At 35.1% G+C, this 72089-nt stretch overlaps 3 protein-coding genes and 1 long non-coding RNA gene across 6 annotated transcripts; 2 read left to right on the top strand and 2 right to left on the bottom strand.

Moving 5' to 3' along the window:
• Window positions 1-4002: 4002 nt before the first annotated feature.
• LOC122304115 lies at window positions 4003-5918 on the top strand. Its single transcript, XR_006240916.1, has 2 exons — window positions 4003-5723; window positions 5807-5918. It is a non-coding gene; the product is annotated as an uncharacterized LOC122304115 (long non-coding RNA).
• A 6741-nt stretch (window positions 5919-12659) lies between these two features.
• Window positions 12660-13178, bottom strand: LOC122304732. The gene is made up of 2 exons (XM_043117001.1): window positions 12915-13178; window positions 12660-12824 (listed from the first exon to the last, which is right to left on the bottom strand). Exons 1-2 carry the CDS (start codon window positions 13176-13178, stop codon window positions 12660-12662), a joined length of 429 nt encoding a protein of 142 aa, XP_042972935.1.
• Window positions 13179-14274: 1096 nt separating this feature from the next.
• LOC122304114 (pentatricopeptide repeat-containing protein At4g21065-like) lies at window positions 14275-17794 on the top strand. Of its 2 annotated transcripts, XM_043116178.1 has the most exons (2): window positions 14275-17247; window positions 17340-17794. In XM_043116178.1, the coding sequence occupies exons 1-2, from the start codon at window positions 14966-14968 to the stop codon at window positions 17341-17343; spliced, it is 2286 nt and encodes a 761-aa protein (XP_042972112.1). In that variant the 5' UTR covers window positions 14275-14965; the 3' UTR covers window positions 17344-17794. The 2 variants fall into 2 exon arrangements, with proteins under 2 accessions (XP_042972112.1, XP_042972111.1); XM_043116177.1 differs by having other exon boundaries at window positions 14278-17794.
• Window positions 17795-47642: 29848 nt separating this feature from the next.
• LOC122304113 (mitogen-activated protein kinase 20) lies at window positions 47643-57585 on the bottom strand. Of its 2 annotated transcripts, none has more exons than XM_043116176.1 (10): window positions 57100-57585; window positions 54779-55187; window positions 54448-54575; window positions 54227-54286; window positions 52197-52346; window positions 51917-52072; window positions 51529-51740; window positions 51328-51429; window positions 48676-48848; window positions 47643-48564 (listed from the first exon to the last, which is right to left on the bottom strand). In XM_043116176.1, exons 1-10 carry the CDS (start codon window positions 57121-57123, stop codon window positions 48110-48112), a joined length of 1869 nt encoding a protein of 622 aa, XP_042972110.1. In that variant the 5' UTR covers window positions 57124-57585; the 3' UTR covers window positions 47643-48109. The 2 variants fall into 2 exon arrangements, with proteins under 2 accessions (XP_042972110.1, XP_042972109.1); XM_043116175.1 differs by lacking the exon at window positions 57100-57585 and adding an exon at window positions 55983-56018.
• Window positions 57586-72089: the final 14504 nt, after the last annotated feature.

Genomic DNA, 72089 nt, shown 5'->3' with positions numbered 1-72089 from the left:
GAAGGAGGCCATGAGAAGTAGGCAGCACTGCTTTTAGAGTGCTGAGCACCTGATGCAAATGGTTGAAGGGGTGATGGACATGAGGAAGGCGGATTAGGATAATAGCAATAGTTCCTTTCTAAATCTAGAGCAGATTCATCTAATTGTGTTGACCCTAAATGATGAAATCTTAAATCCAGTCTGGTCTTGTCCATCTTTCAGCTCTCCTACATAATGTTCCAAGTCTTGAAAATCCAAATTTATAGTCATGAAACTCGATGAATTACAAGGCAAAGGCATCAACTATAAGGCAACACTTTTGAACTGAAGAATATTTGTCTAAAACAAAGAGATCTTCTTTGTCGTTTTCCTATATTAAAAAAAAAATAAAAAGTAAAATTATTAAAGATAAAATATTAAACATTCATGTAAAAATTAAAGAAAAAATGTGTCAGTTTGTGCATTACCAAAATTGAAATTTGACGTTCTTTCAAAATTGAATTCATCTTCATTTAGATAATTAACCTATAAAAGTTTTATTTTAATATTTATTGAATAGAATGAGAAAAGAATTGAAGGAAATATTTTTTTTTACTAAGAAATGGTTATGAATAAAACCTGATCGCTCAATATTGAACTTGATGTATTGTTATGAATGTGAATTTCATAAAAGTTCATATTCGAAGGCGATCCAATTTCTCTTATGCAAATGCTTTCATTGTTATGTCGAAGATTTTTCAACTCAGCATATCTCTGTCTTTTTTTCGATGAATCTCTTCTTTTTTTTCGTTTGATTGGGTACAATACCAACTTCTTCTTGGTGGATCGTATTTATTTTGTTCTGGATTTGTTCATAAAACAGATTAGATAAAATAAAAAAAATGGTGTTAATAATGTTTTAATAATGTTTAAGTATATTTTTGCATTTAATAATATTGTTTTATCAGTCGACATAAAATTATAAGAAATTGTAAATTCTGTGTTGATTTTGGAGCGTAATCTAAAAAAAATTTGAAAATTTATCAAAGATGTAAACAGATAAATACATATGGTAATATATATGCATAAGAAAAATCATAAACATTTATAGGAAAAGTGAAAGAAGAAAATAATTAATTCGAAATAATTTCTCACAAATCATATTAAATGGATCAAACAAAATAATAAATCTTAAAATAAAACAAATGTATGAAAACAAATGAATGTAATAAAAAAAGCAAATATTCACATAATAATGATATAATATCATCGATTTATCCTAATTATAAATGCACTTATATGAATATTAAAAAATTAAATAATATTTTTTTAAATTAGATAGAAAAGAACATACCAAGAAATGAAGAACAAACAAAGGAAGAGTGTGAACACAGTAAATTGATACCAACCAGATTGATGAATAGTCAAACAAAAGCAGAAGCAATAAATCTGTAAAAAAAAAACATACATTAAAACAAATATTGTAACGATAAAAAAAAGAGGTTATAAATAAATTCAATATTTACACAAAAAAAAATACAAATAAGATGCTTACAACTTACAAACAAAGAATTAATGTATTGAATGAAATTTATTATCAAACAAATTTTTAATAAAATGGTGTTTTACTATTTAATTCCAAACAATTAGTTAATTATAAGAATTCAACAATTTCTTATGAAATTAGATTTCTTATTTATTATAAGTAACAACAATTTCTTATTTATTACATTATCATTAAATTTACAATAATTATTAATATATAAATTAAAACAAATAAAATTTTACAACATTTCAATTTTTTTTAATGTTTTAAATTCTTAATATAATTTTATGTAGAATTGATATATTAGGTTGAAAGATTTAAAACTTAAATTTAAGAGAAAAAAACATTTTAAATTGTTAATAAAATTTTATGCAGAATTCATACATTAAGTGAAAAAATTTAAAGGAACTATATACTAATACATAAGTAATGAAATTTTTTCATAAACATTATTATTAAATTCGTAATTGATTATTATTATATGTAAAATTGAAATATTAAGTGAAAAAATTTGGATGAATTATGTCCTAATACCTAAATAAACAATCATATAACAATGTATTTGTTTTATTTAAAAAAAACCTCAATTCATCTAAGCCTAAAATTAATCATGCCTAATAACTTAATAATCAAAACAGCACCATTTTAGGCAATTACCCCTTCCCATAAATATATATTTTTATATATACATATATAATTATAAGTGAGAAATTTATATAAATTTAAAACTAAAAAAGTAAACACAAATTTTATACATAATATTAAGTGAAAAAAAATTTTAAATTTCATTTTTATATATTTTAAATTTTTAATACAATTTTATGTAAAATTGATATATTAAATCAAAAAAATTAAATGAATTATGTGCCAATAATTAAGTAACGAAAACTTTTTATAAACATTATTATTAAATTTGTAATAATTATTAATGTATAAATTAAAAGAAATAAGATTTTAAAACATCTGGTATTTTAAAATTTTAAAATAAAACATTGAAAAAAATAGTAAGATTTTATTTTCTCATTACTAATTTATAATTTATGAGCAATTGTCATATTAATTTTAAAACAATTTGAAGACACTATAGCTTAATAATTAAGTTCAAAATAATTTATAAAATTATCTATTTCTCACATATGAAACAAAATTTTTAATCAAACAAAATTAACAGCTCAATTCACTACAACACAAGACAAAATTGTTAAAAACAATATTAATTTTGGAATTAATATTAGAACATAAGTTAAAAAAAATAAAGTTTCACAATAATGTAAATTTTATTTTTTTGATATTTTAAATTATTAATATACTTTATGTACAATTCAAATACAAAGAAAAAAAAATTAAATAAACAATATATTAGTACATAGATAATAATAGGTTTTTTTCTTATTTTTTATTTTCTTTTATATTTCAATTTAACCTATTTACAAATTTTTTTTTCTAATTGTATAAAATTCAATTTGTATAAATTAAAACAAATAGAATTTTAATTTTTTTTTAAGATTTTAAATTCTTAGCAAAATGTATAAAATTATACGACATTTCAAAATTTTTTTTGACATTTTAAATTTGTACCATGTGTTTAATTTTTTTGTTGGGTTTACTCTGTAAAATACACATGTGAATATGCAAATGTACTTTTTATTTTCTTTCATTTTTATTTTTGCTGTGATGCATATGCATATTATCTAATTACATACTGTAACTAATTCATTAATACAATACTGAGATACTGAGAAAAGAATAAGAACATACCTACAACTGTAGATTCACAAGCAACTTCGTCAAGATATTTTTTTTTTTTAGAAGTTGGAATATGGAAAGTAGAGAAGGACAAGATATGAAATGAAAGTAAAATTTACATTTAAATTTTAGTCGGTTAAACTTGTCAGACAAACTGATAACCTTTAATCCTAAAAAGACAATAAAATCAAGTCGGCAAAGCAAAACCTCACCAGGAACAACGAACCATTAAGGGGCAAAATTGGAAATAAAATAAGAAAAAGTAAAACTGTCAGTGTGAAGGTAAGAAGACCAAATTATCTATTGGTAAAATAAAATTAAAATGCAAACAGCCGTAATTGTCAAATAAAGCTAAGGGTAAAATTGAAAAAAAAAAAGTTAGACGAAAATACTGTTGTTAAGCGATTGACACTTTATATATACTTATAGATATAGATATAGATATAGATATAATTTTATGTAAAATTGATATGTTAAGTAGAAAAATTTCAAAATAAAATTTAAGAAAAAAACATTTTAAATTCTTAATAAAATTTTATGTAAAATTAAGTGAAAAAATTTAAACGCATTAACATACTAATTCATAAGCAATCAAAATTTAATATATAAATTAAGACAAATAAAATTTTACAACATTTGAAATTTACTTTTTTATATTTTAAATTGTTAATATAATTATATGTGAAATTAAAATATTAACTGAAAACAACAATATACAAAACGACAGCGTTTTAGGCATGGACTGCCCCTTCCTAGACGGGAAACGATGTCGTTTTCATCATACCGTTCAACCCACCCCATCCCAAACGCAAACGGCGCCGTTTTGACACCCAAAAAACCTAACCCTACGCCAGCCGTATATAAGCCTCCTTACTCACCCATCCCTCATTTCCCCTCCTCTTCCTTCTTCCGTCCTCTCTCTCTCTGTCTCTGTCTCTCTCTCTCTCAGCTTTCTTCTTGTCGTTTCATCTCTCTCTCAGTTTTTTTCTTCTCGGTTTGGTCTTTTGGATTTCCCTTAGCCCTGCTTCTCTTCTGTCACTTTATTTTTCTCTTCTCTTGCATTTATTTTGTTTATTTTCTCTGTGTTTAGATATACATTATTGTTTACGATTTTTTGTTTTTTTTTGTTATTTTCATGGTGGCTTGTGTTGTTATTTGTTATATACATGGGGATTTCTTTTAAATTGTTTTTAGATCTGGAGAAAAAAAAAAAAAAAATTTTCTTGCGTGCGAGTTCATCTTGTTTACATATATGTAGAAATTCTTTTTTCCTTGCATTTCTTCTATTTTTTTTTTCTTGTTGTTTGCTGTTTGATATCTTGTTTACATATCTGCCTACTCTTTACATTTTTTTTTTTGCTTTTTTTTTTTCCTTTGCGTTCTGATATGCGTTTCATTTCTTCTCGATTTTCTTTGCATTTTTTTTCTTGTTATTTTCTGTCTCCTTTGCGTTCTGATGTGTATCTCATCTTGTTCTTCTCGCATGTGTTTTTTTCCTCGCACAAATTTTTTTTTTCAGATCTGTATAACAAAAGTATTTGTTTTTTTTTAGATATGCATTTCTAGCATCTTTTCGTTTCAGATCCAACTTTTTCTTTTCCCTTTCGGATGTTTTTTTTTTCATCGCACAATTTTTTTTTTCACATTTGTATAAGAAAAGTATTTGTTTTTTTTTAGATATGTATTTCTAGGGTTCTTTCATTTCAGATCTAAGTTTTTCTTTTCCCTTTCGTTTGATTCCTTCCGTTTGATTTGTGCTCGTTTTTGTTTGTAATTTTTTTTCTTCTTATTTTCCGTCTTGTTTGCATTCTAATCTGTGTCTCATGTTGTGTTTTTTTCCCCTCGCACAGATTTTTTTTTTCACATCTGTATAAGAAAAGTAGTTCCTTTTTTTTTTTTTTTTTACCAGATATGTATTTCTAGGGTTTTGTCCTTTGATATCCAAGTTCTTATTTTCCCTTTCGTTTGATTCTTACCACTTTTCTTTCCTACGGTTTCATTTCTGTAAAAGTTTTTCGTTGTTTTGTGTTTCTCGATTTTGTTTGTGATTTTTTTTTCTTCTTATTTTTCGTCTTGTTTGCGTTTTGATCTGTCTCATGTTGTGTTTTTTTTTTACCTCGCACATATTTATTTTTTCAGATCTGTATAAGAAAAGTATTTTTTTTTTCAGATATGTATCTCTAGGGTTTTTTCGTTTCATATCCAAGTTCTTATTTTCCCTTTCATTTGATTCGTTCCACTTTTTTTTTCCTAGGGTTTCATTTTTGCAATTTTTTTTTCGTCGTTGTTCTATTTTTATCTATACTGCGTTTGATTTCTTCTATTTTTGTATATGGCGTTTGATCTATACTTTGTTTTTATTTATTTATTTATTTATATTACTTTTGTATTTTTCAGATCTATAGGTTTGTTCCCCACTTCCGTGCTTTCGTTGAACCAGAATCAACAACCCCATCAACCTATCTTCACTAAGGTTAGTTTTTTATATTCAAAAATTTCGAAACAACTCAGTTTTCCTTTTTCACGCTAACTCGGTGTTTCTTTTTGTGTTTTCAGGACATAGAAGGAAATTAGAAGATGAATTTATAGCATGTGTTTGATTTTTTTGTTGGGTTTACTCTGTAAAATACACATGTGAATACGCAGATGTACTTTTTATTTTCTTTCATTTTTATTTTTGCTGTGATGCATATGCATATTATCTAATTACATACTGTAACTAATTCATTCATACAATACTGAGATACTAAGAAAAGAATAAGAACATACCTACAACTGTAGATTCACGAGCAACTTCGTCAGGATATTTTTTGTTTTAGAAGTTGGAATACGGAGAGTAGAGAAAGACAAGATACGAAATGAAAGTAAAATTTACATTTAAATTTCAGTCGGTTGAACTTGTCAGACAAACTGATAACCTTTAATCCTAAAAAGACAATAAAATCAAGTCGGCAAAGCAAAACCTCACCAAGAACAATGAACCATTAAGGGGCAAAATTGGAAATAAAATAAGAAAAAGTAAAACTGTCGGTGTGAAGGTAAGAAGACCAAATTATCTGTCGGTAAAACAAAATTAAAACGCAAACAGCCGTAATTGTCAAATAAAGCTAAGGGTAAAATTGGAAAAAAAAGTTAGACGAAAATACTGTTGTTAAGCGATCGGTACTTTATATATACTTATAGATATTCATTCTTTATTTTTTATTTGAATAGATTTAATCATAAGGAATTCAAATACCCATGAAGGTCCTCCAACTCGTTTTGAGAGGAATGTGAATCCCGTATATAATCCACATTTGTATCAAACTTCCTTTATTTGAAAAGGGAAAGTTATTTTTCAAATTTTTTAATTACAAATACTCTATTTATATATAAATGTAACATGGTGAGAGCCAAGCAAATAGCATGCAAGGTCTTTCCCCCACAAAAAGTACTTAGGCGATTCATTCGAGAGGAGCAAGAAGAGGCTAGGCTATGGAAGAAGCAACAATGAGTCAAGGAGGAATGTTAATGCGAGATGGCTAAAATTGAGAGGCATTGCAACGAAGTCCTAGACTATCAAAAATAGGTTGTGTTCAACTTGGGTCGGCTAGGCCCCAAGAGGTATGATGTGCAGCGTGGGGATAAGAACTTCAAGCGGAGAACAAGATAAGACATGTATAGGTGGTTGGTTCAACTAGAGGTGGGATCTAGCAAGGGGATGGAGGACAAAATGAGATGCGTTAGGAGAAGGTGTCAAAAACAAGGAGAAAGAGAAATGTTGGAATGATTTGATTTGGACACATTCGTAAATGCCTCTTTAGACTCAAATGATGAACAATTTCATTATTATTCTCAATGCACCACGTCCAAGGGATCATCATATGTACCCCCATCATTGCCCCCACAAACCTGCCAACGACAATGAAGGGAACGACTAAGGTACAATTTCAAATCATCCATTGCATTATGGTTAGCTATTCATTTAAGAGGCGATGTGAGGACCTTAGCTATTTGTGGTAGGAACTTCCCATGAGCAAGCAAACTGTGACTGAGAGAAGGCTAGGAGGGTCAATAATCAAGTATGAAGTGAGTGGAATGCTAGGCAGACAAACGAGAAGCAAGAATTGAGTAAGCGAGAACACCAAGCAAGCAAAGGCTAAGTGAAGCAAGCATCACTTTGGGTGAGCAATGAGCAAGGCAACCAAAGGGATGTGCATTCTACATCGAGCAAATAAAATATGGGTGAGCCATACGTAAACAAGTAGTGGGTAAGCAACAACACGAGCAAGCAACATTTATAGAGTGAAAACATTTCGAAGCAAGTAATAGACAACGCAGTACGAGAATTAGAGTGCCTAGAAATAACATAGAAGTGCTAAGAGAGTAGCGAATAACCTCTTGATGCCTATACTCCAACGACAATGTTTCTACTAGAGCACGCATGGGAAAAAGGAAAAGTACGAACATGAATACCATGTGTTTGACCATGCACAAATGCGTACTACCACATGCATGATTTTCTTAGGTGACAAATTGAGCTCCAAGTCTTGAGGCAAACTTCAGGGATGTGAAGAACTTGTCCACTAAATCCACTCAGTCTCTGCTACCCTTTCCATCCATCGTGCACTTGGATGGTCAACATTCAAGAATTCAACCAGCCAATCAGAGACAAGACTTGCCAGACCTATGAGAGACAGAACTGATCATATAAGAGATACTTTGTTGTCAATCTTCATCTCAGGTTTTGAGATTTCCAAAAAGTCAGAATCTCTCTCTCTCTCTCTCTCACACACACACACACACACACACGTTCTAAACTTCAAAGAGGAGGTGGAAGCTCTAACTTTGCAGGCTACACTCATATTCTCACGATCTCAAACACCAAAGTCTTCATCGAACAAGGAGGCTAATACTATCAGCACGACACTCAATGAAAACTCACTACTAAGGCAGGTTCTTTCCTACAACAACGCTAGTAATGTTGGGTAATGTTTATGGGTAGGTTGGATATTCATCTTCTACATCTCTGTGCTTTTCTCTTATGCTTTTTCCAATGTGCATATTTTCCCTACTGCTATTTAATGGTTGTTTTGCTAAAGGACTAAAATGTTATACTTTAAAAGTACTTACTTTCTAGTTTAAGAGGAGTCTATGGGTGTGTTAATGGATAATGACCCCAAGTCAAGATGGGGCATTATCTCAGTGTAACTTTTCTGGTTATTCAGGAGCATCTAAGAATTAAATAACGTCTCTTGGGTTATCTCGAGGCAACAACCGAATTGGGTGAGATGGTAACACTCTCGGATCAATGTTGTTGCCTCTCTGTTAGGAAGCAAGAGACGCCGTGGTCATGAATGCGCCAGACGTGGAGTTGGGCGTAGATTGTTACGAGGCCATACATGTGATCGTTACCTATAGTGTGGCAAAAGGAGCCAAGGAGTATGTACGACTAGTTTATAGGTAGACCGTAATGCACATGTTAATAAATGGATATGGTTGGTGAAATGGTTTTCACATGTTGAATGGACCTAGGGTTCAAAAAATGATATGATAATGTGATGATTTGGGCACTAGGTGCATGGTAATGTTTACAGTGAATCATTATTATTTTATTTGCTCAGAGATTGGTATTTGTATTGATAAATGTGATTTTTCATAGCCATTTCTTAGTAGGTATTTGTATTGATAAAAGTGATTTTTCATAGCCATTTCTTATATTAATAGTTATTGTCTTTGGTTTTAACTAATTGAGATTTTCTCAAGATTTTACTATGGTAGTCCTACTACAAATTCGCTTCTTGAAACTATAGGTTTTGATGCAAATATAGGAACTGAGGCAAGATATGAGGAGAAGAGCTGGTGCAACCTAAGGAGTAGTTGTAATATTTTGTTGTTATTTGATTTGGGCAATGAGCAGGATGGGATTGTAATATTTTTTTGATAGTATGAATTAATGTGACTTATGGATATTTAATTGGGAGAATTTTGTTTTACATATCTAGGACAAATATTTGATTTATTTACTTGTTCATTTATTCTGCGATTTTTGTACACGTGTACTTAGCATACAAACACAAAAACATTGCGTAAGGGGTGCAACCCATGCGGCATGCATCCTAGACATCATGGTTTCCCACCAAATCACAACCAAGGGGGCCAAGGTTGCCATAGTGGACTTGCCTATCATCTTGCCTTGAGGTATTTTGTCCACCATCCCCACCTTGATGATAATTATGTATGTTGTCCTGCCAATTCTCTTGGTCATCATTTTGCCCAAAACTAGAGTTTAATTGCCAATTTGGTATGCATAGGAGGGTTGGGCGTGGGTCATTGCTAACCCAACCCACCCTATCTGGCATTCGCCTAGAGTGGGGGTCCCCTCTAGAGACTTGCCATTACTTTAGCCGCTTTTTTCTCGTCCTCTAGTTTTCTACCAAGCCATGTCATAGGTGCTTCTATGGCTGGGTCTTGCTCTTGATCAAATGAGTAAATTCCTACTCTTCCAACATACTTTTGTGATAGCCCAACAGTCTTGGTATTACACGTGGCAACCAAACTCCCCTATTGTAGATAAGCCGCTACTTTTCCTCTCTCGATCAATTCTAGCCTAGTCAGTCGTCTAGCTAATACATAAGTAAATGAGTGCAAGCATGGTTCTATGCTTGTTGTGGTTGAAGGACATAAAAGTATGGGATTATTTGTTTCTTAAACTAGGGCTGCTTCAACTAACAAATAAGAATACAGGGGTTCTAGGTTCTAGGTTCTTAGACAAGATAAATTTCTAGGTAACATGATTTGAATGATCAAGCAATGAAATCTTCCTTTATCGAATTGAAGCTAAAGGGAAGCAAGGGATGTAGTCTTCTTTTTTTTTTTTTTTTTTTTTACACACGACATGGAGTGTATGGTCAATGGTAAAATATGGTGATATATGGGTCTGATAGCTAGGAGTCGAGGGTGGGGTAGGGCTTAGGCTAGGCCCAAGCCTGTCAGGAGTTTACACCATCTGCCCAACCCAGCCCACACACACATACACACACACACATATATATATATATATTAAAAAATAATTTTCTTTAATAAAATAATGTCGTTCTATCTTAAGTTTTATTTATTTATTTATTTTTTATGAATAAAATGACATAAACAGCTAGGGGGTAAGTTATTCAGCTGAATCAGAAATGGGATGGGACCAGACTAGACTAGAAAGACCAAAGTATGTGTATAGTTTTTAAAATATTATTTTATATAGTAGGTATATAAGTTAATTATGCAGTTTTCAATTAACCTATCACTATTGATCACATGTATTTGGAGTTTGGATAATATTGCTTTTTTTAATTTCATTTTCTATATTTTTTTAACTCCATTATGAATATTGCTAATTCTTATGGACAGATATGGATAATTTTGATAATTTTCCAGACTTTTTTTAGGCTATTTTCAAGATAAAGATAAATAGTTGATATTCAAAATACATTGTGGGTTTTTTTGTATTTGATGGGCCATAAAAAGTCAAAATACACATTAGAAGTGATTTTGGGCTTTTTATATGTTTGACTCATTTTACAATTAGCTAGACCAAATTGGAGTGAATGGACCAACTAGACTGATAGCTAACGATTTGATCCAGTTTATAGAGGTAATTAATCCAGTCTCAGTCAAAAAAAGGGTGACTAAAATTTTTTATCCGCGACCCCACTAGATTGGACCCGATCTATTACACACCAATAAACGATGTTGTTTTAGAGTTAGGTTTAACTTAAAACCTAATCCTCCCCTATCTCTTTCTTTCCCCTCTCGCTAAATTTCCTCTCTCAATCTCTCTTCTTGGCCTGTCACTCTCTCTCTCTCTTTCTCTCTCTTCCCCTCCTCGTTGGCACTGCCTATCCTGAGTCTGCTCTCCTCTACTTCTCCTCATCCTCTTCTTCTTCTCTTCATCCTCCTGAAAACAAAAAGAAAAATAAAAACAAAATTAAAAATTAAGACTAAGATAAAGAAAAATCAAATTAACCCATAACTAGTTGGTATCAAAAGTAATAGAAAATAAATACTCCCTAGCAACGGAGCCAAAAACTTGTGAAAATTTGCAAGTGCAAGAAATCGTAACAAGTAATATAATGATAAAGAAATATGTCAAACCCATAATGACTATTTACCTATTAACTATTAAAATTGCTCTAATTCTAAATTATTTGAAAATCAAGAAAAGTAGTGGATTTTGAATCTGAAAAATAAAAATAAAAAAAGAAATGAAATTAAATCAACAAATGAAGAATTGACCAAATACTTAAAAAGAAGAAGATTTCACCCAATAAGAAAACAATAAGGCATCCGACTAACCTAACCAATCCAATCCCAAATCCTAATCATGCAATCAATCAATTATTATCCTAGTTGACAGTGAAATATTCTAACTTATTTAAGACCCACTCTTAAGTAGAATTAGAATTACCCAACAACGAAAACATGTGATATGTCTATGCGAATTTAAAAGTATTTGAGTACATTAAGATTTATAATATTTTACATAAAAGCCGCATAAATCACGTCAGCACATTCCCGTCTTTCGTTCAATTCATGGTATATATCATACAAAGCTACACTGCATGCATTATCTCTCAAATTAACATGCACAATAAATCACTCAACCGTTGGCCAGATAATTGAAAACATTAAACTCAATAATGTATACTCAAAAGTAATGATAAAATTATAATCACATAGAAATAAGATTCGGAATTATCATGGAGAAACTATATCATAGCCTTAGCAATAGAAATTAGCTCGTAATAGAATTAAAACAAACCATAATAATTTGGGAATTCATAATTAAAATTGTATAAAGAGAAGATGAAAGAGTTAAGAAGGAAACTGTATATAAATTGAGAATCTCAATCGTCAACAATTCCAATTCGGCCTTAGTCTTCTTCTTCATTTTCCAAACTTCGAGTTCCTCTTCAATGGTGAAGAAAATCCTCCATTTTCAAGACTCTGGTCGTTCTCCCTCTTACCCAAAATAAGATTCTCCCAAAATCAGTTGTTTTTCTGCCACCACCTTGATGTGCTATTTTCTCTCTCGAGATCTTCTTCTTTTCGAAAGTCTTCAACAGAAAGTTGTTGGGTTTCTTCTTAGCTTTCCGTAGATACCAAGATCGCCCTTTTTGGAGTTCTTTAACAAAAGTTATACTCAAAATACTGAAGGATATTTCAAGAAATTCAAGGAAGGAAAGTTTTATAGGACTCTTGATGAAGAAAATTTGAATTTGAAAAGGAAAGTTTCTTTTTAATTCTCATGACTCTTTCAATTTATTTATTCTAAAAATAAATAAATAAATAAAAACTCTAATAAATAAGAAAATTAAACACAAACTAGCATAAAAATAAGAGTAAAAGTATGACAAAACTTATCTAGAAATTAAATACATCAGGGCACCTCATCCCGCCTCCTGTCTTGGTGTCCTCTCTTGATCTTCTCGGGGGCCTTGGCTTTACCCGAAGCCTTGGCCTTCCTATCTTTCTGTTCTAGTTCTGTCTTCTTAGGCTTGGTCAGGGCCCAAAGCATGTCTTCGGCATTAATGAAGCCATCGGCCTGGTCCATAAATTCCCGCAGTGTAGTTGGAGTTCTTCTTGCCAACTCTACCATGAAGGGGTTCTAGGGCCATACGCCTCCCAGGAGCACCGCTAGGGTAATTGTTTCATCCTTGTCATCTGTTGTCATGCGCTCTTTGTTAAATATGGCTAAATACGCTTTCAGACTTTCGTCCTCCCTTTGTTTGATGGTTAGGAGGTACGTGGTAGGGCGCCTCCTCCTCCTGCTGGTCATGAACTGTGTGAGGAACATGCGAGCTAACTCTCCGCATCTGCCAACTGACTTGGGTGCCAATGACCAGAACCATCCCCTCACGACTCCCTTCAAGGTTAGTGGGAGGGCCATATAAGCCATTCGTACATTTCCATTTAGGGGACGCTGAATTTCGATGGTAGCGGCATAGCCATCACCTCAGTACTGTAAGGTAAGCCTGTGCTGGTGAGCAGTTTATCCATCAACGAGGAGGTGCCCATCTTCCTCACCATGTTTTCATATTTGTCCATGAGGCTATGTAGCTCGTGATGGATATTCTTTCTTTGTTCTTCACCAACATCTACCTTGCCAGCGTTTCGGAATTCTTTTTGTTTGTTCCTAGGCCCCCCTCATCTTGCAGCTCAATGTTGTTTCTCCTCAAAGCTTTGTTTTCTTGACAAAGATCCTTGAATTTTTCCGCCATCTTTCTCATGCATTCTTCCATTTCTACAAACCGTCCTTCCATGTCCATTGATGTTGCTTCTTGTCCATGGGTTGTTTGTGAACGCGTAGTAGTTGGCATACAAAGGACACATTGTGTCTATAAAGATTACATAGATGGCACCACTATTGAGGACGTGTTTGGTACACTTGGGTTAAGCTCCAACAACCTAGGCAATAATCTTTCTACCTACAATTAAAGAGAAGAAAGTGGGCTCGGTGGTGGTTCGGAGAGCTTCCGATACCAAAGTCAGTACTTATTCTTCTTGAAGAATTACAGGAGAATTCGAGAGTTTATTCATACCTGGAGTTTGGATTTTATACGAGGTATCGGGGGGACATTCAATACCCTATGTCAGGGGTCTGCATCGCACCCATAGGTTCCAAATTCATGGCCTTTAATGCAACACGGTGTTTGAGGTGGTGCCATTAATGCAGCATGGCTCTACGGGTGGCATCTCAATAGTAGGCGGTAGGAGCGGTCACTTCTCGTCCCCATCGTCAGAGATGGAGGGTTGTCTATGTTCTCCATTCTTTTAATGCTAAGTGTCATAAGTGAATGTCAGGGTCGGCATGTCCCATTTGTCACCCCACCCCCTACTGTTTTTCACGCAGTGTATCCACTTTCTTCAAATGTAACTTGTGGGCTGGGTTTTGCTGATGATTCTAAGGCCATAGGAGATTAGCGATCCAGGTCGATATGGACTTCAGAGTCTTGCCCAAACCCAACCCAGTGGACCAGGAGGGGAATATCCCTTCTACCACAAATCCTTCAACTTCTACCACAAATCCTTCAACCATTATGTGTCAGGCTATAAGCCTTGACAAAAGTATCATTAGAATAGAGCTACTGTTTGAAGTTTTGGGTTAGCAAAACTCATTGTTTGTGCTAGCCTTCTAGAAATGTTAATTCTTAAGTTTGCAAGATTTTTTGTTTTTATTAATTTCATGCCCTTTGGTTTTGGAGATGTTGAGATCACTTGAGAGAGACTTACATGTTCGGCTTGAGAGAGAAAAAAAAAAGTGGAAAAAGAGAGCGAGAGGGGAGAAAGAGAGAGCGATGGACGGGGGATTGGATTAAATGAGGCTGGTGGTTCAATTTAAGCTTCCTAGAATAGTGATGTGTCGTCCGGCCATTAGAGGGTGTAAATCCTCTCTTAACACCATATCCGATTCCTATCTCTCTTATTTTTTTCTAACTTCCCAACTAGTCCAAAGTGTTGATCCGGACCAAGCGGTTAATTTTCTTTTTTCTTTCTTTTTTTTTTTTTGGGGGGGGGGGGGGGAGACCAATCAATTAGTCAATTATTTGCGAATCCTCTATTTTGGTTTATCGGAATACATTTTTTTAAATATTTTTTAAATCTCGACGTCTTTTCCCATATTTTCTAGGGGTCTTTTTCCTGTTTTAGAATACTGACTCTTGATTGTTTGCTGAAGGGTGAAAAATGAGACGGTGTTGTCTCAGCTCATGCTTTATCCCAACTAGACTTTCTAAACGAGCCCACTTTCTCACTCTGGATTGTTTAACCACAAACACCACCAAGTTTGAGTTTCGTCGATTCCAATCCTTTTGGTACCACTCTTCACCAGTACATTATTTAACGGCTGAGTCAGCAGTCGGCATACATCATGCTAAGGCGGTAAAGAGCGGCTCTTTCCAACATTTGAATGTGGCTAATCATTTTCTAAATCTTTCTGTGAAATCTCAAGATTTAAATTATGCACATAAGTTGTTCAACGAAATTTCTGATAGAGATGTCCGTACGTGGACAATTCTTATGTCTGGCTATGCTCGAATTGGGGTATCTACAATGGTGTTGGACCTCCTTAGAGAGATGCGAATTGAGGGTGTCCATCCAAACCAATTTTCTTTATCAATTGTTTTTAAGTGTTGTTCTAGTACAAGTGATCTTCGAATGGGCATGGGAATTCACGGGTGGATATTGAGAAGTGGAATTAATTTGGATGTCGTGTTGGATAACTCTATTCTTGACTTTTATGTGAAATGTGGGTCCTTTGATCATGCAAAAACATTATTTTCAGTGATGGTTGAGAGAGACACAGTGTCATGGAATATAATGGTTGGTGCATATATGCACCTTGGGGACATGGAGAAGTCTCTTGCTATGTTCAATAGTATGCCTTCTAAAGATGTTGCGAGTTGGAATACAATCTTAGATGGGCTAATGAGAAATGGTTACGAAAGAACTGCACTGGAGCTACTATATGAGATGGCAAACAATGGTCATGAGCTGAATAAAGTTACTTTTTCCATAGCATTGGTTTTGGTTTCGTCTTTATCCATCATGGAACTAGGGAGACAAATTCATGGCCGTGCTCTGAAGTTTGGTTTTGAGAAAGATGGGTTTGTAAGGACTTCACTTATAGATATGTATTGCAAGTGTGGGAAAATGGAGAAGGCATCAGTAATCTTCAGAAAAAGGCCTCTAGACTGTGTTGGAACACAAAACTCCAAGATCACTTTTGGTGAACCAACAGCAGAAATTGTTTCATGGAGTTCAATGGTGTCTGGATATGTTCAGAATGGTGAGTTCAAAGATGCTTTAAAAATGTTTATCTCTATGGTCCATGAACAAGTTGAGGTGGACAGGTTTACCATCACAAGCATTGTTTCTGCATGTGCTGATGCTGGGATTTTGGAACTTGGCCGTCAGATCCATGCATACATTCAGAAGGTTGGGTACACTTTAGATGTTTACCTAAGTTCCTCGTTAGTTTACATGTATGCTAAATGTGGAAGCTTGGATGATGCTTGGAAAATTTTCAAGCAAACTGTCCATCCTAATGTTGTATTGTGGACTGCAATGATTACTGGCAGTGCTTTACATGGTCAAGGGAGGAAAGCCATCTGGCTTTTTGAGCAAATGGTGCATGAGGGGATAAAACCAAACGAGGTTACTTTTGTAGGGGTTTTAACAGCATGCAGCCATGCCGGGCTGCTTGAAGAAGGCTCCAAATATTTCAGGTTGATGAAAGAAGTTTATGGCATCAAGCCTGGAGTTGAACACTTCACATGCATGGTTGATCTTTATGGTCGAGCTGGTCACTTGGATAAGGTAGAGGCGTTCATTCATGAAAATGCTATCTCTGACTTGAGTGGGGTTTGGAGATCATTTCTATCTTCTTGCACACTTCACAAAAATATTGAGATGGGAAAGTGGGTTTCTGAAAAACTTCTTCAGCTTGAACCATTAGAAGCTGGACCTTATGTTTTGTTATCAAATATGTGCTCTACTAATGACAGATGGGTAGAGGCAGCTAATGTGAGGAGCTTGATGAGACGGAGAATGGTTAAGAAAGTCCCTGGTCAGTCTTGGATCCAACTGAAGAATCAAGTCCACACTTTTGTCATGGGAGATAGGTCGCATCCGCAAGAAACGGATATATATTCATTCTTGGATGAGCTGACTGGAAGATTGAAGGAAATTGGGTACTCATCTAATGTGAACCTGGTGATGCAGGATGTAGAAGAAGAACAAAGAGAAGTGCTTCTTGGTTATCATAGTGAAAAACTTGCACTTGTTTATGGAATCATTAGCACAACTTCTGAGATGCCAATTCAGATAATGAAGAACCTCCGAATTTGTATCGACTGTCATAGTTTTGTGAAGTATACTTCTCAGCTTTTGCATAGGGAAATAATTGTGAGGGATATGCATCGATTCCACCACTTTAAGAGTGGGCACTGCACTTGTGGTGATTACTGGTGAGCAAAGCCTTAGTGTCTCATGTATCTAATCTTACAAGTCATAACTGGGATGCACTTCAATTTATACTTATTTAAACCCTGGAAAGCAGCTGAGCAGCAATTTAGCAGAGAAAGAACGGAGCCCAAATGGTCAAGCTTCCTAGTCCTCTCCTAAATGGTGCTGTCCAGGATGATACTAGAGTAAAAAAGGGGGTGGGCAACGCGCTGACGAGTGAATCACAAATCACAACAGGAATCAAGCCCATTGGCAGACGAAGACCAACTAAATCAGGTCGACTCGGGGTTAAAAGCAAAAGGCCAAAGAGCGGACAATGCTGTTCTTGACAGGGACCCGCTAGTGCCAGAAAACGTCGACCTTGAGGGTGCTCTCGTGGTTTTTGTTCAAAATAGGGTACAAGAAGCACTAGAAGATTTTTGGACGAACTAGCAAATTGGAGGGGCTTACATGCTAATCACAAATTGTAGCAATATGGAAGATGGATCTAATATATTTGTCGTGGTGTATTTGAAGAGAGATGAATGATAAAAGTTTTCTTCTTCATCACTTCGCTCCTTTGAGCAGTTGCGATGGATTGAAGTGTTTTTTTTTTTTTTTTTTTTCTTCTTCTTCCTTGAGGAAAATGGGATGAGAGGTTGGGGTGATCAGTATAACAACCTTCTTGGGTGTGATCATAGGAATCCCTCTCTGCTGTGGAATATCCGATTTGAGCTATAACTACTATTTCAAGGGTGAGCCTATCACTACAATACCTCCAAAGTATCCAGCTGGTCCAAGCTCATCTCATGCCCCAAAGGTCATGCTTTACTACCACAAGTTGACTCAAACTTTGATCTTAAAGTCATGAAATACTAATTCGAACAAACTAAGCTACCACCTTGGTGGTAATAGATTGAAGTGTTCATGTGTTTCTTACCTCAACTATAATCTTTACTTAGGTGTTTCTCTCATATAAATCATGCGTATTTGGACCACGCATGCTACTTTATTAATAAAATTTCTGATTAGTTATAAAAAAAATATAAAAAACTTGAATTAAATAGACAAAGAAACCATATATTTGATTATTTAAAATTAAAGAAACCCAAATTGTTTAGAAATAAAATGTTACATCTAAAAGAAAAATATTTTAACCTCAAAGGAATTACACAAGTAATTTCACAAACTGATGTAGTTTAATGTAAGTCGTTTGATTGTAAGTTACTTTTATTTTTGTAAAGTATATCTAACAGATTATATGAAGTTATTAAATTTGTGAGATTATTTTTATATAATCTCTTTATAGTCATAATAGTTCTCAATTTAATAAAGGTCAAGATTGGCCACATAGCCAACCCTAATAGTGCACGTCAGGGATGTCGTATGGTTCTATGAAGGCCATCACGATGGAGGCTCCAGCCATATCCTAACGGCATAGGCCAACCACGGTAGTGGGTCACAAGTGCCACCTTGTGGAGGCCCTATTTGAACAATCATGATGGTGACTTTCAAGGGCTACAACAAACATAGCCTTCTCGATCCACCTCAATGGTGGTTGGCCATAGATTTCTTTATTAATCTTAATTATTATGATTTTATTATAAAATTAATTTTTAATAACAATTTATTTTGAAAATGTAGGATTTCATTTTTAATTTTCTAATACAAGTGTCACATATGTTACCTGTCAAATGACAGATGTGAAATCATCACTTTTTATATAAGTAAAAGATTTTATTCATATTGGCAAAAGTAGATGTAGCCTAAATATACAAAAAATACCCAAGACAAAATACCTAGTTAAGAAGAAGAAATAGATACAAGGAAATCATGAAAATCTTGCCCACTAAAGTTAATATCTTTGGTCCATAGAAATAATGTATTAAAAGAAACAATCTAATCTCCTTCCGTGATTGTTTCCTATCTTCTAATTCTTCGATCATTTCGCTTTGTCTATATGCACCATAGAATATATATAGAAACCATCTTTCACCTAGTTGCAATTTGTAGAATACCACAATTGCTTCTCTAGTTGGCTAGAAGCTTGACCACTTTTTTCAGGCATCACCCAAGCTAGCTCCATTCTTTCAAAGAAATCAAACCGTAATGCCTTGGCAACCTCACAAAGGAGTAACAGATGACATGCTGTTTCGCCAATTTTTTTGCACATACAACACTGCTCAGTAATAATCATCCGATATTTTCATAGGATGTCCATAGTCAAGATCTTCCCCAAAGAAAATTTTCATGCCAAACATACTGTCTTTAAGGCGTCTTATCTCTCTAATTGTATTCGGTTTGTAAGTGTGATAACCCAGTCTTCACTCATATGTTATTATTGGACTATGCATGGTTGATGGACAATGCAAGGTAGTAGAAACAAGGGAGGCCCACAAGGCCCATGCATTTTGGCCTCAACATGAGTTTAGGGTTTAGAACCCTAGAGGAATTTAGGTTACATGCCCAACCCATCACTTAGTGCCACTTGTCATCCACTTGTGACCCATACTAGGAGCAATGAATCTGGACGTGATATGGGAAAAAATTTTTTTTGGGCGGGGGGGGGGGGGGGGGGGGGGGGGGGGGGTGTTAAGAGATTTTAGTTTTGGTGACCTAAGAAGCCCCATGCATACCCAAGGGCTTCTCACCTACTTTCTGCCACTTGTCGAGCATGAAGAGGACTTCGTTTATTGAGAAATGTTTTTGACACTTGTCACTAGTCTAGAGGACTTATAGAAGAAGAGAATGATAAGGTACATGGGGAAGTGGCGCCTAGGGGAAAGCCAAAAGACAAGGCGCAACACACTAGAGTGAATTTTCGGTTTCAAGAAGGCATTGTCAAGTGTCACCCATGCATGATGTAATGATGAAAATGAAGAAGAATGACATTAGAAAGAGGTGAAAATTTTCTTGGAAAAGTGACCTACAAACATATTGAGGCTTCTAGAAGAATTTTGTGAAGGGAAGACATGAGGTGGACGACAAGGGCAAGGGAAATTGTGCTTGCCACCCACTAAGGACCAATCACACAATTCCCAAGACCTTGTAGAAGAAAGATCTTCTTGGGAAGATGGAGGGCATCTCGGCAACCACACACACACTTTACTTGCCACTTGGCAAGCATGCACACGTGCAGTGGTTTGAGGATGTTCTAGGTTTGAAGAATGACTCTTTTGCCACTAAATTCAATTAACCTAGACACATGGAGAAGGGCATAAGGGGATAGAGTTTCAGTTTTGAGGAAGCCCACGCCACTTGTCCAAAAAGTCATGTTTGATTTCCAACACAACCCATCATGAGGAAAGGGAAGAGGCACACGGCTAGGATGTCAAGTGACATCCATGCAATAGGGTTTCAATTTTCTAATGAGGGATTACATGCCTATATATAGGGGAGGAGCCAAAAATGTGAGTCCTTTGGTCACTTGATGAAGTTCATTCTTGAGTCACTCTGCCATACTACTCTCTCTCATTTTTCACTACTTTCTCTCTACCCAAACACCACCTATGCCACTACCACCTTCTTCCAAACACTATCCTAAGTGCACCACGAGTTTGAGACACCATCTAAGGGAAAGGCCATGCAAGGTAAGGAACCAACCACTCATTCCTTACACACACACGGCCAAAGAGAGAAAAAGGGTTTTGGATTAATAAAGCTTTTCACATGAACACGTACACAAACACACACACACATGGCCAAAGAGAGAAAAATGGTTTCGGATTGATGAAGGTTTTCACATGAACATGTGTACAAACATACACACCCTCAAGAAGACTAGGGTTTTCTTTTCAAATGATGAAGACCCGAACCTCACTTGCCTTAAGCATATAGGTGACCCTTGAGAGGAAGGAATGTCATGGCTTAACACTTGCTTAAGCTAGGGTTTTGTTTCCATAAGAGTTTCGGACTTGAGAAAGGAAGTCCAAATGTTGAGAAGTACTTCTTGTCTTGGAAATAAGTTTCATAAGCCAAGAACACAACACACACTCACACGCACGAATTAGGGTTTTGGATGACCATGTCTAATGGGTATTGATATGTACTTTTTAGCTTACTCATTGTTGATTGTTGGGTTTTTTGTAAGTAGACCTTCAACTTACTCTTGGATGATATGAGTATATAACATGCGAACTTGCATTGTTGCTATTTAATTGGATAACATTTCTTATCATGCTATGTATTTGGTTTCCTTTGAATATATGTTGCCATACCATTTGTTGGTTATTATCATGATATTTGCTATTCAGTTTTACCATGCAAATAAATTGTAATGCTACACCTAGTGCTCGGTTCTACAAGTTTATCTTGCTACGTTGATTATTGATGCATTACCAAATATGTTAGAAGTTCCAAGTTCATGTAATGGTTGAATATTTATGTGTACAAGTACTTGCATGTTTCGGTCATGCATATGTTAGTTATTGATGCATTACCGAATATGTTAGAAGTTCCAAGTTCATACAATGGTTGAATACTCATGTGTATAAGCACTTGTATGTTTCGGCCATGCGTAATAGATGATATAGTGCAATTGTTTTGTTCCTTGTTACTCGTTAAATGTCATTGTTTAATTGAATAAGTAAAGTAATCGCATGTTTTGATATTTCCAAGCCATAATGAAGAATGTATATGATTGTGTATAATTACACGTTGCATGATTTGTATAAGTCTAGGCATACATGATTCATGAAAGGAGCAAAGTATCGGAAGTTCATGTCACATGCATTAGGTTTGTGTATTGCTTTTAAAAGAAAAGAATCAATAAACATTTTGTCATGATCCCAAATGCTAGAACGGGAAAATGCCCTAGTGGAACTCCTATGTCTACTTGGGAGTGCTTAAAATAGAGTGGTAATTCTTAAGTCGATAAAGTACAATTGACAGACCTCAAATGGATCCTAAAGGAAAGGATACCGGAGCAGGATTGCATCTAAAGTTAGTGGGTGTCATAAGATGAAGGCAAAAATGCGAACTGCCGTAATAAGTATATTTAAGAATATGACATACTCACCTCAATCAAGTGAGTTGTTGGTTGATGTGGTAACTAGCGAGAATACATGGTACATAGGGGAGTCGTGAGGTATCCAACCATATGTTTATGAAATAATTAAGGCATTGAGCTCCAAGATATGTTATGTTATCTAAATTCAAATGATATGTTATATGTTTAAGAACTAAAATGAATAGATGAAAAGACGTTTTTCTGAAAAAAGGTGAAAAAGGTTTATGTTACACATTATCTTTTGTAAAAGTCAAAGTTATGTAAGTCAAGGTATTAGTCTATGCATTCATTACAGTTTATTCTTATATGCTTATGTTATCCATTATATGTTGCTTGTTTACTTACTAAGATTTCTCAAAATCTCACTGTGGTAGTTTCCACTATATTTTCCATCCGAAATGGTTGAAGTTATTATAGGATTCCAAGAAGACAATCTTGGGGAAGTGCAAGAGGCAAGCTCCCCAAATAGTCAAGGAGAACCCAAAGAGCCATGAGAGTTCATCAGAGCCATCCTTACTAGATAGGTTGGAAGCTGCCGACCAGTTCATCACTGAAATTTTGTAGTTCTTCAAGGAGCTAAGAAGGATTTTGAATGAGGATTAGGCCGATCAGGCATGGCCTAGCAAGATTGTATTTTGGAAAGGAATCAATGAGTCAGTGGAAGAAAATAAAGTATCTTTTTGTGAAAACAGTTTAATGCTCCCTTGTTTTGGGAGTTCTTTTGAAAACAGCTTTATTTTGTTAAGTTTTAATCAAATATAAACTTTTGGGATGATACACTTCAGTTCCATGATTATTACATTACCACTAGACCTATGTAGTAAAAGAATTGTTTTGTTGCGAATTACTACATGAAGGGTATGTACGAGGAATATGTAACCTTGAGTTACATGTCCAAATGCTTCAATTACCGTCTAATCCCAAACGGGGGTTAGGGGCATCACAATAAGGTCTTATAAAAGGAATGAGCAAAAAATATACCTTTTCTAGGGGGATCTCACCTCATCTTGTCTACCCCTTAAGTCCTCAAACATGTGAAGTTCAAGAGACTAAAAATATTAGAGAAACTACCAACTTCTCAACCTTGGACTACCTTGAAAAAATTCACATTCTATTTAATTAAGCCACTCAGCATCTTCATTAGATCAGCCATCGATGCCTCCTATTCTCATGCAATTCTAAAACTTGAAGGGAATGTGTCCTTAAGGGCTCTATCTTCACATTAAATACGATACAAGAATTTGATCATCGATCTGTTCCCCATTGCAAGTCTAGTGTACCAAGAAAAATCCTCTATCGTGTTTTGATTTGTTCATACATTCCCCCATATTTGGAATCAATCACTATCTTCAACAAGGCCCCCGTCTCAAAGTTATACTGCTACAACCATTTTCCAAGAAGAGACCAATTGAATACCCTCAAATTTCTAATCCCCAACCTAGAACAAAGATTGGAGATCATATCTCATTCCACTTATCTAAATGAGATGTAAACTCATTTCCTAAACTACTCCAAAGGAAATTACATTGAATCTTCTCAATCTGATTCACCAAATAAACTTGAATTGGGAATAATGATAATGATAAAAAATAAGTTGGAAAATTTTACAAAATACTCTTGGTTAAAGTGGTCGTACTATCTTTTAAAAATTATATTCTCTTCCAACTCACCAACCTTTGCTCGATCTTTTCTATTACTTCATCCCATATAGATTTAGCCTTGAAAGAGGCATCCAAAGGAAGGTCAAAGTATTTCATAGGAGGGGAGGATACCTTGCTTCTGAAAGTGTTACCAACACCTAGAGATTATGAACATTCTCAATTGGAATAAGTCTAGACTTTTATAAGTTTACTTTAAGTTGGAAACAACTTTGAAGTATAGAAGGAGTTCCCTTAGTGAACGAATCTAATTTTGCTCTACCTCGCAAAGATTCAAAGTATTATCTACAAATCACAAATGGGAATGTTATGGGTTCCTTAATTGGTGTCAAAAAGCAAAACACCTAGCATAAAGTCGCCTCCAATCACATTAGATGTAACACCCCCACCTAATTATCTATTAGGTTAACCCTTAATCTCCCTTAAAATAAGATTATAATACTAAATTACTTTTTAGGGGGGGATTTATAATTTAGCATAAGATTTATTATTATTCTTTATAATTTTGTTTCCCTTAAGGGAGTTAGTTTTGTTTTACCCTTTAAACTAGGACACATAGTATTATTAGTGGTTAAGCTTAAGGGTTAAATATGAATGGTTTAGTAAGCAAGCCCATTAGTGCTTCACATAAGGCCCTTAAAACCTTAGAATGTTATGGGCTAAGGCTTAGAAGCCTTGAACCAAGCCTTATAAGAGTTTAAGTCCTTGTGGGTTAGCCTTAGAAAGGTTTGGCCCAAGTGTGAGGAAGGAATAATGCCTTTTAGGCCTAACTTGGTGACCCATGACCCATTTATGATAAGACAATCCTTTCAAGCTATATCTTAGTGGATCTTGAGGCCTCTCATGACCTCTTAAAATCTTGAACCAAGGCCTCCCATCAACTCCCACCCAAAGCTTATAAACTATGCAACTCCCACTCATGGCCTTTTTAAGCCCAACAAGGCCCAAAGCCTTGTCTTACATTTTCACACTTCTATTTGAAGCCTACATATACCATACCATTGGTTTTACTCAAACCCAAATGGTACCCCCACACCCCTTAGGACTCCCAATTGTCCATAATTAAGCTTCTAACTTGATGAGTTAAGGACATTAATGAACTTAATCATGATTAGTGATTTTTAAAATATGTTTTGAGCTTAATTTTCCTTCTTAATCTTTTTAGCCATTTTAATCTGAAATTTTCTTATTTTATTATTTAGTTGAATCATTTTTAGATCATATTAGAACCCTAGATAAATCTCCACACATGTCATTAAGGGTAATGACATGTCAAAACCCTAAACCCACACCAATTGGCACACATGTGTACCCTTGTGTGCACTGGACTGATCAGGCCCTAGTCCAAAATTTTTGTTCCTTTTTCTCAGGGGAATTATTGTCTTTTAGCACCTCAAAATACCATTCTCAATGCAAACTTAGTGGTGGACGAAATCAGTTCCAAGAACCAAACCAAAAACACCCAAAAATTGAATGCACCTCAACACTAGTTGGATAGGAACTGCATGCCTTGCATTTTGGTTTTATTTTTTCTCTCAAATGACCCACACCCTCACACAACCTCCATCACCATCTAATCCCCAAGTTACCCTCAAATTAATTATAAGAAATTGACCAAGATATTTCTCACAAAGAAATATAGAAAATCGATGGCATCAAACCACCACCACTTGGCAACACCCTTCCCTTCATCTCTTACCTTTGAGCTGCTGCCTCTTCATCATCCCTTGGCAGCCAATCTTCCACATTCCACCACCTAGAAAAGCCTTCCAAGTGTGACTCATGACCTGCTTAAAACAACCATGAAGAGAGGAAAAGAGGGCAAGTCAAGAAATGATCAAAATTGTCCAAGGATTTCAGCCTTGAACCTGACGGCTACTATGCTTGATGTCATAACCACTTTTTTTCTTCTTCTAATGATGCACCATGGTAGCACATGCAACCTCTCCTTGCATGGAATCACCTGAAAATGAAGAAAATCATTTTATTTGGGTCACTATTCACATGCACAAGGTGATGCAACCAAGCTGGAAATTCAAGCCTTCACCATCACCCACTTACCCAATCACCATGGACTAAGGCCAACGTCCCCTCCCTCATAACATCTTATTAATGCCTCCCTCACCCCCACATTTCCTTCACACCACTTCTCCAAGTCTCATCTTGCACATTGAGAGCCTTCTTCCTTTAGAAAATCTAGAGTGAATCTAAAAGGTGTGTTCTTGGGAGTTTTTTGGAGTTCTTGTGTTGGCAGCTTTAGAGGTCCACAAAAATTGTAAGTTTTCTTACCCTAGATATTAGTTTTCATGTCAAGTCTTGCTTTTAAGTATTGAAGTGGATTTTTGTTGAATTTAGAAAAGGTTACCATGCTTAAATCAAAACTGAGTCTTTCAAGGTTGGATCAAGTATTTAAATTGTTTTAAGTGGAAATTTTAGTTGTGGCATATCTTACCATATTTTGATATGATTTATTAATGTCTTAGAATGATTTTAAAGGATTAAATTTGATGTTGAAAGCATGCCATGATAGGTTTTAATTCTATCTTGTGTTGATCATCCAAGCATGCACGATTTTGATTAATTTATGCTTAACTTATGGAGTTTTGATTTATTTTACCTAGGCATGAACTATGAGCATTTAGAAAACCTTGTGATTGGGATAAGAAGCGAAATGCATGATTTAACACCCGTTTTTAAAACTCTTCTTCATGAAAAAGACTAAAGAGATATATGCATGCTTAAGGACTAGTTTAATAGAGATTAAGGTTTTTAGCCATGATTAAGTGTTAGGATGAACTTTTTCAGATAATATTTAGCTTTTAACATGTCATTAAGAATTATATTAATTATTTGTAGTCAAAGAAATGCATTCACAAGGGCCAATAGTTGAAATTACATTTAGGCATCAGCTAGAGTGCATGCCACTGGTTGAATGTATTTGGACTAGTTTCCACTTTGATTTTTGGAAAGTCTAATGACATAGATAATTTTATAATATGCAAAATATAAGGTCCATGAAGTTTGGTTAAATTTGGAGTTCGTTTGCAAATAGTAATAAATTAGGGCCTTAGTGGCAATTTTGAAAAGTTTAGGAGTATTTTTATAAATATATATTTTTAAAACCTTTTGATTATGAACATCTTCTATAGTATTACAAATCCTAAATTAGTACAACTTTGATTATAGCCGCTACAACTTTTCCAAACTCGGGTAGTTTGTAAGTTGGCCTCTAACTTATATCTTGATAAGTAAAAAATGTATAGTGTCACCAAAGGAATTTACATTTTCTATTTCTACCATTTTTCTCTCTTGCGAATAGGGTTTGCATTCCATCACATGGATTGAAATTTACGTGAGGCTGCCAGATGGTGGCACCGATCAGCCCCCCTTTGCCGACCTGGTGGCTACTGTCCCTCAACCCATCCCTGAGATGGTGCTAGCGCCCAAACTTCCAAAGATGGTTGAAGGTGAGGTCTATTTCCAGTTTTCCAAAGAGGATATCACACGATCAGTAGAGCCATTCCGCTACTCTGTTGTGCTTAAGTTTCTAAAGCAACTTCCTTCTTTAGACACCGTGCGTGCATTCATTCACAGCCGATGGGGCTTTCATCCATACCGATTGTCTCTTCCATGCAGTGTCCTCGCAATGTTTTTGTTCGTATGGTGAATGAAGCTGATTTTAAGAAAGCCTTATAGCAGGATGTTTGTGAGATCAATGGGATCTTCTATCAGGCATTTCGATGGACTCTAGAATTTAACAAGGACAAAGAGCCCTCGAGGGTACCGATCTGGATTTCTCAACCGGGTCTCCTTCCAAACTTTTATTGTGAAGCTTTTCTGAATATCTTTATGGCACCAATTGGGACGTTCATCCAACGTGATCATCCGACTCACTGTGCTGCGAGAACAAATGGAGCAAGAATATGTGTGGAGGTTCATGGTGAGAAACCTCTGCTGACCCACTTTTGGATTGGGGCATCGAGGCTGCCTTCTACCTGAAAGCAAGAGGTGGTGCATGAAATGCTCCCTGCATATTGCTCTACGTGTAAAATGCAAGGGCATAACTCTTGAACAAGTAGAACTGGAAAGTCTGTGTATGTTGGGAATGGACGGAAAGGGAAGAAAGGCCATATTGACACTGGGAAACTTGTAGCTGACAATGGAGAAGAGCCAAGTATAAATGAGACTGCGGAAAGTCTGACGCCTGCTGTTGGTGTAGAAAATAATATGATGAATAGTAAGGAAATAGAGGGGGCAGTGAAGGATTTGGTGCTTGTCACATTGCAATTAAATCCTCTGTCTGAGCCGATGGGTGATGTTTTGGTACCTGTGGAAGATCCAACGGTGCTAGTGGAACCGTTGTTAATACCTGAGAAGGAAAATCCATCAGTGCTTAATCATGTCGGTGACTTGGTGAAAGTTACCGAAACAAAGGGTGTGAAGGATTTGGTGTTGGACTATAATGCTCGTGAGTGCGATGGGAGTGCTACGGGTATTTTTCAGGGGGAGCCATCAATGATTAGTTGCTCGAATCTGATTTAGAATTTGGAATCACTTGCAGTTCTGATGGCCAATGCAAGAGTGGAACCGTTTGAGGTGCAATCTGAGACAATGGTGGTAGAGGAAGCTAGGATGAACAAGGGGAGGAGATGTTTGTGTTGGAAAATATCGTTTCGAAGCTGGAGCTAAAAATTCAATTAGAAGTATTCCCATAGGAGAAAGAATATCTTACGGAGTCCGAGGCTAATGAAGGTAAGAAAAAGTATAAGAAAAAGAAGTTTGTTAAAATGAGAAACTCTTCTCGAGTTCATGCCTGACTTTCTAACCTTGCTCAATGATTGATTCCATTTTTGCATGGAATATTAGAGGAGTTGGGACCTTTAGAAGTAGATTAAAGAAGTTGATTGGAAAATTGAAGCCGAAAATTGTTGCTCTTTTAAAGCCTTTTCCAAATTTAGAGGGTGCTCATCAATTGGCAAGATTGTTGAATTTTGATACTGTTATTTCTAATGAGGTTGAAGGGGGAAAAAACTCGATTTTTTGGAATAGTACTTATGAGGTGCAATTTGTTCAGATGGGTATGCAATTTATTTCTATTATAGTTGGTGAAGGAAACACGAAATTCTTGCTTACAGTAATCTATGCCAAATGTACCTTGGCGGAGAGATGATTCCTTTGGGATCATCTCAGCATTAATAATTTGGGATTAGACCCTTGTGTCTTTGTGGGTGATTTTAATATTCTACAGAATGATTCAGAAAGGAGGAGAGGTAGGCCTCGGCCTAGTATGGCTATGGAGGATTTTAATAATTGGATCCATCAAGGGGGGCTTATGGAAATGACTACAAAAGGGAGTGTCTTTTCTTGGTGTAATGGGCAATTGGGGCTTGCTCGTTCATGGGCGCGGCTTGATCATGCTCACATGGACAATTCTTTTCTTGCTTTGTTTCCTAATGGTTTTTGTTCATATTTGTCATGTTCTACTTCAGATCATATTCCCATGTTCATTGAATTCAAGAAAGATCCTTTCTCTCATGGCCCAGCCCTATTCTATTTCCAACAGATGTGGGTGGATCACTATGATTTTTTGGACTATATTTGGGCAACCTAGGATGTTCAGGTGGACGGGTCAGCTATTCATATCTTGACTAGAAAATTAAAGCAGACAAAGGTGGCACTTCAGAAATGGAGTAAAAGGGTCTTTGGTCATACTTTGGGTCATATTATTCTTCTTGAAAAACAGGTTAAGGAGATTGAGCAACAACTTCAATTAGATTGGGAGGATAACTTGGAGAGGGAACTACATGAGGCAATTTTCAATCTAGCCAGTTGGAGGCGACAGGAAGAATTGAGATTGGCACAAATGGCCAAGCTAAAAGGGCAAGTGGATGGTGATCGTAATACCAAGTTTTTTCATGCTTGTCTTGCCAACAAAAGAAGAAAAAGAGTGCTAGAAATGTGATCAAATACGGTGAGTTATGAGACACCAAAAAGTATTCACCAAGGGGCAGTAGAAATTTTCTCTTCTTTCCTTCAAAGGGACCCACCGATACATTGAGCCAGTCATTTCAGAGGAGGAAAATGCATCTCTCATTCGGCCTCCCACTCTTGAGGAAGTTTTTGAGGCTTTGTCTTCCATTCCGTCTCAGAGTGCATCAGGTCCCGACGGGTTTGGTTTGGGTTTCTATAAAACATGTTGGGAGGTGGTTAAAACTGATGTGTGGAATGCAGTATTGGAATTCTTTATGTCCAAGCACCTTCCTAAGTTCTTTACAGCCTCATATTGGTGTTAATACCAAAAGTGGAGGCGCCTACAGGTTTTGATAAGTTTCATCCCATTAGCCTTTGTTTTGTTTTTTTATAAAATTTGCTCCAAGATTGTTGTTACTTAATTAACAGGTCTATTGCCTCTTCTGATTTCTCTGGTGTAAGGTGCCTTTACTCTTGGAAGAAGTATCTTTGAAAACATTAGTCTCACCCAGGAAATGGTTCAATCCATTAATAAAAGCATTCATGGGGGCAATATTATGTTGAAAGTGGATAAGGCAAAAGCATATGATCATGCATATTGGTTTTTGATGAAGCACTAAAACTGCATGATTAAGTTACTTAAGTGAATAAATTGTTTAATAAAAAATGATTTAAATACTTAATTATGCAATAGATCACAATACTTGAGTCAATTGATAAATTCTTGTATTTTTGTGCTTAAAAAGATTTATAATACAATTGTTTCACATGACAATAAATATTTCATTTTTATTCCTCTCATAACAGGGGTAGTTTGGGCAATACACAGCAAAGATATCATTCAAGTGTGAATGTACACGTGCTGACCATTGCAAGACATGCAACACACATGCAATACACGTGCAGCATGAGCTGCACATTTGCTGTGAATTGTATAATAAAATGACAGCACACACATGTTGGAGCATATCACGTTGAGCAGCAAAGGAACAGAGGCTACAGCAGGAGAAGAAACGGACAGCAGCCACTCACACCAGCTCACACACGCTGTACAGCAGCAGAAAGACACTCATTCAGACTCACACCAGCTCAAACACGCTGTATAGCAGCAGAAAGACACTCATTCAGACTCACACCAGCTCACACATGCAGGACAGCAGATTTGTTCTTCTTTTTCGAATAGATGAACGTGCAGCAACAAACCCACATAGACAGCACACATGCAGCATCATTCAGACCACAGTAACTCACATAGCATCATTTGGACCACAGCAACTCACACATGCATTATCACGTTGGACACAGCACACATGCAGAAAAGTGCAAACACAGCAGACAGCAGCCTTCGGACAGCACTCACACCCATTCACACATGCAGGAGCACATCACACATGCAGAAAAGTGACACAGCCGGACTCACACATGCACACATGTAGACCAAACTCACATGGACAGCATACAACCAGCACGTTACAGTAGACTCACACATGCAGAAAAGTGCAACACAGCAGACAGCAGCCTCAAACGTGACAGCAACTCACACATACAGCAGAACACTCATTCGGACTCAAACATGCAGACCAACTCACACATGCAATACACATGCAGAAAGAAACTCACGTTGAAGACAGCAGCTGGAGCAGCAGAGATTATTCCTCTTTTTTTTGTTCGGGTAGCAGACTCTTGAGGAGTATATATACTTCTTTTATTTACTTACCTTCAGGGGGGGAGTTTTTGGGGAGTATTCTTGCTTTGTTTTCAGGACAGTGCAGTAGCTTAGCTTGGTTTTTATTGTTTTCTTTCATATTTCATTCGGCTACAACAGTAGCTTAGTTTTGGAAGTTTTTTTTCTTGCTTTTCGTTTAGAGATACGGCTGGTTTTGGCCTTGTCTTACACTTTGCTTCTCGTTAGAGATAGAACAGCAGCAGAGTGAGCTTGGAGTTTTTTTTATTTCCTTTCTCTTCGTTAAGACAAAGACAGCAAGCTGCTGGTTTTATTTTTCAGACATTAATTTCATTCTTGCTTTTTGTTTTAGACACTAGCAGTAGAACAGTTATTTATTTTCTTTACTTCTTTTTCATTTAAGCTGGTAGCAGTAAGGTAGTCTTCATTTTATTTTGCTTTACTTTTCGTTAGAGACCTTCGGCGGCAGCTTTGATTTTTATTTTCTTTGTTTTTCCTTAAGACGCAAGGCAACAAAGGATAGTGCAGTTTTTTTTATTGTTTTTTTAGAGAGTACTTTCTTTCGTTGCAAACGGTATCTTTATGCCTATTCGGCTGAGGCTCTTTATTTTTTGTTTGTGGCGTGAAGCTCTCTCTCGTGTTGGATCTCTTTTCATTTTATTTTTCCAGTTTTACGTTCAGCTGGTGCGGCGTCTTCTTCGTTTAATTTTCTTTCTTGCTTTCGGTTCATTTATTTATTTATTTTGGGTTTCTTATCTTTCAGATTTTGTTATGAGTTTACTTAGATTACTTTTTATTACTAGAAATATCATGTGTAGCTAATTTCTAAAACTTGAGTTGTGGAATGAGATTTAATTTATTTCAGGTTCTAGTTTAATGTAATATTTTATCGATAAATTTTGATTTCACTATATTACTAGTCGGATTTAAATTGAAAATAGATTGCGGCTCTTGCTCTTGTTTTGTTGTTGATGTAAGGCATAACAAAAGCTTGAAAATTATCAAGGCTTCTCTCGATTGCTTGTTAATGTGTGTTTGGCTAGTAAAATAGAGAATCCCTTAGAAAAAAAATGTTGCATAAACTTGAACTTAACATTTTTATCTTCCATTTATCAATACCTTGATTGGGTTGTTAATCGAGAAAATTATCTAGGATCTGAAATAAAGAGAGTCTCATACCCAACCCAAGTGTTTGTTAATTTGCCTTTTTGATTAGAAACTAAAATTTCAACTTCGATTTTTTTGTATTGCATTTTAATTTTATTTTCATCTCTCATACTTGATTCATTTGTTACTCACAAATCTCTTATACGCTTTGATAACCCATTGTCCCTGTGGAATACGATTCTGGACTTATCCTTGATACAACTTGACACTTCTACACTTGGAAGCACATTCGACCTCGAGTCAAGTTTTTTTTTACTATGGTCTTGCGCGGGTTTGTCTTTTCTACTCAATTATTGGATTTGGTGCATTTTTGTATTTCTAACCCTTGGTTGTCGGTTATGATGAATGGTACGGTCAAGGGTTTTTTCTCGGGTGGTCGAGCTCTTCATCAAGGTGATCCATTGTCATGTGGGGGAGGAAACTTCTTCAAGAAAATTTGCCAAAGTGGCCAAATTTATGGGCCTTGGTGAGCCTTAACCAACTGAATTTCAATTTAGGGTTTAAAGGGAGTTTGGGACAGTGTTTTTGGTACCGTACCATACCAGTCGGTATAGCCAGAATATGCCGTACCGGCCATGAATCCGGTACAGAAATATGTGTATTTCGTACCGGTAAAAATACCAGATGTACTGGCTGGTACAGGACTGTTTTGGCCGCTATAAAGAATTTCGGCCGAAATATAGATTCCGTCCAGTACAGAGTAATTTCATATAGTCCTGACATTTTTGTAATTTAATTAAAAGTTCAAGGTTATTTATGTCATTTAATCCCATTTAGTCCTTAGGGTTTTTTCAACTTTTTTGTTCTTTTCTTCTTTCTTTGCCGCCGCACTCCAGAATCCCAAATTTAGTCCTTCGGTTTTAACTTTTTTAACATTTTGGTTCCTTTCTTCTTTCTTTGGCCGCCGCACCTGAGTCTGGTTAGTATAAGATTTTACTCATTTTCAATTTCATCATCTTGATCTTTTATTCTCTTCTTTGATCTCGTTGCTGTGTGCTTTTTTTTTTCCTCTTCCTGGCCTACGCAGTATGTACTTCTTTAGTGGGAATTTCTGGTTTTCACTTGTTTTGGTTGGCCATTTGGAATTTCGAATTCCTGAAGAAAAACGATGAACTGATGAAGATGTGGCATGGCATGTCAAAAACCAGGATTCCGACACATCACCTTCTGATCTTTCCTGATTAAATTTAAGGTATTTCAAGTATCAACTTTCAACTTCTTGAATTTTTTTTTTTAAATCTACATAAGAAATTAAAAAAAATTAACATTTAATGGTTTAGTAATTAGCATCAGCCATCTCTGATTCTCTACTCCCACGAAACATTGTTTTTTTCTTTTTTCTCAATTTTTTTAAATTATTTTATATATATATATATATATAGGCAGTATATGTATATACTGTATATTTGCCTAACATTTTTTAGTGAATCAATCTTATATTGAAAGAAATGCCATATATATATATATATATTAATTTGATAGAAATGCCATAAAATATCTTTATGGTGCAGGACAGGGACTTAAACACTATGTAACAACTAACAACTTATTTGCATGAAATGTTTGCATATTAATTGGAGGCTAGGAGTAATAAATCATGTCCTACCTTTTTAGACTTGTAAATAAAGTGATCTCTTGCTAGCTCCTTAGGAAAAATGCCCATTATGACGTTTGGATGCGTTTGTCTTGGGTAGAAATGTAGATAATTCAATAAATTTATTGTTAATTTTAATTGTATAATGATCATTCATGTGATTAAAAAATCACGTCGACATGGACACTTGAATGAGATGCTTTTTTAATCCATTTGATAAACTATGTTAAGTTTAAGTTTATTAAGTGTTCACTTGAATTTGAATAAGTGTTGAATTATGAATTATTATATAGGAGCATAAAAATGTCTAGTTGTCAATTGACCGATGCTGCATCTTCAACACTTGCTCCTGTAAGATTAGAAGATCCAGCATGGGCCTATGCATGTGCAGTGCCAGGAGCAAGAAATAATACTAAATGTTTATATTGTAATAAAGTAATTAAAGGTGGTGGAATCACTCGATTGAAGTATCATCTAGCTGGGATTCCAGGCAATGTAAAAGCATGTGAAAAAGTCTCTAAAGATGTAAAATGGCAAATGAAGGAGTTGCTTGATGAAATGAAAAAAAGCAAAGAAAAGAAAAGAAAAATAAGTTCAGAGAGTGGAGGTGATATAGATTTAACATCTGATGATATTGATGATAGTAATAGTATGGAGGGACAGTCTCAGCTTTCAAAAGGTAAGGGGAAGTCAAGAGAATTTGGAACTGGAAAGTCAGTGGAGGGATTAAGTAGATTTTTTGCGCCAAGAACAACTCCTGGGGCCTAACCTTCGATTAAAAGTTCCATGAGTTGGAATGAGATGCTTGTACAAACAAAAATGGCTGTAACACGTTGGTGGTATGATTCTAGTCTACCTTTCAATGCAGCTCAATCTTAATTTTATCAACCAGCTATCGATGCCATGGCTGCCATTGGGCCAGGATTTAAGGGCCCTTCTTTATATGAGTTGAGGGAAAATTTTTTAAGATGGCTGTGAATAAGGTTTAAAATTATTTGCAAAACAAATTAAGAAGGTTTGGAATGAGACCGGTTGTACACTAATGGCAGATAGTTGGACAAATCAGAAGTGACAATCAACAATCAACTTTTTAGTTTATTGTCCGAAAGGTACAATGTTTTTGAATTCTGTTGGAACATCTGGCCTTAGAAAAGATGCTAAAACATTGTTTAAGATCTTTGATAAGGTTGTTCAAGAAATTAGAGTTGAGAATCTTGTGCAGTTCATAATTGACAATGATGCAAGTTATAAAGTTGCAGGAAAAAAGTTACAGTAGAAGTATGGCTCTTTCTACTGGTCCTCTTGTGCAGCTCATTGCATAAACTTGATGTTGGAAAATTTTTATGATCCAAGATATTTTTCCATTATTGATGATAGTATAAAAACTGGCAAAAAAGATAACAAAATTCATATATAACCATGGTTGGATTTTGGCATTGATGAGACAAGATTTCACCAGAGGTCATGATTTGTGTTGTCCTGCAATTACAAGGTTTGCGACAAATTTTTTAAGTATCCAATGTTTGCTCTTATTTAAGAAAGAACTGAGACAAATGTTTATATGTGATAAATGGATGACATCAAGTCATTCTAAGAACAACATAGGGAAGGAGATAGCTGGGATTGTTTTAGAAGATAAAGAGTTTTGGGCTCAGTGTTACTTTATTGTTAAAATTAGTGAGCCTTTGGTTCGTGTTCTATGACTTGTTGACGAGGATGAGAAGCCGGCAATGGAATACTTGTATAATGCAATGGAAAGAGCCAAAGAGAACATAAAAAAGCAAGATGCAATAATAAAGTTAGTGTATTCAGTCCATTCACCAGGATCATTGATTCTAGATGGGATAAGCAGCTTCACAGTCCATTACATGAAGCGGGTTGTGTTCTTAACCCTGGAATTTTCTATAGCCCCAACTTTAAAAATAAAAATGATGTTGTAAAAGGCTTCAATAGTTGTGTTATGAAGATAGAACTCGATCCTGATGATCAAGACAAGATCATTGAAGAACTTGACTTGTATAGGAATTCAGTATGTGAGTTTGGACATTCTTTAGTAATCCGCCAGCGTGATAAGTTTAATCCAGGTATTATCATTTGTCAATATCATTTGTGAAATAGTGTGATTTTGTACTTTAAATTTTATCTTATTTTATTTTACTTGCATTTAATTAATAATTTATAATTGTATTACTGTTATAGTTGCATGGTGGTCCCAATTTGGTTGCGAGGTTCCAACACTTCAAAAGTTTGCTGTTCGAGTACTAAGTCAATATTTTAGTGCAACTAGATGTGAGAGAAACTGGAGCACATTTGATTTTATTCATTTGAATAAGAGAAATAGATTAGTGCATAAACGTTTGAATGACTTAGTATTTGTTCATTATAACTTGAAACTGTGAGAGATGTACATTTTTTTAATACTAATGTTTTTCACTTTTGAAAATATATATAACATTTTCAATTATGTTTGATTTTATTTTGACAAGAGCATAAAAAACGGAAGAGATGCTTTAAATCTAATCAATCTTGAAAACATTGACTTGATGGACGAATGGGTGGATGGAGAATCTGAGCATCTTGATGGAGAAGATTTGGATTGGGCAAGTATTGAGGAGCCATTAACCTCACTAAATGAGGAAGACGTTGATAATATTGGTGTTGATGTTGATGACGGTGGTGACGTTGTTGAAAATATTTTGATTAACATGTCAAATCTTGCTCCTTATTGTCTTTTTGATGAGGATGAGTGATTTTATTTTAATGGTTGGGATTAAAAACTTATTTAGTTTGTATCTTAAAACTTAAGACTTGTATTGAGAAGTATTGAGTTTATGACTTATTTTGTTGTTATTTTGGAATATAGTAAATGTTTATACATATAAAATTTATTCAGGTATAAACTATTCTAAAATGGTACACGAAACGGTACCGGTATCGAAATATTTCGTTTCAATGTTTTGATCGGTACGACTTCCAGTACGGTATTCAAAACTTTGGTTTGGAATGCTATCAAGCCCAAATCTAATTTTTCTTGACTTAATCAATTTTGCAAGGTTTAAAAGATTGGATAATAATGTCATAACAAGAATTTGGTGAATTAATAGCATGTAAAAGTGATTTAATCAAGTGATTAAACACAATGCTAGAAATTGGATCAAAAAGGATTTGAAGGCCAACTTTAGGATATAGGGAAACCGTTTAGGGTTTCAATTTCAACCAAGTTTTTGGAATTTCAATTGGATTCAAACCATTTAGGATTTCACTAGGGCTGAAACCCTTTTTGATTTGGCTCAATTTGGTTGATCAGATGGAAGAATGGGATTTGCTTAGATGGCATGATCTCATATCTTAATTTCCTTCACAAATCCATCTAATAGTTCCTCTTGTGCCAAGTGTCTAATACTATTTACCAAGTATGGCTAAGATCTTGCCAAATGTCGAAATAAAACTTCTCTAACCTAATTTAAATATTCCAGACTGTGATTTTAAAAAATACTATGTTAGGTGTTTTCTAATGGTTCCTCTTGTGCCAAGTGTTTAATACTATTCACCAAGTGTGGTTAAGATCTTGCCAAATGTCCACCTAATTTAAATATTCCATATTGTGATTTTAAAAAATACTATGCTAGGTGTTACTATTGAGGTTACTATTCACTCTAGGAAGATGAAAAATAAACTTTGCACTGAAAAATTCTAAATATTTATACAAACCTAACTGTGCAATTTGTTTACCAAAATTCAACTCTAAAATGTCTCAAAAAACAAAAAAAAAAAACAAAACAAAACAAAACACGTTTTCGAACAAGCGTATTGTCTGAAAACTGAAAATGAGATTATTGCACCATAAAATTCTAAATAATCAACTGAGTCAATTGGCGTAGACCATAATATATTCTTACACTTCTAACTACCTCAAATAAATAAAATCACTTTTCTGGCACTATAGTAAGTGATAATACTATTATGCTGATAGACTAAAACCTATGCGATTAGTCGATTCGTGAAAACTTACGAAATTTTCACGAGTTTCCTAAAGTCTATAGAAATTATACCATTGAATTTCTAGTGGGCTGTTATAGAAACCGCATGTGGAACAACCAGAGTGATACTTCTAAGAAATTCCACTAGGTTAAAACCTATGACAGAACTATTAATAAGAGATAATGGAAATGAATATATATGCATTATTTCAAATAAATAAATATGTGAACACATATTTATGCATGGCGAGAAATTACCATCTGGGTAGAAACACATGTATTCATAGTTATGATGAGGCATCACCCTCAGAATAAATCTCAAGTATATAAGCATGACAAGGAATCACCCTTTAAGAAAATCTTATATATTTATAGTCATTACTGATGTGAGGAACTACCCTCTTGTTAATTCACAAAAAATCTACAATACCTAATCATATAAGTACCAACAGGCAATTGCTCCACCCATTTGATACGAGAAATCACTTTACCCAGTCAATACACACAAGGACGCCACGAATGATCAACCCCGGGACTCTCTCTCTCTCTCTCTCTCTACTCACGTTATCAAATGAAGCCATAATGAAGACGTTCCGCCTTGATTATCACGAAAAATCTCTTTACCCGTATGAAACTCGTGGTAACATGCTGTAGGAATTGTGGTGGACTCCTCAACCCATGCATGACTATAGACACATGATAAGACTCAATAATTGGAAATCACATCATTCAAACTCATTTTCTCAAAATCATAGCATAAAGATAGCCAATAAATATAATGAAAAAAAAAATTATTTTCATGTAAGAAGGAGGTGAGTTACAAAATATGCAAACCATGAACTTACAATATACTCACAAACATTTATCCCACATTTCCAATACAATCATAAGAGGCAACCTACCTGAGTAGTACTTCAAATATTACATTTATGCCAGTGCCAATCCTCCCATCACAGGCTTTGAAGCCCCTTGCTTTCTTGAAGACTGTGACCAGAAGTGAGAGTAAACACTTTTCACGATCAAAAGTAAGATTTTGGCTTTTGTCCAATTCCCTTTTATACCATGGGTTTGTCAGTCATAGTCCTACATCCATTTGACACCATATATGCTTTAATGAGTGATGTGAACACGCGGAATTAGATTCCCTTGAACCTACAATCAATTTGAAAACTCACCCAAGAAAATCAAAATCAAGTCAGTGAATGGAAGAATCTAGACCCATTGAGAAACTCATTTCAAGAACCTAGATTATATTAAAATCTAGAACCCATATTACAAAGGAGGAACGCCATAAAGGTTGTGATTTAACTTTGATAAGTTCAAATGTTCAATCAAGATCAAGAGGAGATAAACTCAACTCATAATGAATAAAATTCATCAAGTTTCATAACCTTCATAATGAGGCAATAAAGAGTATTTATACTAAAACCTAATTAAAACCCTAAGCTAAAATAAAACCCCTATCTTTCAAAAATACCCCTGAATGAATAGTATCATGGCTATAGTGCGCGGCTATAGTACTGCTACAGTAACTTAGCCTTTTGAAACCCTAATTCAATAAAATAAAACATATATAGGCCAAGCATCCTCAAGCCCAATAATTCTAGACTAATTCTTATAACTAATAAAATAAGACATTTTAATGAGATAAATAAGTCCAAGGCCTTCAATCATATAAACATAATAATATGCCATAATTTATATTGCACTCTTTCATTGCTTGTATCACGTGGATGAGAACTAGATCTCATTCTCTCAAACCCATCTTGAATATTGGGCTCTTACTAGACTCGTCCCAAGTGGATTACACCAATCCTTGCATTGCTTCTTTACTCTTCTTAGCTCTTCTTAGCTCTCAATCTTGTGATTGTCCCATTTGGAACTTGCAATGGATCTTTAAGACTCGATTCACCTTGGAGCCCATCATTGCCCCTCTCCTCAAAAGGATTTGACCTCGAATCTCCACCTGCATCAAAGGAAAAAAGATTAATAACATTGAAAATAGCAGACACATGAAACTTACCTGGAAGATCCACTAGATATGAAGTATCATTAATTTTCTCAAAAATTTGAAAATGTCTATCCAAGCTACTCTGTCATCAACAAGCAAAAGCATCAAATTTAAAGGAGTAAGTGGATTAAAACCATAAATAACTTCAAAAAGAGAATATAAAGTAGTAGTATGCATGATCCTATTATATGCAAACTCTATAAATGACAAACAATCCTCCCAAGTTTTTAAATTCTTATGAACAACAGTGAGTAATAGCTGAGTTAAGGTCCTATTAACTACTTCAGTCGGGCTGTCAGTCTGTTAATGGCAAGTAGTAGAAAATAAAAACTTAGTACCCAATTTTTCCCACAAAACCTTCCAAAAGTAGCTAAGAAATTTAACATCTCTATTAGAAACAATACTCCTAGGCACACCATGAAGTCGCACTATCTCCCTGGAAAACAAGTTAGCTATATTTGTAACATTATCAATTTTATGACATGGAATGAAATGTGTCATTTTACTAAATCTATCCACAACCACAAAAATGGAATCTCTACCCCTTTTTGTCCTAAGCAGCCCCAAAACAAAGTCCATAGATATGTTTACCCATGGCTCACTAGGAATGGGTAAGGATATATACAACTCATGTGGCAAAACCTTAGATTTGGCCTTTCTACATGCAATGCACTTGCCACAAATGCGATTGATGTCTCTTTTCATCTTGGACCAAAAGAAATGTACATATAACAAGTCAATGAATGGCAAATGATACTCCCACAAACGTTCATGGAACGCATCTAAAATTTTTCTTTCACCAAAATGACCACTCTAATTATATACGATCTCAATAAATGGTAAACCAAACTCCCAAAAGTGTTGATGCAATATGCCTAAACTCTTCTTTACACCAAAGTGACCACTCCAACTATATACAAACTCAATGAATGGGAAACAATACTCCCACCAATGATCATGAAACACTTCTAAGGTCCCATTTATACCAAAATGTCCCATCAAAGCACCTCCATGTGCTCCACACACAAGCAACTTACGCATAGAACTATTAGGCACAAAAAGTCTATTTTCTCTAAAAAAAAGTACCAATCTAATCTATAGAACTTACCAAACAATGCTTTCTCATATACTGCATACATGCTATCAAAGTCATCATCATTAGTATGTAATTTCTTATCATATTTGATGTGCTTAATTTCTATATAAGTTTTGTCATACTTTTATTCTTAAATTTATGCTAGTTTGTGTTTAATTTTCTTATATATTAGAGTTTTTATTTATTTTGTTTATTTTTGTTTAGGAATAAATAAATGGACGGAGTCATCAAGAAAATAGGAAACGTTCATTTCTCAAAATTCCTGAAGTACCCTTCGGTATTTGGAGGGTAAGTTTTTCTAAACAAATCCAATAAGGGTAATTTTTGTGTCTGAAAAAAGCCAAAAGAAAACCCTACAACTTTGGTGTTTAAGCTAGAGCCAAAAACAAACATCTTCAGAGAGGAAACGGCGCTTCAAGCAAGAGGTTGAAAATCTGTAGAATTGGAGTTCATCAACGATAGAGATTCTTGATTTACATAAAGTTTCTTTCGTAACTTTTTAATATTCTCTTTGTATAATTCTCATTATGTCTCCTAGAATTATTATGGTTTGCTTTGATTAGATTATGAACTAATTTCTATTACTAAAACTACAATGTAGTCTCTCCATGACAATCCCGAATCTTATTTCGTTGTGATCATAATTTTATCATTCCTTTTGGATATATATCATTGAGTTTAATACCTTCAATTATTTGGCTAATAGTTGAATGATTTTTTGTGCATGTTAATTTGAGAGATGATGCTTGTAGTTTAGCTTCGTATGATATATGTCATGAATTGAATGAAAGATAGGAATGCGCCAACATGATTTGTGCGGCTTTTATGTGAAATATTATTAATCTTAATGTGCTCAAATGCTTTTAAATTTGCATAGACATATATTGAGTAATTCTAATTCTACTTGAGAGAGGATCTTAGATAAGTTACAATATTTTGCCGTCAAATAGGATGATAATTGATTAATTGTATGGTTAGGATTTGAGATTAGATTAGTTAGGTGAGTCAGATGCCTTAGTGTTTTCTTGTTAGTAAAATATTCTTCTTTTCAAGTATTTGGTCAATTCTTCAGTTGTTGATTTAATTTAATTTGTTACTGATTTTCTAATTCAAAATCCACCACTTTTCTTGATTTTCAATTAACTTATAATTAGAACAATTTCAAGAGTTAATAGGTAAATAGTCCTCATGGATTCGACATCTTTCTTATCATTATATTACTTGGTGCGATTTTGTGCACTTGCAAAATTTTACAACAATATTCAAATCTCAATAACTTTACATCCAGAATGAAGATAAAGACGTACTTTCTTACGAAAACATTAACAACAAAATTTTCCTTACCTTATGTGTACTTGATTACATGAGGAAAAGTCTCAATACATTCCTTCCACTTGGTATGCATTCTAGTCAACTTACCTTGTTCCTTCAAGTGCATCAAGGACTCATGTTCTTCAAAGAATGGTCAGGTAGGGATTGTCACACCTGATACAAAATCAATGTAATGCTCTATCTCTCTAATAGGTGGCAATTCACTAAACACACGACTAGGAATCATGACCTCATATCCTTGCAATAAAGAAACAACAATACTAGGCAACGAGTCTTTAAATTCATTAGCATAAAAGCTTGCCTTAGTATGAAAGCTCACTTTTGTTTTTCCTTCTCTCTACAATCTCTCTTTCTTTTTCCTCTTGTGGCACCACTTTTTTTTCTTGACTGTCAGCCACCTCTCCATTTCTTTTTCACTCTCTCTTTTTCTTGATCTTTCGGCCTCATTCTCTTTTTTTCTTTCACTCTCCTCTTTTTTTGAACTCTCACCCTTACAATTATTTTTCAACTCATTCTCTCTTTTTCTTGAGGTTTCAGCCTCACCCTCATATATATATATATATATATATATATATCTCTCTCTCTCTCCTTTTTTATATCACTATTTCTTTTTTTCTCAATCTCACGGTTACTCTTTCTTTTTTGCTCAATCTTGCTTTCATTCTTGCTTTTTAGCTCAAACTCACTTTCACTTTTCATATTCAATTGGTCCTCATGGACCTGTTTTGTGATTAAATGAGCAAACTTGATTGTTTTGCCATCCTTTACAAAGCTGTATATATTCTTGACCCCATCATGGATCACTCTCCTATTATACTGACACGGCCTCCCACAACAAGATATGACCAGCATGCACAGGCACAACATCACAAAGTATCTCATCCTAATACTTTCCAATTGAAAAAGATACTAGCACTTGCTTATTTATTCTGACCTCTACACAATCATTTAACCACTGCAACTTGTATAGTCTAGGGTGTTTCAAAGTAGATAAATTCAAATTTTCAACTAAAATAGTACTAGCCACATTAGTACAACTCCCTCCATCAATGATCATACTACATACCTTGCTTTTTATGTGGCACCTAGTATGAAAATTGTTCTCTCTCTGCTGCTCTGTATCATTCATCTTAATTTGTGTATTGAGAGCAAGCCTGACAATAAGAGACTCACCATACTCTTTATTCTTATACTCATGTTCAATACTAGGCTCACGTCTCCTCTTATCTCTCCCTTTGTAGATTTCTAATGACTGCACGTTGTTGATCCATCCTATCTCTTACTTCCCCCAACGCCAAATTCAACCGTTCAAACTTTTGTTGTATGGCCTGCAACACAAAGTATGAATTGTCTACCATTCCCTTTGGTGATGAGTCACTCTTATGAGACATCATAATGCATTGTACAAAAGAATGTTAGTGGGAAAAAAAAAAACAAAAAACAAAAAACCTCGCACGCTCCCTTACATGTTTACACTCGAATAATAGCACTCCACTCGTGTTTTACTCTTAATTAGATTTGTTCTAATAATGATCTCACATTCTCTTGCCTTCTAACCCAATAGTTTTTCCATTCAAGTTCTTTAAGAACTAATTGAACTCAATAAAGATAATACAACCTTATTTAATTCTAACTAGTAATTAGGCCCAAGAAACAAGAACAAGAGAAACATAGAAGGAATAAAATGACACGAGAATCAGGAAAACTATACGAAGAAAAGAGTAATCACAAGACAAGATGCCAACTATAATGATATATTAAGCCCCTTTGGTGAAAAGGCTCAATGAATTTTTTTTTTCGATTTTTTTTTCTTTTCCTTTCTTTTCTTTTCTCACTAATTCAATCACAAACAGCAATATTCAATTGTGACAATCAAATAATTGAATTCACACACACAAAATTAACAAGCAATAGAAGAGAATCAATGAAACGGCACTCCGAGCAATTGAAAAACATAAAGATGCAAGAAACCCTAGATGATGCAATTTTTGGCCCCTAATCAATATGGCAGCCCAAGACCAAAACACAAAGAACCCTAATGATAGAGTAATTTGGCAACCCTAGGAACAAGAATTTTTTTTTTTTAACTCTAGAACAATGAAACTCTAGAATTTAAGATGCAATAAATAAAAGATAGAATCAGACCTGATTAGAAACTTGGCTTTGATACCAAATAATGTGAACCCACGGAATTGGAATCCATTGAACCTACAATCAATTTGAAAATTTACCCAAGAAAGCCAAAATCAAGTCAGTAGATAGAAGAATCTAGACTCATTGATAAACTCGTTTCAAGAACCTAAGTTATATTAAAATCTAGACCCGTTGAAGAACCTGTCTCAAGAACCCAGATTACGAAGTAGGAATGCCACAAAGGTTATGATTTATCTTTGATAAGTTCAAACGTTTAATCAAGAATAAAAGGAGATAAACTCAACTTACAATAAATAAAATTCATCAATTTTCATAAACTTCATAATGAGGCTAAACTCAACTTCATAAACTTCATAACGAGGCAATAAAGAGTATTTATACTAAAACCTAATTAAAACCCTAGACTAAAATAAAACCACAATCTTCCAAAAATATCCCTGAATGAATAGTGTCGCAGCTCCAATACTGCTACTACAATAACTTAGCCTTTTGAAACCCTAATTCAATAAAATAAAACATATGTGGGCCAAGCATCTCAAGCCCAATTATTCTAGACTAATTCCTATAACTAATAAAATAAGCCATTTTAATGAGATAAACAAGTTCAAAGCCTTCAATCACATAAACATAATAATAGGCCATAATTTATGTTGCACTCTTCTATTGCTTGTATCACATGGATGAGAACTGGATCTCCTTCTCTCAAGCCCATCTTGAATATTGGGCTCTTGCTAGTCTCGTCCCATGTGGATTGTACCAATCCTTGCATTGTTTTCTTACTTTTCTTACCTCTCGATCTTGTGATTGTCCCATCTGGAACTTGCAGGAGGCTCTTTAATACTCGATCCACCTTGGAGCCCATCAATGAGAGACCTTCGATCTTAGTTGACCATTCACTCTCTGGCCATAAAGGATGGTAGAGATTGAGTGAGATAGAGACAAGACATGCACATCCCTACATCATGCCTTGGATCCAATCATGAGGTCTTTTCCCTAATAAGAGTCTCCCATGTGGCCTTGGGTCATATTTCTGAGGTCAAACAATATGATTTGCATGTTTGTAATCTTTTTTCACAGGCTCAATCAAGAAGTGACATCTCTTATGGAGTATGGGCCTTTGTGTATGACACCTAACGCTCTATGAGCACCTCCATGTAATCTCGGAGGACACATCATTTGCTCCTCTGGTGTAGGGCAAAAAGTCCTTTATCACACGATGTTGAACCATGTCTGTCAGGCTTTCTACATAGTTATGCTCACCCTTCTCCTTGGCTAGCTACACTTTGCTTGCTCGACTATCTCCTTGTCGCCCGCCTTTCTTCCTCGAGAGGTCTCTCTTCTCTTGCTTCAACACAGCCCTCACAAAAATAATTTTCAAGATGACAAAATCATTTTAGGAATAAAAGGATGGTTATTAAGAGTTGATAATGAAGACTCCTAACTAAAAAAAGTATACATGGAGAAAGGGATTAGTTTAAGAGGTTCTTTGGGAATAGAGATGGTTTCATCTCATCTTATTTGCTTTCCAAACATCACTCACGCACTTTTCAATTTCAAATCTTTAACTTTTTCATATAATCATTATAATTTTTCCAAATTTCAAAACAAAAAATACAAAAAATAATTCAACTTTTTCAAATCCCAAAATAAAAATTATATTAAAAATTAAATTCAATTAATATTTTTACTTTATAATATTTTTATTCAACTTTTTCTATCTCATTTCCCAAAATCTAATAAAATATCTTAACTCAAACTATTTTATTACTATTCACAAACAATTTCACTACTATTCACATATTTCTCATCCTATCTCATTTCCCAATCATCTCATAGATAATTTGTTTGACATAGGATTTTCCCTAAACAGGTTCGGGTATTATAATTTCAATTATGAGAACTAGTACATCAACAAAGAGATTAACAAAACCCTAACTCGTAAAATGATATGGCATGATGTAGTACATTATATTTGCTTTATAATAGTTGTAAGTAAACCATTTTCCTTATAAATAAATAAAGTTTTATAATCTAAGTACCATAGCTACATACATTTGTAGTTTTATCTGAACCTCTTTGTAGACTAATTATTTTCTTTCAACTTTTTATGAACCAATAAGTGCAAATGTAGAAAGTAGATCTTTTTTCCATGTATTCTAACAAGCTAAAGCATGTGATAATTATTTTAAATAGATTGATTAAAACGTGTACGTAAGAATATCAACACTAAAAAACTAGGTTAACCCGGATGGCATGTAATGGAATGATCTCTTATTTTACTTGAGTCAGGCTAGTTGACTTTTTAACAAAAGTAATCCGAATAATTCACTCCATAAATAATTAGTCCACAAGTAATTAGTTTCATAAGTGATGTTAGATATAAGTTCTAAAAAAAAAAAGGTCTCGTACAGACCTTTTGTAATAATATGGGTCCCACTAAAAAAGAAAAAGTTTTTTTACACTTTTATAATGATGTCTACTTTTTTACAAAAGACTTACGCGTAACTTTTACAAACCATCACTCTTTTCGTTATATGTTTGATGGTAAAAAAAAAGAAAAACAAAAAGAGAGATATTGCAATGCAGTTCACACGACAAGAGGTCAGGAAGAAATCAGATATCCATGCTTGTCTTTCCACATGAGCATACATCATATTCAGATTGTTATCGAATTTGAGCGTTAAAGAGGTGGAACTGGAGAAACTCGCACCAACTCTTTAAAAATGTTGTGCACTTTTTGTTTCCTAATTCCGACTGGAAAATATTAGAGACAACAGGAATAAGATTTGTCATATAATAACCTAATAATCAAACAAGAAAACTCGGAATAACCCCCCAAGGCGAAAACCAGTCTATTTTTTTTTATACATGCCAAAAACAATATATGCGAACTGACTTCACTGAGAAACAGACATCGTACAAATGATCCATCTGTACACTTATATGGCCTACTAAGCCTAGTTATCACTATTTAAATTGGGGGGGGGGGGGGGGGGGGGGGGGGGAAGGAAGAAGTTTCTATGAATTTGAAAATGTAATTTAACTAAAATATTGTTTCCCGTGACAAACACTAAGCGTCTAACATAGAGAAAGCGGGTTCTTTCGCGGAAATTGGTCCATCTCCTCATTCTTTGTACTCACTCGAACCCTGAATGACTATCACATTCCCAAGAAAGCCTTCCTCAGCGTGTATTACTTCATTTTGCCGAAATAGCTGTGACAACTTTTTCTTTAGTACATCCTCGTCATACCATACTGAAGAGACCCAACCTTTCTTTGTGCAGCAGTCGCAGCAGCAGAACCAGCACTAATCCCACCATACTGAGCCTTTGCCTGCAGCAAATTTGTGTCTATGGCTATTCGATCATCAATGTGTTCTACCTTGGTCACTCCAGCCCGTGTCATAAAAAAAGGGTTGTTGTCAATGTTGATAGCTACATCTGGCGCTAATTTCGCAGCAGCCACGACACATTGAGGGGATTGTTTTGCTTGAAAGGATAAATCCCTCTGAGTTTCAGTTGCAGATCTTTCTTGATTTCCAGAACTAGATTTGCGATAATAATATGCAGGAGGGACACCCTGCGGAGGTAGGACTGCACTTCTCATAGCCGTTCTTTGATCATAAGCATCCTTGACGTTTCCATTACTATATGGTACAACTGGGCCAACAACTTTTCCAGGTTTGGCTGGATTAAAAAAAAAAAAAAAGCAGAGAAACAAATTTAGTTAAAATATGCTTTAAAAAAAAAAAAAAAAAAAAAAAAGACTTCAACACAGTTGCAACAGAAAGGGGGTACCGAGTGGAATCCTCTGTGATGATGTCTGCATGGTTCTCCCAACATTCAATTGAATTCCATCTTTATCTCTGGAGTTTTTGTTGTATCCCACCTCTGCAGTTTGTAGATCTTTGGAGGAAGCAATATTTGATTGCTCTTTCGGAGGGATTGTACTTGAATGTACAATTGTAGACCTGTGAATATCATTGAAATGGAAAGTTGAATTTCACAACCACGCAGAGTGTAAAAGTAAAATGAGCATGGAGTGCGTCCCGTTTGAACATGAAATCTATGCCCTAGTAATGTAGTTGTAAGCCATAATGGCGAAATGAAATAAAATCCCACCCATGTCTCATGACGTGTTTCCAGAGGAAATAGTAGGGGGGATGGATGTTGAAGTCAATTAACTCAGTTTAATGTACACAAGTGTGCAGACAACTGGATGCATATATTTGCGATACCTCCATCACACTGAAAGGTCAAACCCAAATAAAAGAAGACATCTTCACCATATCCTCTTTCCATTTTTCTCTTAAATGAGTTTTCAAGTTTTTCACATTGTGAAACTCAAACCCTTCCGTTTCTATTCCCGTAGCTACAACAATATTACATGTACATTTAAATTCCATTTACACCCTGGAAAAAAAGGGAGGTTCACTATCAAATCCTTCAAACAGAAAAACAGACTAAATGGCTGGAATTATAATAGGTCTCACAATGAATAAGGGCTTATCAAGGGGACTACATGTAACCAAACAAGGGAACAGGCTGTGGAACAAGCAATGGCCAATTGAATCTCACACCTTAACACTTTAGTTTTACAACCAATATAAGCACACAATTGGTATAAGATAATTGTCAATACCTTATTACCATTTTTAACAAGAATTTTAGAAATTTTGAGCTACCGCTTCCATTATCTTTAAAGAGTTGGTTGTAGTGAGTCAAGTCAGCGATGCTGATAGTCTGGGATATGACATAACCTTGGCCTTTCATTGGGGGCCACATTCAGGGCAAGCGTAACGTGAGAAGGGTTATTGAGAAGATTGAGCAATGGCTGGCTGAATGGAAAAGGATGTATTTTTCCAAAGGTAGTAGGATTACTTTAATCAAGAACAATTTCTATTTGCCTTCTTATTTCATGTATCTATTTTCTGCTTCCATCAAGTGTGGCTAACCACCTAGATATGCTACAATGGAAATTCCTTTGGGGAGGGGGTTAGAAGAAGAGGTCAAATTTCACATCATTAGGCCAAAGTATGTTTTTCGATCTCTGAGGATGGTTTAAGAGTTCAGAACTTGATCTTTAATTGTGCAATATTTGGGAAGCAGCTTTAGTGCTATCAGAACGAGAGAGGCATTCTGGAGAGTAATTGTAGAAGCTAAATACAAATGTTCTTGGAGCCGGCGGTATTATGATAAGGTCTGAGGAACTTATGGGGTGGGATTTTTTTTATTGGTAAAATAAGATTTTATTGATAGAAGAGAGTAGGCATAGCCCAAGTACACAGACGAGATAATGGAAGAGCATAAGAACATATTGGGAGAAGTTTTCTAATCATATTAGATTTGATTCATTGAAGTGAAACTGTGGAAGATGGTACCGATATTAGATTCTTGCATGATTTGCGGAGTGGTAGCAGAGCTATTAAGGAAGTTTTCCCGTGTGTACAGAGTGCCCTCTGATAAGAATGCTTTTGTGGATGACCTTTCGGAGAGATATAATGAGCTCCCTCGATGGAATGTAAGTTCAACTAGAGCAGCTCGTGACTGGGAGGTTGATACATTTGCTGCATTATTTAACCTATTGGATTCCACTAGTTTGAAAAGCGGAATTTAAGACAAGCTTCTTTTTTTTTTTTTTTAGGTAAAGATGTTAAGATAATCTTCTTACCAATATTTAATATTCAATCGCAGCTCGGAGATATTTATATTCCTCATTCCTCCCATTAGCGACACCTTTTCTATGAAGAGAATATAGTGGTCTGGGCCTCTGAGCTGTGTTTTTCCTTGGATCCTCTCTGGAAAGATTCCCGCCATTGCTAATTTGAGGAAAACACACATTGCTGTGATTGAATGGTGTTACATGTTTAAGAGTGGGGAGTGCATCAATCACCATTTAGTCCAATGTGAGATGGCTATACTTTGTGAAGTGAATTTTTCAGTCAGGTTAATTTGGCTTGGGTCATGCCCAAAAGAATAATGGACCTTTTCCACTTTGGGAGAGGATTAGGGGGTAGTTGACAAATTGCAGTAGTGTCAAAATGGTTCCCTGCCTCATATGATATATTTGGAGGGTAAGAAATGAAAGAAAACTTGAGGACCAAATAAACGATGGAGCACAAGACTTTTTTCCATTATACTCTCTTCCTTTGGACAGCTTCCAGAGACTTTAATGGCTTTACAAGACCGTTTTGTATCTTTTCCCCTTTATAAACAGGTGTCTCTCTTCTTTGCTTCAAGCGTACATGGATATCAACTTTTTCTGCATTTTGTTGAAGTTTTTATTTATTACTTATAAAAAAAACTACAACTAGTCTGCAAGCAACAACACAGCAAACTATATGAGATGTTAACAAATTCTAACTGTGTCATGATCATGTTGTGTATATGTAGAAAATATAACAGAAGCTGCAGAAAGACTATGGAAGAGCAGCTAAAAAATGCATTTACCTTGGAAGAGACACGTGCTTTCTTTCAAGTGGAAGTACTGGTCCGCTCTTATTACCATTTTCCTCAAGATAAGCGAACTGCTTTCGGAATTGATCCACAGCACTGTAAATAATGTGTAACCAAATTAGGAGAAATAGAGAGAGATCCTTAACCCATATTTCCATATGACGAAGAAAGTCAAATTGCAACTATAGCTAGAACCTTGGATAGAGAAAATTAGCCCTCTCAGTTCCATTCATGTAGTCTTTTAGTAGTTGAGGATGATACTCAAGTATCTCACGGAAAATTAGCTCTCGTATGTCCTCCTTTGTGACCTTTCGCCTCTCAAATTCAAACTCCATCTTTGTAATAGGTTGGCAGGAAGGTTCTCTCTCAACTTTAGCCAGTCCCTTGAAGTAAGGATCAGCAAGCGCCTGATATAACACCAAACGATAAATTTCAATGGACAAGCAATAGTTAAGAGTATAAATAAAAGAAATTAAGGCAGCATATGCTATATAAATTACATATGTAATCCCAGGCTTTCAGTAGGAAAAGAATAGCATAAAATAAGGCACACATGGCAATGGCACAATATGATAAGACAAACCTCTTCAGCAGTAGGCCTGTCTTTTGGATCAAAGGCAAGCAACCTTTCCAATAGTCGAAGTGCTAAAGGATCGACATTTGGGAACTTCTGTTCAAATGGCACAGGCTGCTTTTTCCTCATGCTTGTTAAGTATCTCCTTGCTTTATCATTACGAACCTGGATCAAACACAGAAGAAAGTATATATTTCAAGCAAGAAAGTTTACAGTTCAAGCATACTTTAAGCACGGAATTTGAATGGAGTGAATGATCGATGTTACACAGGAGAAACAGTTTGCCTACCCGAGAAATGGTATCTAATGAAGGCGTCCCAAGTAAATCAGTCATCAAATCCAGCTGATGTACAACATTTTTTCCAGGAAAAAGTGGCTTCCCAGTTAATACCTCGGCAAATATGCAGCCTATACTCCAGATATCAATTGCTGGGGTATACTGCATCAAGAGCCATATAATTTGAGTCTGAGAATAATAAGTCAAAACTATGCAAGAACTAGAGCTAGGTTTTTTACATGCAGAACATTATTCTGACACATAATACATTGGCACAAACTAATTTTTTATGTCAATGTGATGTTCCAAAGATTCAGAGATCTCACACTTTGTATTGATGTAATTTTCTATGAGTATTTTACATATTTATTGGTTGTCACCTGGTAATGCTTGGGTTGTAATTTTAACTATTCTCAATGTGTTCCCAGCTTCCCCTCTCACAGCAGTAGAATAGTGCCGACTACAACTGAAAGTCTATCAAGCCAAATAATTTCCTATCTAAAGTCTACAGCAATAGACATTAGTTTTTTTTCCTTAACTAATAAAGACAGTTGTTAATTTAATATTGACCACCAATACTCCAACTTAAGTTTAAAAGAAAGTAAGGATGGCGCATTTAGTGGCCTCTAAAAATCATGTCTTAGCTCATAAAGGATTGATTTATGATAATATGTTTCAACTGTGGCTCAACTCTATTGCACTACAATGGAAATATTATATTTCATATTCATTTCTCATTCAATATCTTCTTCCTTTTTTTAATAAGTAAAGAGGTTATTAAAGAACACATTTCTAGTTCTATATCACAAGCCCACTTAAATAGCATCTTGGAAAATGCCATACATTCACCTATCTTTCTATTTTTCACTTTCATTAATCACCAGAAGCTTGCTTCACAATTGTTTCAGATCAACAGATAACTCAACTTTTGAAGCCATATATTTAAGCTAATGCACCAATTTTCATTCAGAGAAAAAGCTCATTAAAATTTAGAGTAATGCTAAATACAGTTATGGGTTGTGCAAGTGCTGCACACTCATTTTAAAAAAAAAAGTGGATCCACCATTACAAAATTAATTTTTTTATGTGGGTCCCATATTTACTCAATTCTTTTAAAATGAGTGCATGGCGCTTGCGCATTCTATCATTGTAAATATCATTTCTCTAAAACTTATTGAGCATAAACTGCTAGAAAGGCCATAAGTTTCAAAGACCATGTAAAATCACGGCATCTCTTTCTCACAATTACCTTTCAGTCATGCAGAGTAATTGACTGCAGTTACATAAGCCAAAGCTGGTCAAAACATTATGAGCATAGCATTGGTGGGAAGATATATAATTGTTGGAAAAAAAAAACATTTGTTTTCTTCTGTTGGGTGGTTTCCTTGGGCAAAGTGTTGACTACTGAAAATATTAGAAGGAGAGGTATGTTCATTGCTGATTGGTGTGTCATATGCAAGAAGGATGGGGAATCTGTAAACCACCTTTTTCTTCATTGTGAAGTGGCCAGGTTCTTGTGGAATGTGGTTTTGAATCGGATTGGTTTACTTTGGGCATTGATGCCCAAGGAAGTGGTGGATTTATTGGTAGGGTGGAAGGGTTTGAAGGGTAGTAAGAATGCTGCTCATGTTTGGAAGATGATTCCTTCTTGTCTCATGTGGTGCCTATGACTTGAAAGGAATGGGAGATGCTTCGAAGACAAAGAACGATCATTGGGAGAACTTAGGGATTTCTTCTTTAGTACTTTTGAGTTTGTGGGCTAAAGCTTTTGTAATGAAAGATATTTTCCAGATTCTGTTTTAGTTTTCCTTTTGTTCTTGGAAAGTAGTAGGTATTTCCTCTGTATACGTCCTGTATACTTGGGCTTATGCCTATTTCTTGGGAATAAAATCTTGTATTACTTATAAAAAAAAAAAAAATTGCAGGCACCTATATGCCTGTTTCACAGAACATAGAGGAAATGATCCACAAATAGAAACAACAATCAAGAATTAAAATCTGCAACATTACCCTCTAAAATGCAATAAAATCTTTAGTCATACCTTTGAAAAGAATGATCCACAAAGCTCTGGAGCTCTATACCATCTTGTAGCAACATAATCCTGCAAATGTGAGGTAAGAATTCCTTGAAGCATAACACTAATTTCAATGGATGTGGAAAGTAAAAATGATATATCATGCACTCTACAAAAATATTATAAAGATTAAAATATTAAATAAATTGAAAAACAACATATATATCTAACATCTGTGAATGACATACCGTCCAAAATATTGTTGTAGGTGTATCACTGAATGCAACTCTTGCTAAACCAAAATCGCAAATTTTAAGTTTACAGTTTGCATTTGCCAATATATTCTTCGGTTTTAAATCTCGATGGTAGACATTTGCTGCACCCATGTGGTCAAATATTAGATATGAACACCTTACAGAAAGCCCTAAGCTCCCTCGTAAACAACCCCCCCCAACCCTAGGACCCACATGATTCAGGTGGGGGAAAAAAGGAAAGTGAATAAAAATATAGTATGAAAATTCAAGAAGCAATGTCAAGGTCAAGGGTAAAGCTACAGAGCAATTAGGTTGAAACAAGTACCAGTGTGAATATACTTCAATGCACGAAGTAGCTGGTATAGGAAGAACTGATAGTGTTCTCGTGTTAGGTCATCATTGGCTTTGATGACTTGATGAAGATCTGACTCCATGAGCTCAAAAACAACATATATATCTTTGAAGTCCCTTCTTGATGGTGGAAGCATAATGTGTTTTATTTCGACAATATCAGGATGTCGTAGAAGTCTAAGCAGCTTTATCTCGCGAAGAATGCGTGCAGCATCTGATATGTGCTCAAATATATCATGTATTTTCTTTATTGCCACTTTTTCACTGGTATGAGTGTCAATTGCTGAGCAAACAACACCATAACTTCCTTTCCCAATAACTTCCTGAATCTTGTATCTATTGGCATCACCATATTCAGAGAAAAAGTCCATCTCAGATGAATTCTGTGAAATAAAAAAAGGCAAATAAGAAAGAAATAGTCAAAAGCAGAAAAAGGTGATATATAAAAATCAAATATATGCTTTCAGAAAGAAAATGAGAGAACCCATCAAAGATTGGATACAAATTGTGACAGGACAAGACAGACTCCAACAAATATAGACAAGACAACTGAGAAAGGTCCGAAAGAAAGAGAAGAGAGATGAAGCAAGCATGCCAACAAAGAGCGTATTAGTAGTGCTGGACACAGACAAAGCATGTCCAATGGCAAAACAGGAAACGTTGTGAATTAACATCAGGTCTAATAGGAAATTATTCCCATTCTGCTAGAAGTAACCTGACTGATTAGCACAGACTTCATTAAACATTTATCCAAGTTGCAAGCTATATCAACAAATAAAGAAACTGTTTTTTCTTTATTTTATTGAAGAACAGAAGATATAGCATTTTATAAAAACATCAGATAATCTGTTCAATAGGCAAAGAGCAACAAAACATGAATCAATATAACTGTTGATATTACTTAGCCTTTGTATTTGCATTATTGATTTCCACTATAATTAATGTGCTGATGCTCGATTCTTTTAACGTAACAAAGTTTGCATCCATGGGCGAAATGCAAGCTCTGGGGGTAATGTATAACTGCATAGAAATATTGTGTGGGTGTGTCTATATTGTCATAGCAGTATAAATAGACAAAACAGAAACACAGATATATTATTATGTAAGAACAGGAGAAAAGATAATATCATTTTTATTCAACTGAATATCCCATTTATACAAATTTGACTCAGCATTACCAAAGGCAGTTTATATCCCATATCATACAGCATGTACAGTGCTCACAGACTGATATCATTCCCTATGTCCCCTATATCTGATTCAAAAAGATAATGGGAATCAAATAAATAAGTCAGCTTAACTACTTAAGATTCTTGAGCAAGAATTGTTGGAGACGACCACTTCTAATTTTCAAGAAAAATTTAGATTCTTAAAAACCAGCAAAAAGACTCGAACTTCCTAACTGCTCCTCTATCCATCTTAAAAGAGAATATGGTCCATGATTTCCAACATTCAAAAAACAATTACAACCCAAGAAAATTTTTTTTGATCAGTACAACCCAAGAAAAATTACTGAAGAAAATCTAAAAAATCCAAAACTGATGCAGATGAACTGAAAATTTTCCCCGTGGGGAGGAACTTTCCCGTATAAAAATGTGTCTCTGAGAGAAAGAGAGAGAGAGAGAGGCATGAAATGAGACCAAAGAGAAACATAAGCATTAAATCCAACGGATAGCATTCCAGAATAAGAACGAAACCCACTTCTTTTAAAAGTAAATTTCGCGTTAACGATTCCCGTTCTCAATTGTCATCATAACGCAAAATAGAAATAAAACCTGATTGCATTAAAAATTTCAAGCTAAAAGCTAAAAGCATTCAAATAAAAAGCCGGCATCAGTCTATCGAAGACAAAAAAAAATATCATTAGCATCCCCTGCAGAACCAATAATCAAATCCAATAACTGTCACATCCACAGCCAGCAGAAGCCAACAAATCCCACATACACCATCAGGAAAAAATTCCCGTAATTTTAAACACCAGAACCTAGGTCCTAATTTTCACCTATGCAAACACTGCCCCAATCATCATACACCATAGAAAAAACTCCCCTAATTCCAAACACCAAAACCTAGATCCTAAATTTCACAAAAAAAATAAAATAAAATAAAACCCTGCTCCTATCATCATTTTCTCTAGACACGAATAATGAATGGTAAATGTTAAATTCCCTTCTAAAACACCAAAATTCAGTCTTAATATCAAATAATAGATTTACATATAAATAGACACAAAAATCCAATGCCAATCGTTGTATATTACTCGCCGAAGAATGAATCTTTATTTAGAAAGAAAACCTTTTTTCTCTGATCTTGCTGCATTTTTAGCCAAGCCCAGAAACCAGTTTCCAACGAGTCAGGTTAAACTGTTCCCAAATTGCGATCAGGCAGAAACACAGAAAACGCAGGCCTCGAATTCGCTCAAAATGTCAAACTCAGCCACATTTGCCCCACCTACCCCTGCTACGGATCACAAGCCCACAGTCCCTCCTTATTCTTCTTCCTCCAAATCCCTTCACGCAACATAGAAGAATGCAATCCAAAAGCAACAGATCCCTCATGCACACCTTGCCCTCCAATCCCAAATATTTCCCACACCAAGCAGCAAACTATGATACACAAGTGCTATAATATAGCACTCAATCTCATAATTGAAAGCCGAGAGAAAGAAACATAGAGAGAGAAGGAGGGAGAAGGAGGCTTGGTAGCTGAGAGATCTGTAACACCGACAAAATTGGAGAGAGAAAAGGAGAGGATAAAAAGGGTAGCGGAGAAGACAGGTATATGAGGAATCAATCTAGGGGCTTAGCTGTAGAAGAACGGCGTGGGGGGTAGTATTGGTATTTGAGCCTTTCTCCTGTTTATCCGAAATGTATGGATACTGATATCGTCGTCGGATATGGAAGTGTCATTTTCTGTAAATTATGTATAGACGCAATAGCGATTACGTACAGTTCACATTTTTATATAAAATTAAAAAAAAAAAAATTAACTAATTGCCTCCTCCCAATTTTACTATATTTACAAGTAATCCACAATTTCCATTAGCATCTCAATACATATAATCCAACAATACGGGATATATTCATGATTAACACTTTAATAGGAACTAAAAACAATTAGGATTAAATGTGAAATTAGTATTTAGATTATTACCAAAACTCGAAAAAACAATTTGATTCAAGACAATTCACTCAATTTATAAAATAAAAAAAATGGAATCGATTTAAGTATATTTTTCTAATGAACCAATTCAATTTGTTGATTCTAACTAATTTTAGATCGATTTAAATCGATTCTAATAAATTCAGAAGTATGTTTGATAACTAAAGTTTCGTACAAAAAATATGATAGAATTAAACATATCCTATATTTTCATCATTGTATTTGATAAGAAGTTTTTATTTTCTTTAGTGGAACATAAAAAATTAAGAGATAAATGAGTTTTTTATATTAAATTTGTTGTTGTGCACCAATTACTATCATTGTAATATATTTATACTTAATGGTATTTTTCTTATTCTTATATGAGAATATTTGAGGTAAAAATAGTAGACAATTGAGATAAATTACATAAATTACATATTTATTTAAATTCATATTATATTCTTATTTAAACTAATCAATTTGTCGTTATTTTAAATTCATTGATACATTATTCATAGTTTTCAAAAACTACTAAATATTAATTAGATAAAAAAATTTATTCATCATTCCACGATATAGTATTAAATTATAAATTTATAAGTAAAATATAATAAATAATTTCTAATAATTTAATATCACATCATAAAATAATTAAAAAAATAATAAATAGCATTACTCTTAATTACACTCTACAACCGTTCATTCTTTTTTATTTTTTTAAATGACACGGTAAGCCACATGACAATAACAACACGTATCAACCAACAAAAACTGAAATTGTCGCCTTACATGCACATCAGCTAATATATTTAAAGAATCTTAATAAAAAATTAAAAATATATTTTAAAATCTAAAAACTATGACATAAATAAAAATAATAAAAGAATGAAACAATTAAGTTAGGAAAAAAATATAGTTACAAGTACAACTACGTACTAATATATACAGTAATTTAATGTGATTGGTCAAAAAGTAGATTTTATTGAAAATTGAACTAATTTAAACTTTGAATATAAAAAAATCAGTATTAATACGCAGATTAGTACATAACTTTAATTGTATGTAGCAAAACTCGTGAGTCAGAATGATTTTTTTTTTCTTTTTGAAATCCCTCTCCATTCATGGGGAGGTGTTAATTCGTTCGCGAGGTGCCAAAATTCAATCGCATGGTGGCTAACGGCAACTACACGACAAGATCAGCACTTGTGAAGTGGTCGGAATATGTTCCCGGGGTGGCTCGCGGCTACCCTGCATGAAGGAGACAGGGAAAGTCTTTCTTGACTCAACTTTTTTAACTCTATTTTTTCCAAATGTATTATTTTAATAATTTGTTAGATTTTAAAATATATTTCTCTTTTTAATATAATTTTTTTAATATATGAGCTCATTCTTAAGTATGGCGACAAATTTTAATTTTTTTTATTGACTGAAACGTGTCATTGTTGCCAAGAGTGTTGAACGAAGCTATTGCTAGTTTCTTATGACCTAAGATTATTTAAAATTGATATACCTCTTTGCAAACTAGTGAAAATCTAAGTACTAAATTTGCACGTAACCCAACAAGCATTAGAAAACAATGTAAGAAAAACAAAGTACACACACGTTTTCATTTTTACCATTGTTCGATCTCAACACTCAAGGCTTCTTCTATTTACCAGAGAGAATAGGATCATATTTTACACTGTTGCAATTTGTGTGCGCCCCATATAATCCTCCCTAGCTTGCAAAAATATCCACTAATCTTTTGGGTATAACCAAAGCCAAATCCAACTCCACCACATAGATCATTTTAGTTCTTAAGGTATTCATTGTGAAAAGCTTTCTCTAAAAGGACCCTTCGAATATTTAAAATAGTAGGAAAAAAATAGTGAAAAGGTAAGAATAAAATATTAAATAAAAATAAATAGTAGCACAAAATAATAAAAAATAAGTAAAAAGTACTAATAAAATAATAAGAATACTCCACCACCCAAACTGTCCAATCTACCAAATACTCCACTAACTAAAAGAGTATAAGAAATTGAAAATTCTTGTGAAGGCATTATTTATCAATATTGAGCTGCTCTAGAAAAAATAGCATTCCACTAAGAAGAGTCACTTGATTCCTATATATATATATATATATAAAGAGTCACTTGATAAATCCAATAGATCAGCCACTGCAACATCTTATTTCCACTCCATATGTCATACCAAAATTCAATCCTCAAGTAAGTTTTTAACTCTTATACTGCCCTTGAAAATAAGAGAAAACCTTATTTCAATTTAATAGGAAAATTATGAACTATTCATAGCTTGGTCCATAAAAGTCCTCTAATTGCTTCTCCATACGATTAGCCACACTAGTTGGTAGATATAATAGGGACAATAAATAGGTAAACAAATTGAAGATCACACTCTTGATCAAGGTGATCCTATAACCTTTAAACCTTACCAAGACATACAAGAAATTAAATTTATAAAAACTACAAAACTATTTTTTCTAAAATGACTAATGTTAAGATCAAGTGCTTACCACTAGATCAAAAGCAATTGTTGTTAGTAGAGGTGCAACTTTATTTCATTATACACTTTGACAGCACAAATCCCCACATCTATACGTGCTATGGGCAGGCATGAGGGGCTTCACAATGCACACAAGGTGCACTGACAGGGGGGCTGTCAAACACCAATAGACTCTCACAAATCTAGCGAGTCCATAAGGGAGATCGTTGGATCCCATAATCCAACAATCTCCCCCCAGAGACCTCCAGGAGGCTTGAACCCACGACCTCGCTCTAATACCACTTGTTAGGATCAAGCGTTTACTATTAGGCCAAAAGCAACTATTGTTAGCAAAGGTGCAACTTTATTTCATTGTACACTTTGGCAGTGCAAAGTCCCACATCTATATGTGCTATGGACCGACATAAGGGGCTTCGTAGTGCAAACAAGCTGCATCGACGGGTTGGGCTGTCAAGCACCTATAGACTCCTATAAGTCTAATGAGTCCCTAAGAGAGATCACTGGATCCAATAACTAATAAGGAATTGGATGGTTTATCACGCGAGCTACTACTCCCATGCAGCCCTTTGGTAAGATGTAAGCCTGTATTACCAAAAAGGTTATCATAGGGGTGACTCAATGGCCAGTTGATAAATAAATACAAATAGTGTACCGTGATGAAATAAGACATGGTTGCACAAGCCAATACAACCAAATGGGTGGCTCATGTGGCCATCTCAAATTAACCACAACTTAGTCGCGGGTCTCTAACACCCTATGGGTTGAGACAAATGGCAAACCAAAGAGTGATTGGTCACAATGGTGGCTCTCACAATCATTCCATATTTCATTAGTCTTTAGCCTTTGGGACTAGCCACAACCACTATTGATGGATCCACAGGTGGTCAAGCCTCTACCAGTATAGGATTGTGAGACGGCTAACAATCTCATCCAACCTATTGAGGGTAGCCGACTACCCTTTGAGAAGTATTTATTTCTTTGAAGGGATAGTTCTAAATTTGTAGTGTTTGATGTACTAATTTGGGATTGAATTGTCAATATCAATTTAGTAGTTAACATAATAAGAGGAACATGGATGTAAAATCTACAATATTAGTAGCAACACTTTTTCTATAATGGCGTATTTGGAATTATTTTACAATAAAGTTTTAGTTGATAAACAATAAGTGTCTTCTTTATTGAAAAATATGATATATCATTGGATGAAAGTACAGAACGCAAGAGGAGGAAGGAGACTATTGGTTCTTGGGTTCAAGTGCTGATCCATAAAATCTCATTAAGTGGAATCTAATATAGAGGCAATTTTTTTCCTTAAGTACAATCTACAAAATCATACTAATTTAAAGGTAATCTTATTGGAGGATGCCTCCCACTTAGAAAAAAGGGAGATGGTTTATCTCTGGTTGAGATAATCAAACATCCCTTTACCTTGGCCAAGCAAAGTGCCACTTTATTATGAATTTGGATTGACTACATAGATGTGAATCCATTAGATCATTCTTTGGTGGGTGTTGAGAGATTCTTGGAACCTAGAGCAATCTTGGGAGAGCAAGAGAGAGCTCAAGGCTACCCCACACTTATTCCTTAAGGCCTTCGGGTAAGTCTTCCCAGGGAATTTGGGGCAAGACTTGCCATTGGTAGATGTTGAGGGATTCTTAGATAGAACTTTGAGCAATCCATGGGAAGTTTGAAGAAGTTTGAGGCTATCGCCACCACTTTATTCATAAAAGACCTAGGAAGAAGTCTCCTAAGGGAACTATGGGTGATTTTTGCCTTTAATGGGTATTGAGAAATTCTTTGATGGACACAAAGCGGTATTGAGAAATTCTTTGATGGACACAAAGCAATTCCAAAGGAGCTCAAGAAAGCTCAATGATATACTCCTACTTTATTCACTAAGGCCCTAGGGAAGATCTTCAGAGGAAATTTTGGGCGAGCTTCACCTTTGGTGGGCTTTGAGGGATTTTTGAGTGGAACCCAATGCAATTTCAAGGGTATCTCCCTTTCTTCGTTAACGTATTTTCTTCGTAAGGAATTTGTACTGTACAAAATAATTAGAAGCAATCCCAAAGTTGTCATGCTTTCTTGAGATATTGTTTTAATCACTCCTCTTTGGAAGTGTAGCTCCCTCCTATATGACATGTGACTAGTTCTGAGTCACTGTAAACACACACATTAACTGTCTCCATCACATGGGGTATCGTCAGCCCAACAATCACAATATGTATTTCGCCTCACTGTTCAGTACCTTGAAAGGCAAAGGGAGCTTGACTTACAATTTCCAAGTCTAGTGTGAAACAAAGGGATTGAATTTCACCTATGTTCAAATCAGTAATCCATTGGTTCTACCGATGCCTTCCTTCCCTCTAAGTTTGCATAGATCCACTCTCGTTGTGCATGGACTTCCTCATTGAACTAGGATGGATGGAGTTGTAGGCTCAAAGAAAGTACCCTCGAGGAAGGAATAACAACACGCTTGAAGTTCAATTTTATTGTATAATGAGTTTTAGTCTTGTCTAGTGCTATGATGTGCACCCTTGATCCCCTATCATGATTTTTATATGACTCGTTAATTTGAATTTCCCACACCAGACCTATGACTTCTAGTGACACCTCTTCTCCTTGTTTGGTGAACTCATAGACAAAGTCCACAAGCACTTGCCTTTTCATAGACACTCAAGGGACATGTTTAGTATCGAACATGCTGAACTCTATCAACCAATTTACAAGTCTTTAGGACATACCAAAGCAATGCAATACCTTCTTCAGTGGGCTCTCCATTATCCATCTAATTTCGTGGCACTGGAAATGGAGCCTTAACTTACTTGTTTCTACTACTAGGGCAAATGACAATCATTCCATCTCTAGGTATCTCATTTATGTGCCTTTTAATGATCGGCTCATATAATAAACATTTCTACCCAACTTCATCTTCTTTCATAGGGGCAACACTTACCGCCAAATGAGAGACTACCAGATACAACCTAAGAGGCTCTCTAGGTTCATTTGACTACTGCTTCAACTCTTTGAACACTTTGGTACACTCTTCATCTCATACCCTAACCTTCCTTAAAACTTGGAGGAATATGAGGTATTTTTCCATTGCTCGTGAAAGGAATTGGTTGAGTGCTCTGACTCTCCCAATCAATTTATGGACATCATGCAACGTTCTTGGAGGTGACATGTTTAAGATTGACAACATCTTCTTAGGTTTGCCTCAATTTCTCTCTCTAATGCCAAATGTACACTTCAACAAGTTCAACTTGACAATGCACCCTCTCTAGATGCAAAGGCATCTTCCAATCCCACTACATGACTCACCACTTCCATGTTTTTCTTTAACATATCATCCATATAAACCTCCATACTTCGCCTATTTAATTCTTGAACATTCAGGCTGGATTTGGTTTTCAAGCTCAATCGAGTACCCTCCTCTATAAACTCTTTCAACCATCCAAACAACCCAAGTGAACTGCTTTCATGCATGGATTCGGTGAGTTTTGTTCCTGTAGATGGATTGACAAAAGCTAATCTCGCAGCTTTATTTTTTTCCCCATAACTCTCCCTCTATTGTCAACTCTATCTCTCTCTCTCTGACAAGCCATCATCTCTATCTTTCTCTTTCTCTCTCTGACAAGCCATCAACTCTCTCTCTCTCTCTCTCTCTCTCTCTCTCTCTTCTAGCCAGCACAAGTCTTTTTTTTTTTCAAAATAACACTGTAGGTTGGCATGATGGGGGACAAGCACTACCAATGAACAGTCATGGGTCTCACCAACTTTATAAATTTTCATAAATATATCTAAACTCATCCAAATATTTAAACACATTTTAAACTCATCTTATATGGGTCCCACAAAACTTATTCAACTATCTCAACTCACTACTATTAATAAAGAACTTAGATCAACTTAGCTTAGCTCAACATCTAAACGCAACCTCAATTGACCAACCCTAAATAGTTCTCCCTGAAGTTCTTAAGTCCAAATGATATGACTTTGTGACAATAGAACCCTATATCAGTGATGAAATGAAGTCTTCTCATTGTCCTTTGGACAAGCTTTGTTAAACTCGACAAAACCGAAACACGTCTTTCTTTTCTCGTTTGATTTCTTCACCACAACCACATTAGATAATACCATGGATCTATGTGGAGCTGATACTTTATAATACCAAGGTCTATTTGCAGCATGTCCTCATTGTCCCAGGAAAATAGTTCCTAGTGTCATCGAAGGACTCGTATTAGTTCCTTTATCTAGTTTTGGTCGATTATTGTTCCTACTCTCACTACCTTATGAGGACTTTATGGGTCTAATGTCGCCAGTTCTAGTGCCTCACCTAGCTCCCCTTGCTGCAATGTTTTCTCATTTCTAACCTCTACTATGTGGTCCACAATTTTTAGAGGAGGGGGAAGGTTGTTTTCTTCTTCCGCATTGTTCATAGCAGTTACTTTGACTTCGAGTGACTTAAAAGTCTACATCTCACATTCTCCAGCTAGCACATGCTCTTCCTACACTTTCACTATATCCCCTCTAACATTTAGAATTTCGTTATCAGGTGAAAAGTTGAGATTGTTGCTTGTATTTTATTTAGTGCTGAGCGCCTTATGATATAGTGTTATATGTCGATGGCATGTTTGCTACTAGGAACATGGTTGTGTGATGTAGGGGGATCCGAGTTTGAAGTTGAGGCTGAAGAGGCTCAGCCAACAGATGCAACGTTAAAAGCACTAGACTACTTCGAGAAGGTAGACCAACATAAAACTAGTAGGAAGAGATAAAAGATTTGGGTGATGAGACTTATCTCTCAGTTGGGTAAGGAAACTTATCTCTTAGTTAGGCGAGGAAAAGTGGCGACATCTGTATTTTAACTATAGCTTTAGCTATATGTGTCAGAATCGCACATATGACCAATCTGGAAAACTTTTTTTGGCATATATATCATGGTCACTAGCTTTGCCTGGTGGGGCCATTCTAGACCCCAAAATTAGCCTTTTTAACCTCTGAATCATCAGGTTTAATTAATTCTTCCATTTTTGGTCATTTTTTATGGTAATGCTTATCTTTGGAAACGATTTTACTCTAGATTCTTAGGTTAGATTTTAACCATAATTATCTTATTCCATATTCTATGGTTTGGCCTTAATTACAATTTTGCCATGTTTAGTTAGCTATTTAAGCTCGGCTTGGGTTTCATAAGATTGTATTTGATTTATGATTATAAACCTTAATCTCAGATTTTCTGTCTATTTGTGAGCTTTCTCAATCTCAATCTCTAACTTTCGTTGTCTAGCTAGCTATCAGAAAAACCATCTATTCTGTCTGGCATCATTATGATTGAGATCGTGTGAGCTCTAGTCTCTATTCAATGAGGGGTGACAAATTGTGTTAACGAATCATGTTTGTATTGTGTCAAGTCGTGTATATTATACGATATAGGTCAACCTAAACACGACCCATTAAAATAACAAATTGATACAACACGGCCCTTTATACTTAACAAGTCAGATTTTCAAACCCTAACACAACCCATTAAAATAACAGGTTGACACAACACAACCCGTTTTGACTCATTATGAATTAATTAAAAATATATTGACACAACATGACCCATTTATATAAATGGAGTGAATTGATCCAAATAATCCATTTGACCTTATCAATATAATTTCACATAAAATTTAAAATCACAATATCTTCTTAAAATATAAAACTAACTACATAAGTCTAAAATTACAATCCAAATATTAAAAACACGAAAATTACAATCTATAGAAAGTGTAGGAGATGGTTGTGACTTGTAAAAACTTACTCAACTAAGAACTAAGAACTAAGAGAGAGACTCAATATATCTAAAGACGATGTGAGATTGTGAGGGAGTTTGAGTTAGAGTGTGGCAGGAGTAGGGTTTTTTAGTTTTTAGGTATAAGGGTAAAAAAGTAAATTTAAGTTTTTTAATGGGTCATAACGGGTTGACTTGTTAGTGACCATTTAAGAAATTGTGTTTTAGTGGGTTAATCCATTTTGACTCAAACCCATTACCAGCTAAACCGAAATCTACTTTTATCGTGTCATGTTCATGTTGAGTTAACGGGTCATGTCACATATTGACACTCATACTATTCACACTAGAAGGGCCACCATTGTGATCATGTTGAATGTTTTTCTAGGAAACCTCTTAAGTGGCGTGGGAGCTGGTCATAGTTGTTCCAACCTAATTTTGCAAAAAGCCCCTAAGTACAAGATGTCCATTGAACTCCTAATATCCACAACTATTAGTTAGCTTGTGTAGCTTGCCACCAGCATTATGATTATTAGTGGGTCGTCATGGGGATAGTTGATGCCCTCATTATCTTTTTCGCTAAAGCTGATGACTAGTCTAACTTCTAGCTATTTTTCAGGGGTGTGGCATTGTATATACTTCTTCGTATCGTGCCTTTCTCACATGTGTCTTTTGCTTCGATGGGTGGGCCCCCCACTGCAAACTTCATAAGATGGTGCTTATCTGTCCCAAAGGCAAGTCATGGATGTTAGCTTAGTCCCTCCAAGGCAAGCGACCTTCCTTACTTATCACTTGACCCTGCCTTCCAAGACCTTTTTCTATCCCCCCAAGTCATGTTTGCTTGTTGCACTTTTGCCGCCTTTCCGCTTGTCATCCCTCCAATCATCTCCATTCCCCCCCCCCCTCCCCCGGGGTAGGAAACTTCTTGCTTATTTGTGGTGTCAACCCCCCTCGTTGGACTATACCCTTGAGTCATTCTCTCATTGGTAAAGCTCGCAAAACTTGTTCATCATGAGCTCTCTTGCTTGCCGATGCTTAGACTGGTGAGATGCCCCACTTTCTTGCACTAGCACTTTGGCAGTCACCACATTGTGTATGGCATAGCAAGGTGTCCAAAACTTTCCTAACCTCTCCTCATTTCTTGCCTTGCCTCTTGTCCCTTCTTCCTTCCTAGGCTTCCTTGCCGTTGATGTATTCTTCCTCTACTTCTTCTTGTGACTCTCAACTGCTTCTAGCTCCTTACACATATATCATTTAAGGTGTGTAAGGGCATTCTTCTTGCAATCTCTGCCATGAATGAACTCCTCGGGGATAACCCCCCAAGTTGTGCTAGTGTGAGTTTTTCATCCTAGTCGTCTATCACCAACCCTTATTTGCTAAAGCATGCCATATACTCCTTTAGTGTCACCATTTCTCTCTGCTTGAAAATGAGGAGATAAACCACAAGTCTTCTCTGCATCCTACCAGCAATGAATTGGGTGGGGAACTATCATTCCAATTCCTCGAAGCTTGATATCAAGTTTGGTTTCAACCCACCAGACCAGCTCTTGCGATTCCCTTCAAAGTCAAGGGGAGAGCTCGACATGCTTTCTCGCCTGGGAAGCCATGAAGGGATATGTGTACCTTGTACGTCTCCAAGTGCTTCATCGGGTCCTTGGAGATGTTGTACATCTCTACTTAGGGAATCTTGAATTTGAGTGGCAATGACACCACCATTACAATGCTGGTGAAAGGGAGGTTTTTTCTGTGGAGGATATTTTCCATGCTAAACGAATTTCCGACCTTCCTCACCATCATTTTGTAATTATGTTTCATCTTTTAGTCTCTAGTGCTCTTGTCTTATTTATTCCTTCTCCTCTAGTGGTTGCACCTATTTATTTTCGCCCCCATCTTTCCAGTGCATGTCATGGTGATGACTTTTGTCTATCTCATCTTCCCCCATTTCTTGCCCTTGCCTCCTTCTTTAACTGTTTGTTTTGCTACCTCAACATGTCCAACTTTTCTTCCATCTCAATGAATCTATACTCCATGCTAACTTGTTGCATTAGTCCTTTGATGTCTCCTACTATCTTCCTTTTAGTGCCACAAAGAGACATGTCCTACACTCGTGATGGTGTGTGTCCGCTCACCTTGACCATGTCTGGCTCAAGATCATGCGGTGGTTGGCATCCAGATTTGTCAAAAAATGGAAACTCTTGATCTCATAGATGGTGCCAAACTATTGAAATAATTTCTCTAGTGCCAATCTCTACGTTAATGGATTGGAGAAGAGTTAAACAGAAGCCAAATGGTCCTAACTAGGGGTGTCTCTCATGCTTAAGTCAATAGATATAATGATTGAGAGAATGATAATAAGTTCAACAGTACATAACCTTTTTCTTGGGGCCTATCTAATATATGGAGCAAAATTTTATTTTCTGGTGTAGGGAGCTTCTTGGGCATTTAATGCCCGTTCAAACCATTCAACCTCATTTGATGCTCGGCGAGCTCCTGGATGTAAAAACATTTGTATCGCGTTGTCTTGCTTCCAATCATGGTTTGCTCCTCATAAGATCTCATCAGCTAGCCTTACCTTCATTAATATTATTTGTCTTCCCTTTTCAATTCATCATTAATGCTAATAAGTAAAGCAATGTATTCGGTCTCGTTCATAATAGGTTTTGAAATTGCAAGTAGGGGGTAAAAAAAAATTGGTAAACTAGTGTGTTCAGTCTGGTTTGTAATAGCTTCTTAAGAACTGAAACCCGTTCTAACCAGTCCAATAGCGATTTTCATATTTTGAAAATCGATTTGAACCTGATTAGAACGGTATATATATTTTTTATTTTTTTATATTATATATCAAATATTATTTATATAATTATTTATATTATATATATTATATGCTAAATTGTCAATTAATATAATATGAAATTTTAATTTTATTATTCATATCTATGAATCTTGTAACATAAAATTAATATAATATTGGATATAACATAAAATTAATCTTAAAATTTTTAATATAACATTCGATCTATGACATAACATAAATTAATCTTATATTTTTAATATAACATTTAAATTTTGATATTAACATATAAATTTTAATTTTATAACTTTAAAAAATTATAAAATAAAGGATATGAGTCAATTTCTTACTAAAGTTTTGTTGGAATATAATTTTGTTTATTCATAAAATCGAAAAATCAAATCGGACTAGACTGAAATCGAAAAAATTAAAAATTTCAATTTCATAATTTATTCAGTTCAGTATCGATTTTTAAATTTTTAAAATTGATTGATACTGATTCGATTATATAAAATATCTAAAATCAGACTGAATGAGACTAATTACACGCCTAATTGCAAGTCCCGGTTCCTGAGATCTTTCCCCCTGCCCATATCTGACCTATCATATCTCGCGAGTCGGGGTCTGCTGAACTTTCTCTCAAGACTTCACTAGCACCTTGCCCTTTGACTATTGGTTAGCGATCTTGCTACTCGCAACAGACAATATAACCTGATGATTGAAATTTAAAGTAATGGACTCAATGGATAACGCTAAAATCGACCTATGAGCGTGCAATTTAATGGTCAAAATACGATTAAATCGTGGAATCAAAGTTTGATTTTCATGGATAAGTTCGAAAGACACGATCTTTTGAGATTTGACGTTCTCATTCTTCATAGGTGGATTCCAAAAATCCCAATATCTCAATGAGGTTTCATATAATGGGAAAATCTAAATAATCCCAAAGTATATACATGTACATGTATTCTTCTTTTGCATAGATTAAAGAGTGCGTACACCTTTTAACTAATGAAAAATATTATTTACAGTCGTGAATGTCAAAACGTCGCACAATCTTTTAAAAAAAAATGAATAAATACGAAATATAAATAAAAAATAATTACTTTTTTAATAATAGATCTTATTATTTTATTTTACACTCTATAACTATATCTAATATTACTCTTAATTAATTAAGTTATTATAAAACAAAATGATAATTTATTTTTTTTAACTTCTAGAAAATAGGATCACCTCTTAATTCACCTACTAAAAAGCAGAAAACATACATATAAATCAACTTTAATACATTAGTGTTATCGAACGGTCCTTATTTTCCCAAAATGTTTTATAATAATAGCATAAAATATCTTCGTGGGCCCTACATAAATACAAACAAAGAGACTGTACCTCCATGTCTAGTTGCCTTTAAATAGTTAATGATTGGAAAGGAAACAAAATACGTGGTCGATCCAGTACCTTATGAGCAACGTATTCAATTATTTATTTATTATTGAATGAAATATGAGACTACAAATGTAATTGCCATACAGTACAGATACCCTCGCTCTCAAAGTTTACGCAACGTAACATGTGCTGCCCGTTTTATATGTATTTATATATAAATAAATTATAGTTACAGTTGTGAATATATAAATATCGTATAATTATTTTAAATAAAATAAATCAATACGGTATTTATGTAAAAAAATTAATTTTTTAATAATAAATTTCACTTTCTTTTAAAATGACTACACGATATTCTTTACGCATTTCATGATTATATATAACATTACTTATATATATAAATATATATATATATATAAAACGTGTGTGTGGAAGATATTTATTAATACTAATACAATTGAATGCAGTGGGTACATGAAAATCAGTTGCAACTTCCAACGCGGACGTTTTATCAAACATGAATTGACTTGCATTTGATATTTGGTTCCTACGCTATTTACAAGAGCTTTCCTCCATCTATACCCAATTTTAGAGCAAATTTTCTTTCCCTAAATTGTTTTCTCAGTGTATATTCTTTGTGATCTGACACCGTACGTCACGTGCTTAAACAAGCTATGAGTTGCATATAATTCATGTAAGGAAGGAGAAAGGTACCGAAATAAAAGTCATATATATATATATGCCTTCATGTCGTTGTTTCTATCCACCGTTTCACTTTCACATATCGGACGGTTTTCTTTTGTTGGAAGCTAACATTGTAACAAGCCTTCCGTGAGAACATTTTGACCCGATCAGGACGTACAAAGGACTCTCATGCAAATATATATACTACAAGAAAAACCGTTTTTTTCCAAAGGAGAAATTCGTGGAGAAAAACATGTTTTTTTTTTTTTTCTTTTTCAAAAGAGATGCTGTATTTACAAATTTCTTCCAAAGGGTCTCGTGGGATAAAAGTCACAGCAAATAGTATTATATCCCTCAAAAATTATAATTAGTGAGAAATATATGTATTTTTACGTTGTACATTCTGTGGCAAGAACCTTTTACTACTCGCGACAAAAGTCAATTTAATTTCTTTACAGCTAGTGGTAATAGGATACTTCCCACGTAAGAGTTTGGTGGGTATTAGTATCACCTACTTTTTATATTTGTGGAGTACGTATGTAGACAATGTCGTATGGTCTTTTTCCTGCCAAGTTTTCGGTGGAAAATACGCAATTGCCATACACAAAAGCAATTATTACGAGAGTTATTGGTATGTATTAGTATTACCCACTGTATCATTTTTGTATGTATGTATCCTTTATCTATTAGTTAGCTGTTTTAGTACCCTAGCTTCGCTAGCAGCTTCTTCATCCAGTATCTTATGATCTCGACTGCATGGAGATTGTACTTTAATTTGGTATGAAGTGGGCTTCGGCATCGATCCTATATTAGTCTTATATATATATATATATAGTCATATTTTAATATATGGAAAGCTAGCTAGCTAGCACCGTTTAGCACTGTCCAAATAAGCCTGCTTTCAAGAGTTTTGAGCAATGTTTTGAATACCGTACCGGATGCCGTACCGGTCAAGACACTGAAACGAAATATTTCGGTATCAGTATTGTTTCG

Source organism: Carya illinoinensis, chromosome 3 (assembly GCF_018687715.1).
Source record: "Carya illinoinensis cultivar Pawnee chromosome 3, C.illinoinensisPawnee_v1, whole genome shotgun sequence".
NCBI classification, from domain to species: Eukaryota; Viridiplantae; Streptophyta; class Magnoliopsida; order Fagales; family Juglandaceae; genus Carya; species Carya illinoinensis.
The sequence above is the reverse complement of the archived record's forward strand: the minus strand, read 5'-3'. Positions and strand labels throughout refer to the sequence as shown.

Coding starts and splice junctions, on each gene's coding strand:
- LOC122304732 (XM_043117001.1), bottom strand. CDS start 13,178: ATGGCTTATATGGCCCTCCCACTAACCTTGAAGGGAGTCGTGAGGGGA. Junction 12,825..12,914: donor ATGAAACAATTACCCTAGCG/GTGCTCCTGGGA, acceptor TTTATGGACCAG/GCCGATGGCTTCATTAATGC.
- LOC122304114 (XM_043116178.1), top strand. CDS start 14,966: ATGAGACGGTGTTGTCTCAGCTCATGCTTTATCCCAACTAGACTTTCT.
- LOC122304113 (XM_043116175.1), bottom strand. CDS start 56,015: ATGCTGTATGATATGGGATATAAACTGCCTTTG. Junction 54,576..54,778: donor ATTGAAGTATATTCACACTG/GTACTTGTTTCA, acceptor ACATGGGTGCAG/CAAATGTCTACCATCGAGAT. Junction 52,347..54,226: donor GTGGATCATTCTTTTCAAAG/GTATGACTAAAG, acceptor CTCTTGATGCAG/TATACCCCAGCAATTGATAT.